Below are 72,089 nucleotides of genomic sequence, written 5' to 3'. Positions count from 1 at the left end.
CACTAAATGCTAAAACGGACCTAACATTATGATTCTCCAGGTCATTATGAGTTCATAGAGACCAAACATGTCTAGGTTCTTTTCTATTTAACGTATATATTCGAGTATAAGCAGACCCGAGTATAAGCTGAGGCCCCCTAATTTTGCCACGGAAAACTGGGTAAGCTTATTGACTCAAGTATAAGCCGGGTGTAAATTGTCCCCTCATCCCTGTCCTGCTCTGTGTGACTCTCCCTCCTCTCAGTATGCATGGCTCGGCTCCCCTGTCTCATCCTTCTAAGTATGGCTCAGTTCCCTGTACTCTCCCATCCTCCTCCATGTTCCTCAGTGCACCCCTGTCCTCCTCAGTGCTCCCCCCATCCTGCTCTGTGCTTCTCTGTGCTCCCCCCGTCCTGCTCAGTGCTCCCCCTGTCCTCCTCTGTGCTTCCCCCGTCCTCCTCAGTGCACTCCTGTCCTCCTCAGTGCTCCCCTTCCTGCTCCGTGCTCCTCTGTGCTCCCCCCGTCCTGCTCAGTGCTCCTCCCATCCTGCTCCATACTCCCCCCGTCCTCCTCCATGCTCCCCCCATCCTCCTCAGTGCTCCCCTGTCCTGCTCCGTACTCCTCTGTGCTCCCCCCGTCCTCCTCAGTACTCCCACAGTCCTGCTCCATGCTCCTCTGTGGTCCCCCGTCCTGCTCAGTGCTCCCCCATCCTGCTCCATCCTCTGACAGTCCTCCTCCGTGCTCTGCTGTGCTCCTCCATGCTCCCCCATCCTCCTCACCCTCCTGTGCAATCGCTGAACGTCCTCTGCATCCTCCGTTGTCCCAGGGCTGGCAGCTTCTTCCTTCATTGAGTGGTCACATGGTACCGCTTATTAAGGTCATGAATATGGATGCCACGCCTATGGGAGTGGAGTCAAGTCCATATTCATGACCTTAATGAGTGGTACCATGTGACCGCTCAATGCAGGAAGAAGCTGCCAGCCCTGGGACAATGGATGATGCAGGGGACGTTCAGCGATTGCACAGGAGGGTAAGTATGACGTCCCAGCCATCTGCTCCTGCCGCCGCTCCCCCTCCCCCACTGGTTTCTGCACAATGACTCGTGTATAAGCCGAGGGGGCATTTTCAGCACAGAAAAATGTGCTGAAATCTCAGTATATAAGGTAAGTGGTAAAAAAAATTTCCAAACTTTTTTGCTTAAAAAAAATTGCGCCATTTTCCGATACCTTTAGTTTATCAATTTTTCATTATCAGGTCGGTTGAGGGCATAATTTTTGTGCACCAAACTGATGTTTTTAATGATACCATTTTGGTAGAGATTAATGTTGAGCGATACCTTCCGATATCGGGAAATATCGGATCGGATTGGATCGGACCGATACCCCAAAAATATCGGGTGTCGCAGATTCCGATACCGGAAACCCATGCAAGTCAAAGGGGCACAAATATCGGAATGAAAATAAACCTTTTCTTTCCTTGCACATCCAGTTTGGGAGGGGGGAAGAGTGTGGGCGGTGCATGGGTGGAGACTGTGCGTGTGTGTGTGTGTGGGCGGGGTCTGTATGGGCCTCTCGGGGGTCTGTGCGGGCCTGCCATGGGTCTGTGCGGGCCTGCTGGGGGTCTGTGCGGGCTGCCGGGGGTCTGTGCGGGCCTGACGGGGGTCTGTGCGGGCTGCCGGGGGTCTTTGCAGGCCTGCCGGGGGTCTGTACGGGCCTGTCGGGGGTCTGTGCTGGCTGCCGGATGTCTGTGCGGGCCTGCCGGGGGTCTGTGCGGGCCTGCCGGGGGTCTGTACGGGCCTGCCGGGGTTCTGTGCGGGCTTGCCGGGGCTCTGTGTGGGCTGCCAGGGGTCTGTGCGGGCCTACCGGAGGTCTGTACGGGCCTGCCGGGGGTCTGTGCGGGCTGTCAGGGGTCTGTGCGGGTCTGCCGGGGGTTGTGTGTGTGTGCAAGCATCGTCTGATGGGACTACAAGACCAATCGGGTTATGCCTGCTACAATGACAGTGATTGACACATTAGCCAATGATGGGACAGTAGTAGTCCCATCATCCGGCTAATGTGTTGAATGTAAAAAAACAAAAAAAAACCATACATACTACATACATACTACATATATACTACATTCATACAACATACATACTACATAAAACATACATACTACATATATACTACATTCATACAACATACATACATATTACATACTACATATATACTACATTCATACAAGATACATACATACTACATTCATACAACATACATATATACTACATAATACATACATACTACATTCATACAACATACATACATGCATACTACATATATACAACATACATACATACTACATAATACATACATACTACATGTATACTACATTCATAGAGCATACATACATACTGAATACATACTACATATATACTACATTCATAAAACATACATACATACTACATAATACATACATGCTACATATATACTACATTCATACAACATACATACATACTACATATTACATACATACTACATATATACTACATTCATACAACATACATACATGCATACTTTATACATACAATATATATATACTACATTCAAACAACATACATACATACTACATATATACTACATATATACTACATTCATACAACATACATACATACTACATAATACATACATACTTCATATATACTACATTCATACAACATACATACTACATAAAACATACATACTTCATATATACTACATTCATACAACATACATACATATTACATACTACATATATACTACATTCATACAAGATACATACATACATACATACTACATACATACTACATAATACATACATACTACATTCATACAACATACATACATACTACATACATACATACTTCATATATACTACATTCATACAACATACATACATACTACACAATACATACATACTACATATATACTACATTCATAGAGCATACATACATACTACATTCATACTACATATATACTATATTCATACAACATACATACTACATAATACATACATGCTACATATATACTACATTCATACTACATACATACATACTACATACATTCTACATATATACTACATTCATACAACATACATACCTACAACATACATACTACATATATACTACATTCATACAACATACATACATACTTTATACATACTACATATATACTACATTCAAACAACATACATACATACTACATATATACTACATTCATACAACATACATACATACTACATAATACATACATACTACATATATACTACATTCCTACAACATACATACATACTACATACTACATACATACAACATACAGTAGTAGTCCCATCATCCGGCTAATGTGTTGAATGTAAAAAAACAAAAAAAAACCATACATACTACATTCATACAACATACATACTACATAAAACATACATACTACATATATACTACATTCATACAACATACATACATATTACATACTACATATATACTACATTCATACAAGATACATACATACTACATTCATACAACATACATATATACTACATAATACATACATACTACATTCATACAACATACATACATGCATACTACATATATACAACATACATACATACTACATAATACATACATACTACATGTATACTACATTCATAGAGCATACATACATACTGAATACATACTACATATATACTACATTCATAAAACATACATACATACTACATAATACATACATGCTACATATATACTACATTCATACAACATACATACATACTACATACATACTACATATATACTACATTCATACAACATACATACATACTACATATTACATACATACTACATATATACTACATTCATACAACATACATACATGCATACTTTATACATACTACATATATATACTACATTCAAACAACATACATATATACTACATATATACTACATTCATACAACATACATACATACTACATAATACATACATACTTCATATATACTACATTCATACAACATACATACTACATAAAACATACATACTTCATATATACTACATTCATACAACATACATACATATTACATACTACATATATACTACATTCATACAAGATACATACATACATACATACTACATACATACTACATACATACTACATTCATACAACATACATACATACTACATACATACATACTTCATATATACTACATTCATACAACATACATACATACTACACAATACATACATACTACATATATACTACATTCATAGAGCATACATACATACTACATTCATACTACATATATACTATATTCATACAACATACATACTACATAATACATACATGCTACATATATACTACATTCATACTACATACATACATACTACATACATTCTACATATATACTACATTCATACAACATACATACCTACTACATACATACTACATATATACTACATTCATACAACATACATACATACTTTATACATACTACATATATACTACATTCAAACAACATACATACATACTACATATTTACTACATTCATACAACATACATACATACTACATAATACATACATACTACATATATACTACATTCCTACAACATACATACATACTACATACTACATACATACAACATACATACAACATCCTACATACATACAACATGCTACATACATACAACATATATATACAACATATATATACAACATACATACTACATACATACTACATACAATACATTCATACATTCATGCAATACATACATATAGACATACAGTACATATAACATAAAGTACATACTCACCATCACTTGTCACTTTGATCCCCAGAGCCAGTGTAATCTGTAAAAAATATTAAAATAACAAACAACCAATATACTCCCTGATCCGCAGAAATCCACAAGTGTCCCATGACGATCTCCCGTGGAGAACAGCAGCATCAGCTGATGCAACCGCTCTCTAGGGGCTCCAGGAATGCAATGATGGGAGGTAGGTATCCTTCTGCACTGTATTACTCCGCCACTGTAAAATAATAGTCCCTAGTCTCTCTTTTGGCATTGCTGTGTGAGAAAGTTCCCACGCAGCTTTAGCCATAAAGTGAGACCAGTGAACTATAGTAACCTCTCAGTGATGCACTGCAGGAGATCATCGTGAGACACTCGTGGAATTCTGCGGATCAGGGAGAATATTGGTTGGTTGTTATTTTAATATTTTTTTACAGATGACTCTGGCTTCGGGGATCAAAGTGACAAGTGATGGTGAGTATGTACTCTATGTTATATGTACTGTATGTCTATATGTATGTATTGTATGAATGTATGAATGTATTGTATGTAGTATGTATGTAGTATGTATGTTGTATGTATGTAGCATGTTGTATGTATGTTGTATATATGTAGTATGTATGTATGTTGTATGAATGTAGTATATAGGTAGTATGTATGTTTTATATAGTATGCATGTATGTTGTATGAATGTAGTATATATGTAGTATGTAGGTAGCATGTATGTATGTATGTTGTATGAATGTAGTATATAGGTAGTATGTATGCAGTATGTAGTATGTATGTATGTTGTATGAATGTAGTATATATGTAGTATGTATGTATTATGTAGTATGTTTGTCTGTTGTATGAATGTAGTATATATGTACTTTAGTATGTATGTAGTATGTATGAATGTAGTATATATGAAGTATGTATGTAGTATGTATGTATGTTGTATGAATGTTGTATATATGTAGTATGTATGTGGTATGTATGTGTTTTTTTTTTACATTCAACACATTAGCCGGATGATGGGACTACTACTGTCCCATCATTGGCTAATGTGTCAATCACTGTCATTGTAGCAGGCATGGCCCGATGGGACTTGTAGTCCCATCGGACGATGCCTGCACACACATACAACCCCCGGCAGGCCCGCACAGACCACCGGCAGGTCACACAGACCCCTGGCAGGCCCACACAGACCCCCGGCAGGCCCGCACAGACCCCTGGCAGGCCCGTACAGACCCTCGGCAGGCCCGCACAGACCCCCGGTAGCCCGCACAGACCCCCAGCAGGCCTGCACAGACCCCCGGCAGGCCTGCACAGACCGCGCATCATGATGACATCATTTCAGCAGCCAATCACAGCCATGCCATTAGTTAACATGGCTAACACAACTGGCTCATTGCATTATGGGAACTTCCGATTCCGGTATTCAATATTGTAAAAATATCGGAACTCAGTATCGGAACTCCGATACAGCGAATATCGGCCAATACCCGGTATTTGCAGTATCGGAATGCTCAACACTAGTAGAGATACGATATTTTGATCGCCCGTTATTGCATTTTAATGCAATGTTGCGAAGACCAAAAAAGTAATTGACTTTTTTTTCGTGATCTGGCTAATCCTTTTTTTTTTTGATAGATCGGGCGATTCTGAACATGGCGATACCAAATATGAGTATGTTTGATTTTTTTATTGTTTTATTTTGAATGGGGTGAAAGGGGGGTGATTTGAATGTTTATTTTTTAAAATTTTTTTATACCTTTGAAAACATTTTTTTTTACCTCTGGCATGCTTCAATAGTCTTATTGGAAGACTAGAAGCTGCCATAACCTGATCAGCTACATACAGGCGATGATCAGATCGCCTGTATGTATCAGAATTACTCACTTGCTATGAGTGCCGACCACAGGGCGGCGCTCATAGTAATCCAGCTATGACAACCATAGAGGTCTGTAGGAGACCTCTGGTTGTCATGCCAACTCATCGGTTACCCGCAATCACGTGATGGAGTCATCGATGGGCGGATTTCCAGCGCGATTGCCGGAAGCGCATGTTAAATGCCGCAGTCAGAGTTTGACAGCGGCATTTAATGGTTTAATAGCCGTGGATAGATTGCGATTCCACATGCGGCTGTTCCGGGCACATGTCAGCTGTGTGTCTCCCTCAAACTTAAACTTCAGAAGGTACCAGAGTCAACAGAAGACTTCTTTACCTTCATAGAGAAAATATTCCAGAACGTCCATAATGAAATTGCAACCGTGCATCAAGAATCCAAGGAGTGTTGGTACTTACCCCTTTTTGGTGTCTGTCATACTAAGAAACCAAATCAGATAAGAGTAGTATTTGACTTAAGCGCTAGATGCGAAGGCGTCTCTTTTAATGATGTCCTACTGTCTGGCCCAGACCTCAGCAACAGACTTCTGGGAGTACTTCTCTGCTTCCGCAGAGATGCAGTAGCATTCATGTCAGACATGCAACAATTTCACTGCTTTCTTGTCAAAGAAGAATACAGAAATTAATTGAGGTTCTTCTGGTACCGGAATACCGACCCCTATAAAGACATCGCAGAATATCGAATGAGGTTGCACATCTTCAGAACCCATGCAGTCACCATCAATGATCTCAGACATTCCGCCAGAGAAGGTGAAACAAAGTGTGGGTTGGATGTTAGCTCCTTTGTGGAAAAGGATTTTTATGTAGTTGACTGTTTGAAATCCTCACCCACGAATGAGACTCCTTAAAAGAGCTGAAGAAATGCTCACTTCATCTAATCTCAGGTTGCACAAGATCACTTCTAACAGCAACAGCCATGAATTGATGGAAGCCTTTCTGTCTCAAGACTATTCAAGTGGCCTAAAAGACTTGGGACTAAGCACCGGCTCCCTTCCCATGCAGCAGAGCCTTTGTTTGCTCTGGGATTTAAGGGCACATGCATTCACTTTTTAAATCAGCACGGAAGAAAAACCCTTCATGTGCAGAGGTGTCTTGTCTGTCATAAACAGCTTATCTAGGATAATAGCTTTTCTAGGATTTGTAGCACCTATTACTAGAGTTGAGCTACTTTGGTCAGATCGGGTTTCATGAAACAAAATTTGTTTCAGATGAACCTGGTCCAACTAGGGCAAAAAAAAGTCGGAGTTTCGTCCGAAACCTGACCCCAATGCAAGCCAATGGGAAATAAAAGTCGGCATTGAGCGGATGACATTCATCAACTCAATGCCGACTTTTATTCCCCATTGACTTGCATTGGGGTCGGGTTTCGGTGTAACTCCGACTTTTTTTTGCCCTAGTCGGACCAGTTTCATCAGAAACAAATTTTGTTTCATGAAACCCGATCCGAAGAAAGTCGCTCAACTCTACCTGTTACTATCCAAGGTTAAGCGATGATAAGAAACTTCAACCAAGAGACATCTGACTGGGATGACCTGCTTGCCATGGAGAAAAGAGACCTGTGGACAAGTTGGAGGAAGTCTCTAAAGGCCTTGTCCAACCTTCATGTGCCACCATCTTATGCTCTGTGACATCAACAGAAGTCAAAATGCAAAGAGTTTGTATCTTCTGTGACACCTCCGGAAAACCGATTGCAGCAGTAGCATACCTAAAAACCATAGAACTAAATGAACAAAGCCATATAGGGTTCGTTATGAGCTGGACAAAACTGGCACCACTCTGTGAACACTCACTACCCAGACTAAAATGCTGTGCTGCTGTGCTTGCAGTGGAGCTGGCTGAGCTTATCATGGCAGGATGGAACCTAGAAATCAAAGATGTGGAGTTCTATACAAACAGCAAGGTTTTACTAGGATACATCTGCAATGAAACCCAATGCTTTTATGTCCATATTAGCAATTGAGTGCTATGGAATAGGAGATCCACTTGTCTTAAAAAAAATGACACTATGTGTCTACACATTATAATCCTGCAGAGCACGAGACTAGATCTGTCACACCAAGCCACCTTAAGGACACATGATTTACAGATCCTGCATTCCTATATCACTCAACAACCTGCATTATCAGGCACATTTGAATTAGTAGACCCAGATGATAATGCAGAAATGCACCTCGGGTATCTGTTCTACGTACGATGACTTTGAACCACCACATCAAATCCCATTGTTTCAGCAGGCTCTCAAACTGGAAGTCACCCGTTCGTGCCATTTCTTGTTTAATTCACATAGCTCAGTCTTATAAGTCAATATTATCCGTGAGTCAGAGACCTTGCCAAGGTTGGCATCACTGGAAACATGCTTTCACCGTTCCCAACCTAGAAAGGTACAAGAACATGATAATTTGAAAAATGCAAAGTGTCAACAATGCTTTTTGGGACAGGTGGAGAAAGCAGTATCTCTCTACCTTACAACCAAGAAAAAAGGTGCAGACTGACAAACCGAATATCAAAAGCTGGTGATGTTGTACTCATGAAAGACAGCCAGTCGCATCGGAATGAGTGGGCACTAGGTCTCATCACCAAAACGTTCCCAAGAAAGGATGGGAATGTATGCAAAATGTAAGTCAATGTGTGGAAGTTTGATGAGGGTAAACTGTTCTTTAGGCCAGTAGCGGAGCTTGTTTTGTTATTTCACCAAAGGAGTCTAGCAGTGGCATCAGATGATGCCAAGTGGGGAGTGTTGTGCCCATTAGCATAAAAAAGATTAGGTAAACTACTGTTGTCACTTTAATAAGCTGTAATATTCTTTTAGTGACATCTTATGTGGTAATAGCACCATTTGCTGACATTTAATTGTATTACGTGTTGTTTTTCTGTAAAGCAGTCAATTCCATTGTGGGAGAGACCAAAGCTTGCTGGTTAAAGGTCCTTTTGATACAGAAGTTTTCCAGACACGTGTGAGTCATTTGCTTTCTGCATTATCTTACTTGAACTCCATTAGCCTGGACACAGTATATCTGGTAAGGGAACAATCACTGTTTCTGTGGTATTTAGACATGGACAAATCCGAACAGTAAAGTTCGGAGTCCATACAGAACACCTAGTGTTCGGACACAGACCCTGAACATGGACTTCTCTAGAAAGTGAGTGTTTCTCACACTGTCATCTGCATGTCATCTGTCATAATAAACAACCATATCCCTCACCTGTCCAATGTGAAGATAATCCATACTGTTACATGAAGATCCGGATGATTTGGATAGCATTCACATCAGTGATGTGACCGCTATTCATGCTAGCCATCTTACACTGAAGTGTGTAGCACTGAGCTAATGTTAGAACTTTCACCGGAATTCATAACTGATGAACCCCGTTGACCTCACTTACGGCACCACTCTCTGTATTAGAAAGTTCTCATTGATACCTTTCTATTTATTCTACTTTGCAATATTCCAATAGAATCAACAATTTTATAAATATGCAAATGAAATGTTAGGTGCTTCTCATTGATAGCTGGCTGTCTTACTGATGTTAGGCACCAGACAGGAAACCTTTCTGAGGGCACTGGCCTCAGTATGCTACTACCATTGAAGACCAGTTTCCTTGCCAAGTAGCACACTGAAACCAAAAGAAGAGCAATTTACAGCAAAGAAGTAAACACTGCAGAGATGTGAGCAAGTGGAAGATTTTCTGCCTGGTGGAGGTGAAGAGCAACACAACATAAACAATAGAGTTCAATCTGACTGACCGATCATGGAAAAAATATGTTTTTTTAAATTTTATGGCTCTGTGTTATAACCATTTGTGAATTCCTTGGGGGTTCAAAGTGCTCACCACACATTTACATAAGTTCCTTTGGGGGTCTTGTTTCCAAAATGGTGTCACTTATGGGGGGTTTCCACTCTCGATTCCAGCCAATTTGACATTCAAAATCTCAAATGATGCTGCTTCCCTACTGAGCACTGCCATGCGCCTAAAGATTAATCTTCCTCCACACATGAGGTATCAGTGTACTCAGGAGTAATTGCACAACAAATATTGTGATTCATTTTCTCCTGATACCCTTGACAAAATAAAAAAAATTGTGTCCGAAGAAAAATTTTGGTGAAAAAAAGTTAAATGTTCATTTTTTCCTTCCACATTGCTTCAATTCTTGTGAAGCACCTAAAGGGTTAATAAACTTCTTGAATGTGGTTTTGAATACCTTGAGGGGTGCAATTTTTAGAATGGTGTCACTTTTGGGTATTTTCTGTTATATTGACACCCGAAACTCAGTTCAAATGTGAGGTGGTCCCTAAAAAAAATGGTTTTGTAAATTTTGTTGGAAAAATGAGAAATCGCTGGTCAACTTTTAACCCTTATAACTTCCTAACAAAAAAAATTGTGTTTCCAAAATTGTGCTGATGTAAAGTAGACATGTGTGCAATGTTATTTATGAACTATTTTGTGTGACATCACTGTCTGATTTAAGGGTACAAAAATTAAATTTTGGAAATTGCATAATTTTCAAAATTTTCACCAAATTCCCGTTTTTTTCACAAATAAATGCAAGTTATATGAATGAAATTTTACCACTAACATGAAGTACAATATGTCATGAAAAAACAGACTAAGAATAAACAGGATCCTTTGAAGCGTTCCAGAGTTATAACCGCAAAGTGAAAGTGGTCCGATTTCAAAATTAAGGCCTGGTCATTAACCTACAAAATGGCTTGGTCCTTAAGGGGTTAATCAATAAATTTTGGAATAATAAGTTCCACAATTGCATGTGTTTCAAAAAAATGTCCCTGTGCTGAGATAATCTTATAAATGTGTCCCTGCTGTGTACTGTGTAATGGCTGTTTATCTCAGATTATCTCAGCACATGAACATTTTATTTTAACACATCCAATTGTGAAAGTTATTATTATGCCAAAATTTATTGATTAAAATGAACTTTTATTTGTGAGAAAACCCTTTTAAGGCTAGTTTCACACTAGCGTATGGAGGAGCTGCGGAGGGATGCGGACTTTCTTTGTGAAGCTCCGCCCATGGCCACACTTCCTCCTGTCAGCTCCACCTCTGTCTGCATGCGGCCTGCATATCCTATCTTTAGCATTAGGTTGGCAGGCCATCCTGATGTATGTGGATGCCTCCACATGCGTCGTTTTGACGTTGCACCGAACGCAGCGTGTTGCATTTTGGTGCGGTCGCCGCACTGTCAAAGCAACGCATTCGGAGGCATCTGCATACATTGGCATGGCCTGCGTACCTAATGCTAAAGATAGGGTATGCAGGCCGCATGCAGATGGAGGTGGAGCTGACCGGAGGAGGTGTGTCTGTGGGCGGAGCTTCACGGAGGAAGTCCACAGCCCTCAGCAGCTCCTCCATATGCTAGTGTGAAAGTAGTCTAAGTCCTGCATTTGTTTTTTTGTGGAAGGCTTTGACTGAAATTTGACAGAGGGGCTATTAAGCTCTTGAGAATGTCAGCCATTCCTGCTTACAGTGATAAGGGAATATCTACTTTCAGAAAATGAATTATACCACATGACGTCTGTACATAAGCACAGTCTACATCCTTTTTTATGGATTATGCCACTAAAAATTCCCTATCCCAATTACTGTTCAATCACAGAAACTCAACAGAAAACTTATACAACATAACAAGCCATTCCAAATTTCTACTTGTACGCAGAGGAGAAAAATAGTTCATTATTCCATTTGTTTTGAGGGGAAGGAAGAGGGAGTAATTACATCACAAGCCTGTTCCTAATGACTTTTTTTTACATTTTACTTGGCAAGCTTCATGTTGTTTCTCAGAGGCTGAATAATATGTGGTTATTCCTACTGTAGGAAAATTGGTACAGTATATAAATGTTTTGAATCACTAAAGTAGGTTTAGAAAAACTGTAGAATTTTTTCTTGCTATATGGAATAGAAAAGTTTGTAAGAAAGACTGAATGATAATGTAAATATAACAATGTAGCAAGTCACAGGCAGATCTCACTGTTCAGTGGTTCCAGGAATGGAACAACAAGCCTACTTCATGCCAGTGGGATTTATTATTTCCAGATCTCAGTCCTATTAGTTGGAGATGAGCGGATCAATCAGGAGGATCAAATCTGAGTAACATTTACTGAAATTTGTGAATTAGAACCTTTTTAGATTTGATTAGTGTTTCACAAAAAAGAAAAAAAAACTTGACAGGCACCACTTCCCACACTGCTGAAGCATTGTAGAACAGGCTAACGTCATTTTGTGTAGCTGCGCTGGCCTCCATATAATGCCCTGCAGCTAGGACATCTTATGGATTATCATACCACATGTACAGCTCAGATTGGCAAAAGCCCTACTCTGACATTTGTCTGCCCTAAGTGACCACGAAGGTTGGCACCCAAAGATAACATAATGGCACCCCCCCCTTTGATGGCAGCTCACCCTAAATGTCCTTAACAGCTCCAAGTATTGCTAGAGTAGCAATTCCTTAAGGAATAAAGGAAACACACACAAAACAGCTGCAACCAACAAAAACTACAGCAAAGTGACTCCAAAAGAGACTGCTAGGTTGTAGGTACACGTTCAGACTGGTCTCTATCAAACAGGTAATCTTTAGCAGCAGGGATGGCACTCATTATAAGAATCCACCAGAAATTAATATAACCAGCAATCAATAGCTGGAAAACATATGTTTTGCAACACCCAGAATGTGTTTGGACAGAGATACTGAAATGAGCAATAGAAAACAGGTGATAACCGAACACCATAAGAAAAGATGCAAATGTGAAGGTAAATAGAAATTCAGAACTAGGACAGGAACTGACCAAAATGAAGCTGACTGCTGTGACCCCAAACCAAAACCCCAATAAAATCTCTCACCCTCCCCTTCCCAAAACTACCTTATCAATAATGAGACAAACACAAGTAATTGCTGGGTGAGGGTCACAGCTATTAATTTCTTATATATAAATATATATAACAATAACCATAAAATTCAGCACTTTTAAAACTCACAACAGCCAGTAGCCAAATGCCCTGCAACATCTGCAGGCAAGTCAGCCTACTTAGCCTCACCATTCCATTGCTTCCTTTGTTGAAACAGCCAAGGAGGATCCCATGTAGTCCTACACGGGACTCCGACCCCCACCCAACAAATACAATGCCTGTTCTATCCCATCTTGGAGCCCCGACAACAGGATATCTAAACCAACATCAGTGAGGTGGACACCATCTGACCTCAAGGGAGCTGCATTGTCACCCTCCAGCTGGCGGTGCTTCACCACCACACCAAACTTATCCCGCACAAACTTGGACATACGTGCATTGATGGTGCGCCTAGTCAGCTCCACTGCCATCCCATCCCGGGCACCCTGCCACACTGCTCTGGGAACAATTTCCGACCAGACTAAAATAAGCTCAGGGAAAAAACTTGGGAACCTCTCCAAATCAGACCTAATCATTGTCAGCAGCTCAGCCACTTTGTAGGAACCCAAGTCATTTCCACCAGCATGTAAAACTAAAATTACTGGTCCAACCACATCCCTCCCAATATCAACCACCTCCTGCAACACCTGAGGCCATGTCAGACCCTGGATACCCCTCCAATTCACTTCCATACCCTGAAAACCCAAAAGTCTTCCACCAGGATGGCATTCCGCTCTTTGAGCCGCCCAGAAAATATATGAATGGCCTAAAAGACACACCGTTGGCCTGGAACGACCTAGACAATAAAAGAAAAACAGATTAAATAAATCCGGTCTGATATACCTGGAATAACAAGGAGATCTCCATCGTCCAATCCTTTTAACCTCCGCCTCTGGTAAACCAGCTTTTGCAGCCTCAGTAGCAACCCCTATGCGGAAGGAATGTGTACCATACTCTCCCGCAGAAACCCCCGATGCCTGTAAGCCCTTACGAAAATTAGACTGAAATTGAAATTTTGTCAAGGGGGACCCATCTGCATGCGCAAGAAAAAAATTTCTGCTGTTTCTGACTCCCAAGTAACCCAAAACTGTCCTAACCGGGCAAACTGGACCTAAAACTGGGTTTACCAAAATCCAAGAACACCTACCTGAAGGATCTGTCTTCGACCTGCGAATACGGAGACGAATCGCATCCACCAGCTACCACCACGTCCTCCCACAATAGGCCTCTAGAACTAGATTTTGATCTAGGAACTAATTCGCTGATACGCAGTGCACCAAAATACAAAATTACATACGCAGCAGAAAACAGGGCAGCTTCGAGTTGAGAACAGCAACTAACAGAGATAAATGAAATCAGCTTGTGTAACAGAGAAATAGAAATGGATTGTCTACTTTCTTTGCAGGGCTGGGCTCTTTTCCACCCTTTCAAAGACTGTCTAATAATAAAAGACTTTGTGATATCAGGCCAACTTAGCAACAGAAAATAGAATGCCAAACCCGATAAATGTCCGATAAATGTTGTTGGGCTGAAAAACCGGAAATCCCTGACTGAAACATTAACATCAAAAGATTTAATTGTCACATCCAGTCTGTCCTTGCAACACAAGTGAACTGGTTTCCACTTAATCAAATGGCACCACTCAACCTAGGACTTACCGTATGATTGCCACGTAGAGGGAGCTACTGACGATAATTAAATCAACTGTTGGCTACAGTGTCCCATAGAGAAGGAGGGTAAGGCTGGCCAACCAGGTGGGCACTGGGGAGGAGGTCTCTGAAAACCTGACAATTGAAACGCGACAAAGCATCAGCGATATCATTTTTCACTCCTGGAATGTGGTGAGCCCAGAACCATATGTTCATAGTCAAACACACAAGGACCAGGAGGCAAAGAAGGCAAAGAACCGGAGGGGAAGATGAAGACAAGCAATTTATACAATGAACCATGCTGAGATTATCACACGTTTTTCAGTTGGCAAACTGAGTACCCCATATCTCCACCGCTGCAACAATGGGGAAAAGTTCCAGTAGCGTAAGGTTTTTACATTACCCTTGAACCTTCCATGACTCTGGCCACTGGTCCGCACACCACTGTTCTCTGAAAATTATACCAAAACCAGCAAACCCGGCCGCATCTGAAAATAATTGGTCATTTCTGAAGACAAGAAACAATTATGGCCATTAAATGAAATCAAGAATGTTTTCCACTAGAGTTGAGCAAAATGGGTCGGTCAAATTCAAAAATCGTCGACTTTAGCTATAGTCGGGTTTCGCCGATCGAAACCCAACCATAGCGTGAGGTCGGCCATGAGGACGCCGAGCCGAGCGCCAAAGTCGCGTTTCAAATAATGCTTCCAGTGCCTTTTCTCAGCCAATGATGGAGGACGCACACTGTGGGCAACGTGATGACATAGGCAGCGGCCACCACCATCTTAGAGAAAGGCAATGAAGAGATTGGCTGGCTTTGCGTGGCATCACAGTGGCTATAAAAGGCCGTGACTGCCGACCGCCATCTTACTTCTGCCGATCTTAGAATAGGGAGAGGTGCTGCTGCTGATTCTGAATAAGGGAGAGCGTTAGGCAGGGAAGAAGAAAAAAAAATTGCGCTTTTCACTGTACAGTTAGTGTGCAGTGAAAGGGGAGGATTTTTGTTGTGTGCAGCAGCGCTGGTGGTGATTAGGCTGCCTTTTAAGGATACCTGAAAGCTGCATTGCTGTGTGCACACTGCTGTTCAAACCGCTTTTTTCAAAGTACTTCAAATTTTATTATTTTATTATTTTGCTCGGGTGAGATACCGAGCGTTCATTTTTTCACACACCGTAAAGCGGTGTACACTCCTCACACACTATCGTGTACTGGCTGGTATCACGGACAAATACAAGCTATCTGTGTGTGACACTGGAAAAACAAGCCGAGGAGATTTTCCATTTTTACAGACCTACACCTTCTCGAGCTGTCCGCTTTTCAAACAGTTTCGAATATCTGCTGTTTGAACACAGTCAAAACTATACAGAGACAGCGTGTGTCACTCCGTATAAAAATAGACAGAGATTGACAATTTTCCATACAGACACCGTATAGCGGTGTACGCTAATCACACACTATCATGTACCAACTGGTATCATGGACAAATACAAGCTATCTGTGTGTGACTCTGGAAAAATAAGCCGAGGAGATTATCCATTTTTCCAGAGCTACACCTTATAGAGCTGTCCGCTTTTCAAACAGTTTTGGATATCTGCTGTTTGATTTCGGTCAAAACTGTACAGAGACAGCATGTGTCACTCCGTATAAAAATAGACGGAGATTGACAATTTTCCATACAGACATTGTATAGCGGTGTACACTCCTCACACATTAACGTGTACCGACTGGTATCACGGACAAATAGAAGCTATCTGTGTTTGACTCTGGAAAAACAAACCTAGGAGATTTTCCATTTTTCCAGACTTACACCTTACGGAGCTATCCGCTTTTAAAACAGTTTTGTGTATCTGCTGTTTCATAACTGTCACAACTATAAGGAGACAGCGTGTATCACTCTGTTTAAAAATAGACGGAGATTGACAATTTTCCATACAGACACCGTCTAGCGGTGTACGCTAATCACACACTATCGTGTACCGACTGGTATCACGGACAAATACAAGCTATCTGTGTTTGACTCTGGAAAAACAAGCGAGATTTTCCATTTTTCCAGACCTACACCTTATAGAGCTGTCCGCTTTTCAAACAGTTTCGTATATCTGCTGTTTGATTACTGTGAAAACTAGACAGAGACAGCGTGTGACACTCTGTATAAACATAGACGGAGATTGACAATTTTCCATACAGACATCATATAGCGGTGTACACTCTTCACATACTAACGTGTACCGACTGGTATCATGGACAAATACAAGCTATCTGTGTGTGACTCTGGAAAAACAAACCGAGGAGATTTTCCATTTTTCCAGACCTACACCTTATAGAGCTGCCCGCTTTTCAAACAGTTTCTTATATCTGCTGTTTGATTACTGTCAAAACTATACAGAGACATCGTGTGTCACTCCGTATAAAAATAGACGGAGATTGACAATTTTCCATACAGACACCGTATAGCGGTGTACGCTCCTCACACACTACCGTGTACCGACTGGTATCACGGACAAATACCAGCTATCTGTGTGTCACTCAAGTAAAACAAACCGAGGAGATTTTCCATTTTTCGAGACCTACACCTTCTCGAGCTGTCCGCTTTTCAAACAGTTTTGTATATCTGCAGTTTGATTACGCTCAAAACTATACAGAAACAGCGTGTGTCACTCCGTATAAAAATAAACAGAGATTGACAATTTTCCATACAGACACAGTATAGTGGTGTACGCTCCTCACACACTACCGTGTACCGACTGGTATCACGCACAAATACCAGCTATCTGTGTGTCACTCAAGAAAAACAGACCGAGGAGATTTTCCATTTTTCCAGACCTACACCTTCTCGAGCTGTCTGCTTTTCAATCAGTTTCGTATATCTGCTGTTTGATCACGGTCAAAACTATACAGAGACAGCCTGTGTCACTCCATATAAAAATAGACGGAGATTGACGATTTTCCATACAGACACCGTATAGAGCTGTTCGATTCTCAAACAGTATTGTGTATCTGCCGTTCGCATTTCAGTCACATTTATACAGAATCAGCGTCTGTGTGTGACACTCTGTAAATACATATACAGAGATTGTTAGTTACACAAAAAACGTATACAGCTGTACACTTCTGATATAGTTCCGTATATCTGCTAGTTGAATTACGGTCAAATACGTACTGGGAGAACGTCAGTGACTAACAAAATATATACTTACATTTAATTTTTTAATACACCTTACACAGCTGGACGCTCCTCATACAGTACCATCTCTCTGCTGGTATTTTTGGTACATTTTCCCAAACATGAGGAAGTTTGGTGAAAGAGGCCGCAGATGTGGGCAGGGGGGTGCAGCTGGTACTGATGGTGGTGGTGCATCGGCTGGTTCTGGCAAAAGCACAATAGCAGCTAAGGCAGGAGGTGTGGAGCCTGCGTCATCGTCTGGGCCAAGAAGGCCAGTAAGGTTCCCTTTTCTTGGAGTAGGAAAACTGCTTTAAAGCCGGAGGATCAGGAACAGATTTTGGCGTACATTACCAAAACAGCCACCAGCTCTATTGCCTCCTCTTCTTAACGTTCGAAAGCTGCAAGCACGGAGTCATCAGTGCAGGGTTCTGGTCAGGAAAAACACCTTTCCTTGTGTCCTTCAGTCCCACCAAAAGTTAAGGATGCCGCAGCCCACACTTCAGATTACTCTATGGAGCTCTTCTCACATACCATGCCTGGGTTATCCAGTCAAATCCTGAATTCCCCAGTCCAAGATGAAACTGACATGGAGTGCACTGATGCACAGCCACTGCTAGATGATTCTGCTGGTACATTGACCAATAGCACTACATTGCCTTCGCAGTCTACTGAGCCAGAATCTGACCCTGGTGAAACTCAGGTGCCCCTTCCCACAAACTATACTGTTAGGAACGGCGGAACACACTAAATAAATAATAAAGTGCGTTCGCTGCTCGGGGTCCACCGTGCAGTAGGTGTTACACCGCTGCTAGATAATGGCAGACGCACAATATGGTGGTATATTGCACACGTGTTGAACGTCACCCAAGTACGGTAAGCAATCTCTGTTTGCTCACAGAGATGTCAGCAGAGGTAAACACAAAAAGCTGAGCCTGTTAGTGTCACAGATCTCAGGTAAATGCACACACAGTATCTTGTCACAGGAGCAGGACCCAAGACAGAGGAGCTGCATCCATCTAGACCTACCGTGCATGCGGCGTTGCTACTGCGGACGCCAAAGAGGGCTGCAACTGCAACTATAGAACACTGCCGCTAGTCGACAAAGCAAGGAAGCAGGCGCAATGTCGGACGCTAGCACTGTGGATGATGCTGTAGTGGCTTGAGGCTTGCCAAGCACTGGCGCTGACTCTAATCTAAGTCCCTGTACATATTCGTAATATCAGAGGAAGGGGATCTTAATGAGTCATTCGCAGGTTCATACATCCATCATCATTCACACAGCTGCAACTAGAGACTATACTAGCGCATGGCCGAACAGTCATGCACGCTTTTTATAGCCGAGACCTTCCAGAAGCTTCCAGAACTCCGAGATGGACCAATGAGATCTGGAGCAGGACCTGGGCACATGACTCCCGATCTACAATGGGAGATTGCCTCGTGTGCATGCCCAATAGGGAAACAGAGGGACTTAGTCTCTGGAGCGATCTGCTGCAAAGCAATCTCCTCTGCGGTAGATAGACAGAAGGAGACCGCAGAATGTGAGGCTCTGGATTCCTGCAGAGCCGTCGCAGAAACCTGATGCCTAACACTATACCACCTTACACGGTGACACAGAGGAAGGTAAAGGTGCAGATGACTTTGAAAAGGAGGTGATGGATGACCCAGTTCTTGACACGGATTGGCATCTATTGGGGGGAGGAGGGTGGCGCTGGCAATGGTTCAGATAAGGAGAAGGATCCCCATCAGGCATTGACATCACAGCAGCGGTTATCTGGCAGGCCATTAGCTGTCCAAAAATGTGGACCAAAAACTAAAAGAGTTGCAGGACAGCTTGGCCAGACTGTCAACTTAGCACAGCGTGCAAGGCCAGAAAATGTATACCATAGTAGGAAGAGTGCAGTGTGGCACTTCTTTGTCCAAAATCCTACTGATGAGGCAAAGGTTACCTGTAAGAAGGACCTTTAGCCAAGGTAAACAACTCAGAAATTTGAATACCATTTGCATGCTTAGACATTTAATCAACATGCACTTGCAAGCGTGGACGGACTACAAAACCTCAGGCAGCACATGTGCACCTGCTCCGACTGAAGGTAGCCAGCAACGCTCCATCACTTCCCCCACTGTAAGACCACAGCCACCGTTAAGCACACCACCAGCACTAAATGTGGAAGTGTCGTCGCAAGGCCAAAGCACTCAGGGAATCACAATGGTTTTGCAACACAACACTGAATCTAGGCCATCACCACCAATACCATCACCAAACCCCTCTCACTCCGTCCGGTCCACCGCTACTTCCCCCATATGCAGCTCTCCAGTCCAGCTCACCCTACCAGACACTCTGAGTTGGACAAGAAAGTACTCATCCTCTCATCCGCGTACACTGTGTTTGAACACCTACATTGCCAAACTAATCTCATTAGAGATGATGCCCTACCGTTTGGTTGAAAGCGAAGCTTTCCACAAGCTCTTGGCCTACGCAGTCCCACGCTATGACCTACCCAGTTGCCACTTCTTTTCTCGAAAAGCCATCCCAGCCCTCCACCTGCATGTGAAAGACCGCATTGTCTATGCACTCAAGCAATCAGTGAGTGGAAAGGTGCACCTCACAACAGATGCATGGTCCAGTAGGCATGGCCAGGGCCGTTACGTGTCCATCACTTGTTCACTGGGTTAATGTGGTGGGTGCAGGCTCCACGGGGACAGCGGCGGTGGAGCAGTGCTGCCTAGCCCACGGTATAGGAAACAGTTGGCTGTAGGCTTTTGACCCGCCTCCTCCTCCTCCATAAGCGAAAGCTCATCCACAGAGTGCAGTTGCACGAGCACTCCATCCGCAGCTGGCAGTGTTGCACACGAGGAGTCCCACTACCGAACAGCTAGTGGTAAGCTTCAGCAGACTTTGTTAAAGATGATGTCTTTGGGCGACAACAGACACACCGCGGAGGTATTGGCCGACTACTTGCAGCGACAAACTGCGTCATGGCTGGGCAGTCTACATCTTGAGGCAAGCAATGTAGTCAGTGATAACCGCCGTAATTTTGTGGCGGCCATAGCCCTTGCAAAACTCATACACATACCTTGCCTGGCTCACACTTTGAACCTGGAGGTGCAGTGCTTCCTTAATAATTATCCAGAGTTAACATCCCTGCTCCATAAGATGCGAAGACTGTGCTCGCACATCTGTCGCTCAAACGTCCACTCCAGTCGTATGCAGAAGCTGCAGCGATTGCTCCACCTCCCCAGGCACCGCCTAATCATAGACGTTGCAGCAAGCTGGAACTCCACCCTGCACATGGTTGAGAGGCTGTGTGAACAGAGGCAGGCTGTAATGCATTTGTGGGAGGATACACTGGCAGGCAGTTTGAGAGAAAACATGGAATTGTCGGGTGTGCAGTGGTCAAAGCTGAAAGACCTCTGTAAAGTCCTTCAGTGTTTTGACGAATGCACATGGCTGGTAAGCGCAGAAGACGCCATCATAAGCATGAGCATCCCACTTATGCATCTGCTCATGCAAAGTTTGATGCACATTAAGGATCTGGCATCTGTAGCGGAGGAGGAACAGGAGGAGGAGGAGGAGGAGGGAAGCCTTGCTGACAGTCAGCCATTGTCTGGTCAGGGAACTGTCTTGGACGAGGTGGAGAAAGAAGAGGAAGAGGAGGAGGATGAAGGGGATGATTATTTTGGGCAGGAGGATGCTTCTCAGGGGGCAAGAGAAAATGTTGGCGTTCCAAGGTCAGGTACAGTGTTTGTGCGTGACTGTAGGGATGTGGATTTGCCAGAAAGTGCTCCTCCACCCAGCAGTGGCAGTGCATTATTGACACCTGGAACATTGGCTCACATGTGCGATTATGCCTTGCAGATCCTAAAAAGGGATCCCGCATTGCCAAAATGATGAAGGATGACAACTAGTGGTTGGCCAGCATCCACGATCCATGCTACAAAGGCAAATTACACAACATCATGCCACAGGAGAACCTAGAGATAATATTGGCTAACAAACAAGCAACTCTGGTAAACCGTTTGTTTGAGGCTTTCCCAGCACACAGCAGCAGTGCTGGTTCTCCCACGAGCCGTAGTGGGCACAATGGAAGAGGTGTTCGTGGTGCACACAGCCGAAGTGGCGTTGGAGACAGGGGTTTAATGACCATGTTGTGGAATGATTTCTCAAGTACCGCTCACACGACTGCTAATACTGCATCGATTACAAGTGACAGGAGACAGCAGTTGTCAACTATGGTTACAAACTACCCATATCGATGTTCTCCCTCACAGGTCATTCCCCTTTGACTATTGGGCCTGTAAACTGGACACCTGGCCTGAATTGGCACACTATGCCTTAAAGGAGCTTGCTTGCCCTGCTGCTAGTGTGTTATCTGAAAGAGTCTTCAGTGCTGCTGGATCAATCCTGACAGAAAAAAGGACCCGTCTGTCGACCCAAAATGTTGATGATCTAACCTTCATTAAAATGAACCATGCATGGGTTTCAAAGGATTTTGTCCCACCTTCCCCTGATGACAAATAGGTTGCCAGAAAACTGCCTTGCTTTTGTCCTCCACTTCCTCGGACTTGCCCAATTCCGCCATTTGCGGCAGGTGAATGTCCAGCCTACATATCAACATATGCCATTTTTTAAACCTCCCTAACTGGGCAGCCCAAGGGCTGCGGTCAACACCTGGTGCACCAGGGCAAGTGCCGTTGCTCTGAACAGGTGGATTGGCCCACTGATGGCCGATGGCACTGGCACAGGGCCCCTCATAGTACAATACAGTATCTCTGACGGTGGGGGGCCCACTCGCCGTCAAACACACCGGCGTCCTCTGAGGGGTCCTGTGCCAGTACCATCACCCACGAGTGTGCCCCCCCTGCTTGGTCATGGCCACAGCACTGGCAAGTTGCAATACTTACCTCTCCCTGCTCCACCGCTGTATTTTCTGGCCAGTTTAATCCTTCACAGGGACGGCCACTAGAAATTTGGTGTATTGATCGATGATGGTTAATATGTAGCTATGGCCTGTCCTGCTGGCCTCTACCTTCAGATGTTCAATGGCTACCATTTGTAATGGACGTCAATTTACAAGCGGATGCAGTGGTGCTTTATGATCACCTTTCACAGTTGTGATAGTCACAGACGTGTGACATTCCTGCCACCATTTTTCAATGTATCCTCTCGTGCCAATCCAATAGAATCGCCTACGGCCTGTGGCTTCTGTCTTTTGCACTCCAAAATGGCCAGACACATCGTGATAGGCAGTGAGGACCATGTCTACATCTCTCCCTGTGATCACAATTTGATGGAGACGAGTAACAGTGATGTGATCCACGCTACTGCGATAAAGCAAACCTTTCTTCACAAAGAACCATTTTCGCTGTCTCCACAGACACAGTTATTGAGGGTCTGCATCGCCTCTGCAACATCTACCAGGAGGTTTTCCCGTGATGAGTAATTCCCAAATTTCGGCTAACACTCGACTTTCCGTCTGTACCTGTATCCATGTAGTTTCCAGTAGCGGAGAGTCTGGACTTTCTTACTGAGATTGAAATATATACGAAGATTTAAAAGTACCACAACACTGTATACTGTTGTACGCTTCGAATACCTTTCCCTTTTTCTACTTTTTAAATTCTGGTGTAATATATAGTGAGCCTGTGAGTGTCTGTGTCTGACTGTGTCTGAAGTATAGACGGAAATTTACAATTACCTCTAGACTGGATACACCTGGTATGTGCTGATACAGTACCTTTGTTCAAAATTTTTTATTACGGTATCATCCATAGTGAGTGAGTGTGTGTGGTTTACGCCTTCTTTATATACGGTGAATTGGAGATATCAATTTTTACCCTATACTCGATACAGCTTGTATCTTGTTATACAGTACCTTTGTTCGACATTTAGTATTATGGTCAAATCCATACTGTGTAAGCGTCTGAAAGTGACTACGGGACTATACATATGGAGATTTCAATTGTACCCTATAATATATATATATACTTGCTATCTTGTTATCCAGTACCTTTTTTACAACATTTTTTATTATGGTCAAACCCAGACTGAGTGAGCATCTGAGGGTGACTCCGGAAATATATACCGAGATTTCAAATTTGGCCAACACTTTATACAGCTGTACGCTTCTGATACAGTAACCTTTTTTGCTATTTAGATTCTGATGTAATCCATAATGAGCCTGTGAACGTCTGTCTGTTACTTCGGAAATATATTTGGAGCTTTAAGATTACCCCAGCACTGTATACAGCTGTACGCTTGTGTTACATTACCCATTTACAGCTTTTCATATTCTTGTGTAATCCATACTGGGCCTGAGAGCGTTTGAGTCTGCCTCCTGAAATATATACGGAGATTCATAATGTTTACACTATACTATATATATCTTGTATTTGGGGATACTGTACCCTTTTTCAACTTTTTATTTTATTGTGCAATCCATACTGAGCCTGTGAGTGTCTGTGTATGACTCATGAAATATATATGGAGATTTACAGTTATCCCTAGACTGTACAGAGCTGTACGCTTCTGATACAGTACCATATATCTGCTGGTATTTTGGGTCCATTTTCCAAAACATGAGGAAGTATGGTGGAAGAGGACACAGACGTGGGCATGGGGGGCCACCTGGTACTGATGGTGGTGGTGCATCTGCTGGTAGTGCCAAAAACACAATAGCAGCTAAGGCAGGAGGTGTTGAGCCTGCATCATGGTGTAGCTCTGGAAGGCCTGTAAGGCTTCCTTTTCTGGGAGTAGGTAGACTGCTTTTAAAGCCGGAGCATCAGGAACTGTTTTTGGCTTACATTGCTGAAACAGCCTCCAGCTCTATCGCCTCCTCTTCTGAAGTTTAAAAAAATGCAAGCACTGAGTCGTCAGTGCAGGATTCTGGTCAGGAGCAACCCCTTTCCTTGTGTCCTTCGCCCACCCCAAAAGTGAAGGATGTGGCAGCACACACTTCAGATTACTCCATGGAGCTCTTTTCACATACCATGCCTGGGTTAATTAAAAATGGGGCCCATCATTTACTGGAGCATTCCAAATGGGGGACATCAGACACTGGAGCAGCATTTACGGGGCCTATTATACACTGGAGCAATAGAAATGGGGCCCATTATATATGGAGCATTATTAGGGCCCATCATACACTGGAGCATCATCCATGAGGACCATCACATACTGGAATATTCCAGATTGGGGACATCAGATACTGGAGCAGCATTTATGGGACTCATTATACAGTGGAACATTAGAAATGGAGCCCATTATATATGGAGCATTATTAGGGCCCATCATACACTGGAGCATCATCCATGAGGCCCATCATATACTGGAGCATTATAAATGGGGCAGATCAGACACTGGAGCAACATCTATGGGGCACATTATACACTGGAGCATTAGAAATGGAGCCCATTATATATGGAGCATTATTTGGGCCCATCATACACTGGAGCATCATCCATGAGGCCCATCATATACTGGAGCATTCCAAATGGGGACATCAGACACTGGAGCAGCAATTACGGGGCCAATTATACACTGGAGCATCATCCATGAGGCCCATCATATCCTGGAGCAATCCAGATTGGGGACTTCAGACACTGGAGCAGCATTTACGGGGCCCATTATACAGTGGAGCATTGGAAATGGAGCCCATTATATATGGAGCATTATTAGGGCCCATAATACACTGGAGCATCAACCATGAGGCCCATCATTTACTGGAACATTATAAATGGGGCAGATCAGACACTGGAGCAGCATCTATGGGGCACATTATACACTGGAGCATAAGAAATGGGGACCATTATATATGGAGCATTATTTGGGCCCATTATACACTGGAGCATCATCCATGAGGCCCAACATATACTGGAGCATTATAAATGGGGCAGATCAGACACTGGAGCAGCATCTATGGGGCATATTATACACTGGAGCATTAGAAGTGGGGCCCATTATATATGGAGCATTATTTGGGCCCATCATACACTGGAGCATCATCCATGAGGCCCATCATATACTGGAGCATTCCAAATGGTGGACATCAGACACTGGAGCAGCATTTATGGGGCCCTTTATACACTGGAGAATTAGAAATGGAGCCCATTATATATGGAGCATTATTAGGGCCCATAACACAGTGGAGCTTCATCCATGGGGACCAACATATACTGTAGCATTATGTGGAGCTCATCATATACTGTATGGAACATTATATGTGACCAATTATTCTATGACTTATTTAATTGTTTTCAATGCTGTGACAGCTATTTTTGGGGAGCACTATACACTGGAGCATTCCAAAGGTGGACATCAGACACTGGAGCAGCATTTACAGGGCTCATTATGCACTGAAGCATTAGAAATAGGGCCCATTATATATGGAGCATTATTTGGGCCCATAACACAGTGGAGCTTCATCCATGGGGACCAACATATACTGTAGCATTATGTGGAGCTCATCATATACTGTATGGAACATTATATGTGACCAATTATTCTGTATGGAGAAAAATATATGGGGCTCATTATTCTGTATGGCGCAAAATGTGGTGGCCATAATACTGTATGGAGTAATATACTGTCCTTTTTTTGAGCTATTGTACAATTTAAAATAGATCAGTCATGTCATGTAAGCAGTGAATCATAGAATCATAGAATCGTAGAGTTGGAAGGGACCTCCTGGGCCATCTGGTCCAACCCCCTGCTCAAAGCAGGATTCGCTAAATCATCCCAGTCAGATGTCTGTCCAGCCTCTGTTTGAAGACTTCCATTGAAGGAGAACTCACCACTTCTCGTGGCAGCCTGTTCCACTCATTGATCACTCTAACTGTCAAAAAGTTTTTTCTAATATCTAATCTGTGTCTCTTCCCATTCAGTTTCATCCCATTGCTTCTAGTCTTTCCTTGTGCAAATGAGAATAAAGTTGATCCTTCTACAATGTGACAGCCCTTTAGATATTTGTAGACAGCTATTAAGTCTCCTCTCAGTCTTCTCTTTTGCAAACTAAACATTCCCAAATCCTGCAACCTTTCCTCATAAGACAGGGTTTGCAGACCGGTCACCATTCTGGTCGCTCTTTTCTGAACTTGCTCCAGTTTGTTTATGTCTTTTTTAAAATGTGGTGCCCAAAACTGGACACAATATTCCAGATGAGGTCTGACCAAAGAGGAGTAGAGGGAAATAATGACTTCACGTGATCTAGACTGTATGCTTCTGTTAATACATCCTAGAATTGCATTTGCCTTTTTTGCTGCTGCATCACACTGTTGACTCATATTCAGTCTGTGATCTATTAGTATACCCAAGTCTTTTTCACATGTGCTGTCACTTAGCCCTATTCCTCCCATTCTATATATGCTTTTTTCATTTTTATTGCCCAGATGTAGTACTTTGCATTTCTCCCTGTTAAAAACCATTCTGTTAGTTGCTGCCCACTTCTCCAGTTTATTTAAATCTTTTTGAATCCTCTCTCTCTCTTCTCTAGTATTAGCTATCCCTCCTAGCTTTGTGTCATCAGCAAATTTAATCAGTTTACCCTCAATTCCTTCATCTAAATCGTTGATAAAGATGTTGAACAATACAGGGCCCAGGACAGAGCCCTGTGGTACCCCACTTAAGACATTCTTCCAACTGGATGTGCAGCCATTTACGACCACTCTTTGGGTCCGATCACTAAGCCAGTTATGAATCCACCTAACAGTTGCCTTGTCCATTCCATACTTAGTCATTTTTTCAATAAGGATTGTATGAGAGACTTTGTCAAATGCTTTGCTGAAGTCAAGATATACTATATCTACAGCATTTCCTTGATCCACCCAATCAGTGATACCGTCATAGAAGGAAATTAAGTTAGTCTGACATGACTTATTAGTTAGAAACCCATGCTGACTCTGTTTAATCACTTCATTCTTATCCAGGTATTGACATACATGTTGTTTAATAATTTGTTCAAAGATCTTTCCTGGTATAGAAGTCAGACTCACCGGCCTATAGTTGCCTGGGTCCACCTTCTTCCCCTTTTTGAAGATAGGAACAACATTTGCTCTTCTCCAGTCTTCTGGCACTTCTCCTGTTCTCCAAGAATTTTCAAAGATTATGGAGAGGGGTTCAAAAATTTCTTCTGCTATCTCCTTCAGTACTCTGGGGTGTAATTCATCTGGACCTGGAGACTTGAATTCATTTAGGTTAGCTAAGTGTTTCCTCACTATCTTTCTGTTTATAGATATCCTGGATTCTTCTATTCCCTTAATAGGACAGTGAATAACAGTTGATGTTGCATTTCCTTTCTGAGAGAAAACAGATGCAAAATAGGAATTTAAAAGTTCAGCCTTCTCAACATCCTGTCTTACCATTTCATCATTTTCATCCTGTAAAAATCCTATAGCATCTTTGACTTTTCTTTTACTTTTGACATATCCCCAAAATCCTTTATTATTGCTTTTGACATCTCTTGCAAGCCTCAGTTCATTTTCAGCTTTAGATAATCTGATTTGTGCCCTGCAGGTTCTGCAGACAGCATTATATTCTTCTTTAGATATGCCTCCCTCTTTCCATTTTATAAACATTTTTTTCTTCCTTTTTAGCATGTGCTTAAGTTCTGTGTTCATCCATCCTGGTTTCCTTAAATGCTTCCTATTCTTCCCTCTTTTCGGAATTGTTAACAACTGTGCTTTGAGAATTTCATTTTTCAAGATTTCCCATCCTTCCTGGACATTTTTGTCTTTAAGGATATCCAGCCATTGGATCCCTCCAATTCTCTTTCTGAATCCCTTAAAATCTGCCTTTCTGAAATCTAACCTTGACGTCTGAGTCTTCACAGGTCTTCCACCTCTAGTTATCCAAAATTCTAAAATAGAATATTTTATTTTTGTCAATGTACTATACCTATATTTCTGTGCCGTATCGGAGCATCATGAGTTGTGGTATGTGTTAAAGGGGCGCACTGACACTCTTTGGCCCAGGGCACATGAAAACCTGGAGCCAGCCCCACCCCCCCACAACTTTAGCCAAATAACCCTCAGTTTTCAATGCGTAACTATTATTATGAAGTAAATTAAGGTTGACAAGCTTCAGTAATAAGAATTGATGTTTTTGGCATTGAAATGGGCACTGTAGGTGTGTTTACTGTCCTCCACTCCCTGCCGTCTTTGCTTCCCCATTGACTTGCATTGGGTTTCGTGTTTCAGTCGGCCTCCGACTTTTCCCTATAGTCGACCGATTTCGTTCGACCCGACTTTTGCGAAAGTCGGGTTTCATGACACCCGACTCGACCCTAAAAAAGGCAAAGTCGCTCATCTCTATTTTCCACACTTTCAAATCTGCATGTAAACTTCTTGTTATCCTGATCTTATGGCCGGGGAGAGAAGCTCCCCTAGTAGCCAACGACAGACACCTTGAAAACACTCTACCCATTGGCATGACTTTACAGGCAAAAACCAGAAGTCCAATTAAGGATTGCATTTGTTGTAGTGTAACTTTTATAACAGAACAAAAACCTTCAATTAAGTACATCAGCTTTTCCACTTTTTCAACAGGTAAACGATAGACCATGTTCACGGTGTCAATTTCAATACCTAAGAACGACAGGATCGTAACTGGACCGACAGTTTTTTTCAGATAATGGGACCCCAAAATGGTGAGCAATCTCCTTGAAAAAATTCAGTAACTGTGAACACACGGCTGAGTCTTTTGGACCCACAAACAGAAAATCGTCCAAGTAGTGTGTGACAGACCTGAAACCCGTTCCCGATCTGACAACCCAATCCAAAAAGGAACTGAAGAGCTCAAAATAATAACAAGATATGGAACAGCCCATCTGGAGGCACATGTCGTAATAATAGCCACCTGGCATCCCAACAGATGAAAACAGTCAGGGTGAACTAGCAAGAGACGGAAGGCAGACTCGATATCAGACTTTGCTAAGAGGGCACCAGCGCCAGCCTGGCGAACCAAGGCTGCCACCCTGTCAAATGAAACGTATGATACCGATGCGTCCTCCAAAGAGATTCCATCATTGACAGACTGACCCTTGGGGTAGGATAAATGGTGTATAAGGCCTCTTTCACACTTCAGTTTTTTTGCATCAGTTCAAATCCGCCAAAAAGGCAGAGAAGCGGATCCGTTCTGAACTGATGTGAAAGGATGGCACAGGATCCGTTTTTAGACGGATCCTGAAAATGAGGAAATTGAAAGGAAACGCTGGCCGGGAAGGAGAGAGAGAGAGAGAGAGAGAGATTGATTTATTTTTTGTCCGGCACCCAGAAAGAATTTAGGGTTAAAGCAGTGTCTGGAGGATCCGCCAGAGAAAAAAACGTTGCAAGCTCCGTTTTGAAATCTTTGAGGATGGTGACGGACAGCAATTTTTGGCGGATCCTCAAAAAAACGGATGCAACGGACAGCAATCCGTCACAATCCGCCATTAATGCAAGTCAATGGGGAAAAAAACGGATCCTCAAAAAAAATTGAGGATCCGTTTTTTTTCAAAACCTGGCGGATTGTGACTGATTGTAAAAAACTGAAGTGTGAAAGAGGCCTAAGACGAAACGTGACAGGTTCCTTTTTTGCAACCAAACCCAAAGGGGAAACTCTAAAGTTCCAAAAAGGAGGAGTGTTGAATGGGCCCGCAATCCTGCCTAACTTCACTTCTTTATCGATCTTCTCGCGTAAAACTTCAGGGTGGTCCTGAGCTGATTTTAAATTAGCAGCAAACGAAGGGGACCTAGTAAATTTGAAAGGAATAAAAAACCCATATGAAAAAACAAATCAAATTTGACCCGCTGCGTCTTTATTGGGGCACTGGTCTAACCAAGGGCCCATCGTGGATAGGCTCACCGGGTCCTTATGAACCCTGCTTTCACTAGAGGCAGGCTTGACTGGCAATTTGTTCGTGGGGCGGGGACAGCGTGCCGCGGGGTGAGCTCCCCGCAGGCAGAGCATTCATGTTTATATTTGCATAAACCAAAGAAACAGCAGTGTCCTTCATTGAATAACCAGCAGGCTCCCGGTCTACAGACAACCACTGAGTTGTGACCTGCTGCTGAGGGGTGAATAGTGGCCGCTGTTGGAAAGGGGGACTGTTTTTGAGAAAGCATTAGCCTGATCCACACATCCATAGCCTTAACCCCCCAACCTATTTCAGGCTGCAGAGCCAGCCACCTCCGGAACCCCTCATCATAGCGCCACCAGGCAGAAACGCCATGTGCTTTGTACGAAGTGTAAATCATGTCCTGGTAAATGAAAGAAACAGAACACCGTTCTGGATGTTTTTGGCCCATGACACAGCCCAAAACTGCAAAAGCCTGTAACCAATTACTCATGGTTTTTGTGACCTTCTGTCTGCTCCTATTGAAAGGCCTCTCATTTAAACGCCTTTCTTTATCGACCGTATGTTGGTCAACCGATACTAAAGACCATATATCTATATAATCATTTGACCATATTTTCTCTTTTGTTTCGCTATCTAAGTGAGAACCAAGAGGACTGATACCACAATAAAGGGAATCTTTAAATATACTGGCTAGCGGTGTCTCAACTCTACTTCCTGAGATCCTTTGCTTCACTTGTGTATTACCAACCGGTGTTGAAAATTGCTCAATCAAAGCCCTAAGGGCTGTTAACAACTCAGAATCGTCCGTTTTTCCTGCAAAAGAAAAGTTGCACTCACCCACTTCAGCCGCAGGAGGAGGGACTCCACTTGAAGGAGGAACTCCGGCACCTGGACTGACATCTGGATGAGTGAGGGCCAGGCTGGCAGCCCTGGATGCCGCGCTCGGCTCAGCCAGGCTGGATGCCCTGACAGTATCTCTCAGCTCCCGTCTCTCGCCACGAGAAAGTGGCCGATAATCGAGACTCGCTGATGCGCTGGAAGACTCCGAAGTTGACGGAGAGTGCCATCTTGAGGACCATGATCTGCGACCCCTCCTGGGATATCTAGACCTCCGACGTGCATGCGTGAAATGCCTGCTACGTCGGCATGAGGAGCGGTGTCCATAATGATGATGGCGATGGGATGAAGTCGATGAGGACCCACTGGAACCATGGCGACTATGCCTATTTGGTTCAACCTCATAGTAGCAGTAGCCGGAACAGGAACCACCCCTTGAGGCACAGCAGGAGCCAAAGTGACCCCTAGGCAGAGGAGGGGGGAAAACTAAGAGGTTGCTGCAAACCTTCTGACACAGGCTCTGTTGTATCCTCTGAGGAGGCTGACTGCCTCTAGACCCCATCTGTGCACTATATGGGGGCTGCAGAGAATATAATAGTGGTGAAGGGGTTACCATTGGTGGCTCTGTAATGACGTCTGCCCTGCTTTGCACTGTCCTGTGAGGAGGGGCTGGGCTGTGATAAAGTGGGGGAGCCACTCTCTCCATCTGGCCTGAGTGTATAGCCACTGATTCAGCAGGCAGCAGAGCAGAGAGCGTGGCCAGGGGTAGAGTGACCTGGTTCCCCCCGTCTGCCCGGCGCACACCCAAATGCCCAGCAGCCACAGAGGGATCCACAGCAGCTGCTGGATGTACAACCAGCACAATAACAGGGGCGGAGCCATAGCACTATGACGTGTAGGGGGCAAAGCCACAGCGCTAAGGGGCGGAGCCATGGCGGACGAAGCTGGGAAAGATGGGGACACTGCTTTTCCAGCGCCTACGTGAACGTGTGCCTGGGAAAGCAGAAGGGGTAATGGGAGAAGGGCTGAGACAGGCAGGAGGGCGGGAACGCCTCGTGGACTGCCGGCCTACTGACATTGCGGCAGCAGGAGTTGGGAGATAGGCACTAAGCCCTGAAATCATGGCCTGCACCCATTGCTCACCCTCCTGCCACACCCTGGCACGCAGCAAGTCCAACACCGGATTAGCCATCTCTCTATCTCTTTACCAGACAGCGCAGACGAGCACCTCCGGGACCCAAAAGGGGAAGAGGAGGATCCTCACCACCTCTGACCTTAAATACCCAAGTATTGCCAGGGAGGGGGCTGAAATGTCTACACACTCCCATTGGCCCGTGTAATACGGGCAAAATCACTACAACCAAAGAATGAATGAGGGGGGAGGGGAGGTTACTACCTGGTTGTATGATTCTGTGGTGGGGGAGGGACACCGCAGTCAGTGGCACATTCCTTATGCAGTGTGCCATCCAAAACATGGAGGGCATAAGACTACAAAACAATTATTAGCCAGGGACATATCAAAAAATACATGAAATGAAATGGTTTACTGTATGTAAACCATGTGTCATTTCATGTCAGGTTGCAATGCGATAAAAAATCGCATTGCACTCGTCCGTTTTTGTCGCTAATGTGACTCCAGCCTTAGGGCTCATACCCATATGTGAGAAAAAAAGTTCTGATATCAGGACCGAAAAAACGGACGAGTGTCATGCGAGTACAATACGAATAGCATGCGATTTTTTAAAACGAAACATGCGTATGCAATCCATATGCAATGCATTTTTTTTCTCTGGAATTATTATTCTACAATCATTTACTGTACATTGTTCTATGCAACAGAATGGTAAGGTATTTGTAAAAACGGATGGCATGCACATTGTCCGAGTACTCTGCGATTTTTTTCTCGCATCCATTGGCTGGCACTGGCGAGTCTCATTCGAGATACCCAGCAAATCGCAGCATGTTGTGTTTTTTTCTCAGCCCGATTTCAGTTGAGAAAAAAATTACAGAAGAGATGTAGTCCATTTAATAACATTGCTCAGAGTGAAATATGATTTTTTTTCGGATTTCACTAGTCCGTTTTTCTCCTAAATGATTATAAACCCTAAAAAGGTAAAAAATCTTTAGGTCCCAATAACGAACATAGATAAAATATTTGGCTGCTCCCGAGACACCAGTAGTGTTAGTTAAGGCATCACATAGAGCTGCATTGTGTCCCATTTTCCCTCCATGCAGGGACGCTGGATAACCACCCCAACCCCACTGTGTGGTCTCATGGCGTGTCCATGCTGCTTCCTGATGTGTGCACCGAAATTCCCGGCAGCACGACTAGTACGTGCATGCGTGCGCTCTTCCATTCTTAAAGAGGTAGCGCACAATTACTAAATGCCCTCAGCTGAGAGGCATTTAGCATAATTAGTACACCTGCAAGATGGCTCTCAGAAAATTTCTTGGAGTCATCCTGTATATAAGACTCCCTCTCCTCTATGGAGTGGCAAAGCAATGAGTGAAATCATTAGGCAGTAAGGTGTACTACTAGTGAGTTCTTAGGTCCTCTGGTCTTGGTGTGGCCAATCATGTGTCCGAAGTACAGATGGGCGAACCCGAACAGTAAAGTTTGGTGTCCGTACTGAACACCTATTGTTTGGGCAAAGACACCGAACACAGACTTCACCAGGAGGTCCGTGTTACTGTTCAGGTGTGGCTGCCCAAACACCGGGTTTTTGTCGCTCTGTCATTTGCATGGCAGCACGGCAGACACCGCTTTTGATTGGCTGGGAAATCATTCTTGCCGGTCAGAGAGCTGCGGTTCCCACACTGTCAAAAGACAGCGGGAGCATTCAGCTGGGATCAGAGGTATAAAGTTTACCTCCGGTCACATGTGTCAGCTGATGGGACTACTGATCCCATCATCCGACACCTGCTGTCGCTAATTATAGCGAGAGAAGGAGTGGCAGATGGGAGTATTCATTAGCCGCTCCTGCTCTGTAAATAAATAATTAAAAATAACGGCATGGGTTCCCCTGTATTTTTGCTAACCAGCCAGACGAAACTCACAGCTGGGGGCTGCAACCCTCAGGACTTTATTCTGGCTGTGTCTTTATGTACCATACAACTATAGGATTAGTAATGGATAGGTGTCTTATAGACGCTTCTCCATTTCTAAGCTGTGGGCTTGATATCACAAATATGAACCCCACTTGACACCGCTACAGGGCAAATGGGAAGAGCTGGGCAAAGTGCCAGAATTGGTGCATCTAATAGATGTGCCTTTTCTGGGCAGCTGTGGGCTGCTATTTTTTGGTAAGGGGCGAATATCTATGGCCCCTTACCAGCCTGAGAATACCAGCTCCCAGCTGTCTGCTTTAGTAAGGTTGGTTGTCAAAAATGGAGTGGACGCCACACTGTTTTTTAAATTTATTTAAATAATAATGGCATAGGGACCCCTCTATTCTTCATAACTAGCCTTGCTGAAGCTGACAGCTGAGGGTTGCACCCCATAGCTGTGAGTTTTTCCTGGCTAGTTAGCAAAAATAGAGGGGAACCCACGCCATTTTTTTAAAATTATTTATTTACAGTGCAGGAGCAGCTAGTGAATACTCCCATCCGCCCCTCCCACTCTCACTGTTTTTATCGGCAGCAGGTGTCAGATGATGAAAGCGGTTGTCCCATTAGCAGACACCAGTGACCGGAGGTAAACTTTACACCTCCGATTACAGCTGAGTCAAATGACAGCGTGGGAACCGCGGCTTTCTGACTTGAGGAGATGATTTCCCCGCTGATCAGAAGCGGTGTTTGCCACGCTGCCATGCACATGACAGCGCAGTAAACACTGAATGTTCGGTCCCCCCTTTCAATTGAATGGGGTTTAGGTTCGGGTCCGAGTACTGTTCTGGTACCCGAACCCAAACTTTTTGCAACTGTTTGGCTAAACCCGCCAGACTCGAACATCCAGGTGTCCTCCCATGTCTAATCCGAAGTATGCTGGTCCCAGTGTGGCCAGTCTTTTATCTGTAGTCCCCTTGTCCCGGAGTGGCCAGTGCCTGAATCTTGTCCACTGGTCCCAGAATGGCCAGTGCCTGAACTTTGTCCCATGGTCTCAAAGCTGAATCTCGTCACTTGGTCCATGAGAGGCTAGAGACTCACGGACTCACGGCAGATAGATGAAGCTGCAACCGATAATGAGGTCCATGTTATGGGGGACTTTAACTACCCGGATATTAACTGGGAAACTGAGACCTGCAAAACCCATAAAGGCGACAGGTTTCTGCTAATACCCAAGAATAATTATCTTTCACAATTGGTGCAGAATCCAACCAGAGGAGCAGCACTTTTAGACATAATACTATCTAACAGACCTGACAGAATAACAAATCTGCAGGTTGTTGGGCAGCTAGGAAATAGCGATCACAATACTGTACAGTTTCACTTGTCTTTCGCTTGGGGGACATGTCAGGGAGTCACAAAAACACTGAACTTTAGGATGGCAAAGTTTGACCAGCTTAGAGATTCCCTTAATTTGGTTGACTGGGACAATGTCCTCAGAAATAAGAATACAGAAATAGAGTTGAGCGAAACGGGTCGGTAAAATTCATAAGTCGCCGACTTTCGCTGAAGTCGGGTTTCAAGAAACGAAACCCGACCATAGCGTGAGGTCGGCCATGAGGTCGGCGACCAGAGTGCCAAAGTTGCGTTTCAAATGATGCTTTCAGCGCCCTTTTTCAGCCAATGATGGAGGACGCACACTGTGGGCAACGCGATGACGTGGGCAGCGGTCACCACCATCTTTGAGAAGGGCATACAAGTGATTGGCTTGCTTTGTGTGGCGTCACAGGGGCTATAAAAGGGCGTGCATGCCGACCGCCATCTTACTTCTGCCGATCTCAGCATTAGGGAGAGGTTGCAGCTGCTGATTCTGAATAAGGGAGAGCGTTAGGCAGGGAAGAAGAACAAAAAAACTGCTTCTGCTGGTAGCGATTTTCACTCTACAACACAACACTTTGTGTGCAGTGACAGGGGAGGCTCTATTTATGTGCATCAGCTCTGTTGGTTATTAGGCTGCCTCATAAGGCTCCCTGATAACTGCATTGCTGTTTGCACACTGCTGTGCAAACTGCTTTCTTAAAAGCAAAAATACTTTTCTTCCTCTTTTCTGCACAGTTACCAAGCGTTCATTTTTCCACACTTTTGTGTGCAGCAGTCCTGCTTATTAGGATGCCTGCTGCCATACTTGGACTGAGAGAATCGTTTTCAGGCTCCTAAAATCTCTAGGGAGCTTCCAATTCTCCCCAATACTATATACACACCTTGTGCCTAGTCATACACCAGCCTATTTCAGCCTGTTAAATTGAGGTGTAATCTATAGTGGGCCTGAGATAATAGTTCAGCCTCCTAAAATCTCTAGGGAGCTTCCAATTCTCCCCAATACTATATACACACCTTGTACTTTGTCATACACCAGCCTATTTCAGCCTGTTAAATTGAGGTGTAATCTATAGTGGGCCTGAGATAATAGTTCAGCCTCCTAAAATCTCTAGGGAGCTTCCAATTCTCCCCAATACTATATACACACCTTGTGCCTGGTCATACACCAGCCTATTTCAGCCTGTTAAATTGAGGTGTAATCTATAGTGGGCCTGAGATAATAGTTCAGCCTCCTAAAATCTCTAGGGAGCTTCCAATTCTCCCCAATACTGTATACACACCTTGTGCCTGGTCATACACCAGCCTATTTCAGCCTGTTAAATTGAGGTGTAATCTATAGTGGGCCTGAGATAATAGTTCAGCCTCCTAAAATCTCTAGGGAGCTTCCAATTCTCCCTAATACTGTATACACACCTTGTGCCTGGTCATACACCAGCCTATTTCAGCCTGTTAAATTGAGGTGTAATCTATAGTGGGCCTGAGATAATAGTTCAGCCTCCTAAAATATCTAGGGAGCTTCCAATTCTCCCCAATACTATATACACACCTTGTGCCTGGTCATTCACCTGCCTATTTCAGCCTGTTAAATTGAGGTGTAATCTATAGTGGGCCTGAGATAATAGTTAAGCCTCCTAAAATCTCAGGGAGCATCCAATTCTCCCCAATACTATATACACACCTTGTGCCTGGTCATACACCAGCCTATTTCAGCCTGTTAAATTGAGGTGTAATCTTTAGTGGGCCTGAGATAATAGTTCAGCCTCCTAAAATCTCTAGGGAGCTTCCAATTCTCCCCAATACTATATACACACCTTGTACCTTGTTTTACAGTACCATATAGCTGGTGGTATTTTGGGTACATTTTTCCAAAAATGAGGAAGTATGGTGGAAGAGACTGTGGAAGTGGGTGGGGGTTGCCAGCTGGTACTGATGGTGGTGGGAGTGGAGGTGCATCTGCTGGTAGTGGCAAAAAGCACAATAGCACCTAAGGCAGGAGTTGTTGAGCCTGCGTCATTGTCTGGCTCCACAAGGCCTCGAAGGCTCCCTTTTCTGGGAGTAGGTAACCGCTTTTAAAGCCGGAGCTTCAGGAGCAAGTTTTTGGTTACATTGCTGACACAGCCTCCAGCTCTATCGCCTCCTCTTCTGAAGTTTCAAAAAATAAAAGCACTGAGTCATCAGTGGAGGCTCCTGGTCAGGAACAACACCTTTCTTTGTGTCCTTCACCCCTACCAAAAGTGAAGGATGCGGCAGGCCACACTACAGATTACTCCATGGAGCTCTTTTCACATACCATGCCTGGGTTATCAAGTCAAATCATGAATTCCCCAGTCTAAGAAGAATCGGACATGGAGTGCACTGATGCACAGCCACTGCTAGATTTTTCTGCTGGTACATTCACTCAGAGCACTACATTGTCCTAGCAGTGTACTGAGCCAGAATCTGACCCTGATGAAACTTAGGTGCCCCTTCCCGCATACTATACCACCTTACACAGTGACACAGAGGAAGGTGCACATGAAATTGAAGAGGAGGTGATGGATGACCCAGTTGTTGACCCAGATTGGCATCCATTTGGGGTAGAGGGTGCCGCTGCCAATAGTTCAGAAGAGGAGGAGGAGGATCCGCAGCAGGCATCGACATCGCAACAGCTGTTATCTGGCATGCCCGTAGCAGTCCTAAAATGGTTTGCAAAAACCCAAAGAGTTGCAGGACAGCTTGGCCAGACAGTCAAATTAGCACAGCGTGCAAGGCCTCAAAAAGTCTTCTATAGTAGGAAGAGTGCAGTTTGGCATTTTTTTGGACAAAGTCCTAATGATCAGGCAAAGGTTTTCTGTAAGAAGTGCGCAAAGACCTTTAGCCGAGGGAAAAATCTGATAAATTTGAATACCAGTTGCATGCTTAGACATTTAACCACCATGCACTTGCAAGCGTGGACAGACTACCAAACCTCACATACCACATGTGCACCTGCTCCGAATGAAGGTAGTCAGCAATGCTACATCGCTTCCCCAACTGTAAGCCCACCGGTTAGCACACCACCAACAGCAAATGTTGAGGTGTCGTCGCAAGGCCAAAGCAGTCAGAGAATCACAATGTTATTGCTACAAAAGACTGAATCTAGGCCATCAGCAAGACCACCAACACCATCACCATCACCAACCCTCTCTCAGTCCGCCATGTCCACCGCTAGTTCCACCATATGCAGCTCTCAAGTCCAGCTCACCCTACCAGAGACTCTGAGTAGGACAAGAAAGTACTCATCCTATCATCCGCGTACTCTGGCTTTGAACGCCCACATTGCCAAACTAATCTCGTTAGAGATGATGCTCTACCGGTTGGTTGAAAGTGAAGCTTTCCACGAGCTCATGGCCTATGCAGTACCACGCTATGACCTACCCAGTTGGCACTTCTTTTCTCGAAAAGCCATCCCAGCCCTCCACCTGCATGTGAAATACCGCATTGTCCATGCACTCAAGCAATCAGTGAGTGGAAAGGTGCACCTCACAACAGATGCATGGTCCAGTAGACATTGCCAGGGCCATTACGTGTCCATCACTGTGCACTAGGTTAATGTGGTGGATGCAGGGTCCACAGGGGACAGCAGAGGTGGGACAGTGCTGCCTAGCCCACGGTATAGGAAACAGTTGGCTGTAGGCGTTCGACCCTCCTCCTCCAGAAGCGAAAACTCGTCCACAGAGCACAGTCGTACGAGCACTCCATCCACAGATGCCAGTGTGGCACACGAGGTGTCCCACTATTGAACAGCTAGTGGTAAGCGTCAGCAAGCTGTGTTGAAAATGATGTGTTTGGGCGACAATAGACACACCGCGGAGGTACTGGCCGACTACTTGCAGCGACAAACTGAGTCATGGCTGGGCAGTCTATGTCTTGAGGCAGGCAAGGTAGTTAGTGATAATGGATGGAATTTTGTGACAGACATAACCCTTTCAAAACTCAGACACATACCTTGCCTGGCTCACACCTTGAACCTGGTGGTGCAGTGCTTCCTCAATAATTATCCGGAGTTAACAGCTCTGCTCCATAATGTGCAAAGACTGTGCTCGCACATCCGCTGGTCGCCTGTACACTCCAGTCATATGCAGAAGCTGCAGTGATTGCTCCACCTTCCCAAGCACCGCCTAATTATCGACATTGCAACAAGGTGGAACTCCACCCTGCACATGGTTCAGAGGCTGTGCGAACAGAGGCAGGCTGTAATGCATTTGTGGGCGGGTACATGGGCAGGCAGTTTGAGGGCAGACATGGAGTTTTCTGGTGTGCAGTGTTCAAAGCTGAAAGACCTCTGTAAAGTACATCAGTGTTTTGAGGAATGCACATGGCTGGTAAGTGCAGATGACGCCATCATAAGCATGAGCATCCCACTTATGCGTCTGCTCATGCAAACTTTGACGCACATTAAGGAGCAGGTGTCTGCAGCCGAGGAGGAAAAGGAGGAGGGAAGCCTTGATGACAGTCAGCTGTTGTGAGTTCATTTTCCCCTTCACCATTGAGGTCTGATGAACTCCCTCTTCTGGTGAAGGAAGGTAGTGAGGCTGATTACCAAGCACCTGGGCAGGATGATGATGACTGGGTGACGGGAATTACTGACTGGATATAAGGCAGCCGACGCCCTTCTGCATTGCTGGTGATCTCTCTGAGGGATTCTAGGAGACCAGTCTGATTCCTGCTCCTCAAAAGCTAAGTTTTCTGCTCTACTTTTTGCATTTGTGTTTTGGTTTTGTTTTGCATTGTTTTCCTTGATTTCAGCCATTCCCTGCTGGGTTGAGCTGAATTCCTTTTTGCTCTGCCTTCAGAAAATACCTGAGTACTGATATAGTCTTTTTGAAGCCTAGCGTCTTCAGGGCTTTTTTCCCTATCAGCTGTTGGCTCTTGTTTTGATAGGGTTTTGGCGGATTACAGACAGCAGCTTTTCTATCCTGTCCGATCTAGTTAGCTTGGGCCCCATCATTTGCTCAGCCTATCTTTCTATCTGTGTGAGTGTTTTTTCATCTTGCTTCACCGTCATTATATGTTGGGGGCTGCCTATTGCTTTGGGGTCTGCTCTGGGGCAGTTTAGATTTACCTTTCTGTCTTTAGGCTATGTAGTTCTCCGGCTGTGATCGAGGGGTCTAGCTGCCAACTTCTCTGGTTTTCTGGACTTAGCTAGTATTTCTGTTTTTGCCTCCTACGGTGACTCATTCATAACAGTCAGCCATTGTCTGCTCAGGGAACTCTCCTGGATGAGGTGAAGGAAGAAGAGGAAGAGGAGGAGGAGGAGGAGGATGATGGGGATGATTATTTAGGGGAGGAGGATGCTTCTCAGGGGGCAAGAGAAAATGTTGGCATGGCAAGGTCAGGTACAGGGTTTGTGCGTGACTGGAGGGATGTTGATTTGCCAGAAAGTGCTCCTCCACCCAGCACTCGCAGTTCATCATTGACACCTGGAACATTGGCCCACATGTGTGATTATGCCTTGCAGATCCTAAAAAGGGACCCCCGCATTGCCAAAATGATGAAGGATGACGACTAGAGTTGAGCGAAACGGGTCGAAAAATTTCAAAAGTCGCCGACTTTTGACAAAGTTGGGTTTCATGAAACGAAACCCGACCCTAGGATGAGGTCGGCCACGAGGTCGGCGACTTACGCGCCAAAGTCGCGTTTCAAAAGTTTGTTTTGCGCTCTTTTTCAGCCAATCAGGATCCACGGACACTGTGGGCAACGTGATGACGTAGGCAGGGGTCACCACCATCTTTCAGAAGGGCATGCAAGTGATTGGCTTGCTTTGGTGGGCGTCACAGGGGTTATAAAAGGGCGTGCACGCCGACCGCCATCTTACTTCTGCCGATCTTAGCATAGGGAGAGGTTGCTGCTGCTGATTCTGTAGGGAGAGCGTTAGGCAGGGAAGAAGAAAAAAAAACTGCTTCTGCTGCTAGCGATTTTGCCTGTACAATACACCAGTCACTGTGTGTGCAGTGCAAGGGGAGGCTATATTGTGGTGGATCAGCAGTGTTGGTTGTTAGGCTGCCTTCTAAGGCTTCCTGACAGCTGCATTGCTGTTTACCCACTGCTCTGCAAACTGCTTTTTTAAAAGCAATCCCAATTTTTTTTTTGTCCTGCTGAGGTACTGAGCGTGCATTTTTTCACACCATACAGCGGTGTACGCTCCTCACACAGTACCGTGTAACGGCTGTTATCACAGTCACAGTGAAGCTATCTGTGTGTCACTCTGTGAGAATAAGTCGAGGACATGTTCCGTTCTTACAGACCTGCACCTACTAGTTTTGTCTAGCTTTCAAACAGTTAAATATATTTGCTGTTTGATCACATTCAAAACTATAGAAAGACAGCGTGTGTCAGTCCGTATACTTAAAAAACACGGAGCTTGACAATTTTACGTACACCGGACAGCCGTGTACGTGCACGCTCCTCTCAGTACCGTGTAACGGCTGTTATCACGGACACAGTGAAGCTATCTGTGTGTCACTGTGGAGGGATAAGTGGAGGACTTGTTCCGTTCTTACAGACCTACACTCTAGGGAGATTCCTATTCTGTCCAATTCTACATACACCTTGTAGTTTGTGATACACAAGCCAATTTCTGCCTGTGACATAGCGCTCTGATATTCAGTGGGCCTCACACAATCCAAAAGTGTCCAGTGTCCACTAGTGTGTGCAGAAATTCAAAATCTCTGTGATCCTGTAGTCACTTTTTTCACACCTGTGCCATCGAGCCTGTGACATAGCGCTCTGATATTCAGTGGGCCTCACACAATCCAAAAGTGTCCAGTGTCCACTAGTGTGTGCAGAAATTCAAAATCTCCCTTATCCTGTAGTCGCTTTTTTCACACCTGTGCCATCAAGCCTGTGACATAGCGCTCTGATATTCAGTGGGCCTCACACAATCCAAAAGTGTCCAGTGTCCACTAGTGTGTGCAGAAATTCAAAATCTCCCTTATCCTGTAGTCACTTTTTTCACACCTGTGCCATCGAGCCTGTGACATAGCGCTCTGATATTCAGTGGGCCTCACACAATCCAAAAGTGTCCAGTGTCCACTAGTGTGTGCAGAAATTCAAAATCTCCCTTATCCTGTAGTCACTTTTTTCACACCTGTTCCATCGAGCCTGTGACATAGCGCTCTGATATTCAGTGGGCCTCACACAATCCAAAAGTGTCCAGTGTCCACTAGTGTGTGCAGAAATTCAAAATCTCCCTTATCCTGTAGTCACTTTTTTCACACCTGTGCCATCGAGCCTGTGACATAGCGCTCTGATATTGAGTGGGCCTCACACAATCCATAAGTGTCCAGTGTCCACAAGTGTGTGCAGAAATTCAAAATCTCTGTGATACTGTAGTCACTTTTTTCACACCTGTGCCATCGAGCCTGTGACATAGCGCTCTGATATTCAGTGGGCCTCACACAATCCAAAAGTGTCCAGTGTCCACAAGTGTGTGCAGAAATTCAAAATCTCCATTATCCTGTAGTCACTTTTTTCACACCTGTGCCATCGAGCCTGTGACATAGCGCTCTGATATTCAGTGGGCCTCACACAATCCAAAAGTGTCCAGTGTCCACTAGTGTGTGCAGAAATTCAAAATCTCTCCTGTCCTATAGACACCTTGTACCTTTTTTTACATTACTATATAGTTTGTTGGATTTTGTCTACATTTCTACCAAAAATGAGGAACGCTGGTGGAAGAGGCCGTGGAATTGGGTGGGGGTTGGCAGCTGGTAATGATGGTGTTGGTGGTGGATCTGATGGTAGTGGCAAGAGCAAAATAGGACCGAATGCAGGAGGTGTTGAGCCTGCGTCATCGTCTGGCTCCATAAGGCTTCGAAGGCTTAGTTTTCTAGGAGTTGGCAAACCGCTTTTAAAGCCAGAGCATCAGGAAAAAGTTTTGTCTTACCTTGCTGACTCAGCCTCCAGCTCTATCGCCTCCTCTTCTGAAGTTGTAAAAAGTAAAAGCACTGAGTCGTCATTGGAGGCTCATGTTCATGAACCACACCTTTCCTTGTGTCCTTCACCCCAACCAAGATTGGAGGATGACGCAGGCCATACTACTGATTACTCCATGGAGCTGTTTTCACATACCATGCCTGGATTATCAAGTCAAATGGTGAATTACCCAGGCCAAGATGAATCTGACATGGAGTGCACTGATGCACAGCCGCTGATAGATGATTCTGCTGGTACATTCACTCAGAGCACTACATTGTCCTCGCAGTGTACAGAGCCAGATTCTGACCCTGATGAGACTCAGGTGCCCCTTCCCGCACACTATACCACCATACACGGTGACACAGAGGAAGGTGCACATGACCTTGAAGAGGAGGTGATGGATGACCCAGTTGTTGACCCAGATTGGCATCCATTGGGGGAAGAGGGTGCTGCTTCCAATAGCTCAGATGAGGAGCATCCACAGCAGACATCGACATCGCAACAGCTGTTATCTGGCAGGCCCGGAGCACTCCAAAGACAGGTTCCAAAAATCAAAATAGTTGCTGGACAGCTTGTCTAGAGGGTCAGAAGATCACAGCGTGCTAGGCCGCAAAATGTCTGCCAAAGTAGGAAGAGTGCAGTGTGGCACTTTTTTGAACAATATCCTCATGATCAGGCAAAGGTTATCTGTAAGAAGTGCGCAAAGACCTTTAGCCGAGGGAAAAATCTGAAAAATTTGAATACCAGTTGCATGCTTAGACATTTAACCAGCATGCACTTGCAAGCGTGGACACAACACCAAACCTCAAGTGCCACATGTGCAACTGATCATAAAGAAGGTAGTCAGCAACGCTACATTGTTTCCCCCACTGTAAGCCCACCGGTTAGCACAGCAGCAAATGTTGAGGTGTTGTGGCAAGGCCACAGCAGTCAGGGAATCCCACTGTTATATCAACGAAATACTGAATCTAGGCCATCAGAAAGAACATCAACTCCATCACCATCATCAACCCTCTCTCAGTCCGCCCTGTCCACCGCTACTTCCACCATATGCAGCTCTCAAGTCCAGCTCACCCTCCCAGACACTATGAGTAGGTCAAGAAAGTACTCAGTCTCTCATCCGCGTACACTGGGTTTGAACGCCCACATTGCCAAACTAATCTCGTTTGAGATGATGCCCTATCGGTTGGTGGAAAGCGCAGCTTTCCGCGAACTCATGGCCTATGCAGTACCATGCTATGACCTACCCAGTCACCACTTCTTCTCTCGCAAAGCCATCCCAGCCCTCCACCATCATGTAAAAGACAGCATTGTCCATGCACTCAAGCAGTCAGTGAGTGGAAAGGTGCACCTCACAACTGATGCATGGTCCAGTCGGCATGGCCAGGGCCGTTACGTGTCCATCACTGCGCACTGGGTTAATGTGGTGGATGCAGGGTCCACAGCGGTGGTGGGACAGTGCTGCCTAGCCCACGATATAGGAAACAGTTGGCTGTAGGCGTTCGACCCTCCTCCTCCTCCTCCAGAAGCGAAAGCTCGTCCACAGAGCGCAGTCGTACGAGCACTCCATCTGCTGCTGCCACTGTTGCACATGAGGTGTCCCCCTATCGAGCAGCTAGTGGAAAGCGTCAGCAGGCTGTGTTGCAGATGATGTGTTTGGGCGACAGACACACCGCCGAGGTGCAGGCCAAGTACTTGAAGTGACAAACTGAGTCATGGCTGGGCAGTGTACATCTTGAGGCAGGCAAGGCAGTTAGTGATAACGGACGTAATTTTGTGGCAGCCATAGCCCTTTCAAAACTCAGCCACATACCTTGCTTGGCTCACACCTTGAACGTGGTGGTGCAGTGCTTCCTCAAAAATTATCCGGAGTTAACAGCCCTTCTCCAGAAGGTGCGAAGACTGTGCGCGCACATCCGCCGGTCGTCTGTACACTCCGTTCGTATGCAGAAACTGCAGCGGTTGCTCCACCTTCCCAACCACCGCCTCATTATCGACATTGCAACAAGGTGGAACTCCACCCTGCACATGGTGGAGCGGCTGTGCGAGCAGAGGCAGGCCATAATGCATTTGTGGGAGGATACACGGCCAGGCACTTTGAGAGCAGACATGGAGTTGACAGGTGTGCAGTGGTCGAAGCTGAAAGACCTCTGTAAAGTCCTTCAGTGTTTTGAGGAATGCACACGGCTGGTAAGCGCAGACGACGCCATCCTAAGCATGAGCATCCCACTTATGCGTCTGCTCATGCAAACTTTGACGCACCTTTAGGAACAGGCGTCTGCAGCCAATGTTGATGAGGAGGAAGAGGAGGAGGGAATCCTTGATGACATTCAGCCATTGTCTGCTCAGGGACCTCTCCTGGACGAGGTGGAGGAAGAAGAGGAGGAGGAGGATGATGATGGGGATGATTACTTAGGGTAGGAGGATGCATCTCATGGGGCAAGTGAAAATGTTGGCGTGGCAAGGTCTGGTACAGGGTTTGTGCGTGACTGGAGGGATGTGGATTTGCCAGAAAGTGCTCCTCCAACCAGCACTCGCAGTGCATCATTGACACCGGGAACATTGGCCCACATGTCAGGTTATGCCTTGCAGATCCTAAAAAGGGACCCCTGCATTGCCAAAATGATGAACGATGACGACTACTAGTTGGCCAGCATCCTGGATCCACGCTATAAAGGCAAATTACAAAACATCATGCCACAGGAGAACCTTGACCTAATATTGGCTAATAAACAAGCAACTCTGGTAAATCGGTTGCTTGAGGCATTCCCAGCACACAGCAGCGGTGATGGTTCTCACACGAGCCGTACGGGCTGGGGGCAGCTTGGCAGAGGTGTTCATGGTGCACACAGCAGAAGTGGCATTGGAGACAGGGGTTTCATGACAATGTTGTGGACTGATTTTTCAAGTACCGCTCACACAATTGGTAATACTGCATCGATGGAAAGTGACAGGAGACAGCAGTTGTCAATTATGGTTACAAACTACTTTTCCTCCCATATCGATGTTCTCCCACACAGGTCATTCCCCTTTGACAATTGGGCCGCTAAACTGGACACCTGGCCTGAATTGGCACAATATGCCTTACAGGAGCTCGCTTGCCCAGCTGCAAGTGTGCTATCGGAAAGAGTCTTCAGTGCAGCTGGATCAATCCTGACAGAAAAAAGGACCCGTCTGTCAACCCAAAATGTGGATGATCTAACCTTCATTAAAATGAACCATGCATGGGTTTCCAAGGATTTTGTCCCACCTTCCCCTGATGACACATAGGGTGACAGAAAAATGGCTTGCTTTGGTCCACCTCTTCCTGGGACTTGACCTATTTCGCCTTTTGCATCAGCTGAATGTCCAACATCAACATATGCCACTTTCTAAAACTCCCTAACTGTGCTGCCCCCCCCATGGCCGGGGTCACCACCTAGCGCACGACACCGTGCGAGTGCCGTTGCCCTGGACAGGTGGGTAGGCCGACTCTTGGGCGCGGGCACTGGCACAGGGTCCCTCATAGTGCAATCAAGTGTCTCTGACGGTGGTGGTGCACACCCGCCGTCAGACACACCGCCGTACTATGAGGGGCCCAGTGCCAGTACCGATGCCCACGAGTGGGCCCCCCTTGCTTGGGCAGGGCCCCAGCATTTGCAATCTTTACCTCTCCCTGCTCCTCCGCTGTGTAGTCTGGGCCGTCAAATCCATACTGTGCCTGACACCGTCTGAGCCTGCCTCCTGATGTATAGACATATATTTTGAATGTGTACGCTATCCATACATGTTATCCGGGGATACGGTACCCTTTCTCACCTTTGTGCAATCATGTGCAATCCATACTGGGCCTAACACCGTCTGAGCCTGCCTCCTGATGTATGGACATATATTTTAAATGTGTACGCTATCCATACATGTTATCCGGGGATACGGTACCCTTTCTCACCTTTGTGCAATCACGTGCAATCCATACTGGGCCTAACACCGTCTGAGCCTGCCTCCTGATGTATTGACATATATTTTGAATGTGTATGCTATCCATACATGTTATCCGGGGATACGGTACCCCTTCTAACCTTTGTGCAATCACGTGTAATCCATACTGGGCGTGAGAACGGCTGGCGAGCTGTTAAGTAAGCTACAGCACCTGTGGTTTGCACACGTAAGTTTTTCACTTTTTCAGGAATGACGGTTAGGCCTAATTCCGGAACTGCGGTTGACCTGCACTTACTGGGAAATCATCGTTCGCAGGTAATAATTGTAATCAGTGATCCCCATCACTAACGTTGTTCAGCGGGTTATCTGCACCTGTAAGCGACAAACGCTGGCCTTTTCAGTGTAGCGCACATGCAGCCACAGACATGTAAGGGCATGACACACCAGTTATTGGCCAATCTCATGTGCCAGAGCCTCACGTGTCCCTCTAGTAAGCCAGACTCGGACCGCGGGGCATGACGGAGTCTCGTTCGTTAACGGAATTAAGCTTGCAATGTGTGCATCTTTTCTGTAGCTGGCATGGCTGAGATTTCCCAGGTGGAGTCGAATTTAACCGTAGGCTCCACTCCTGGTGGTGCCCTTCTGGACATTCCTTTAAGGTTCAGCTTTGCAACCATACTGCCCACGTAAAACAAACACTTTGCCTTCATGAACGCTGTTTGGAGGGTCATGACTCGTGGGAATAACGCCGCCCAATCAGTTGGCCTGGAGTGGGAACTGTGTTGTGTGTTGGTTTAACTGCTAGAGAGATCCTTCGCTGCTCCCAAGCATGACATCACACTCCCTAGGAGGAAGGTAATGCCACTGTGGCGACCGTACTCCTGGGGGCGACACAAGTGCACTGATGCCCAGCCACTGCTTGATGAATCTGCTGGTACATTGGCCCAGACCACTACATTCCCCTCGCACGCTACACGGCCTGAATCTGACCCTGATGAAACTCAGGTTACCCTTCCCATATACAGTTCCATCTTACACGGTGACAAAGAGGAAGCTGCAGATGAAAGTGCAGGTTCGGCCCACCCGCCATCAGACACACCACCGTACTATCAGGGGCCCTGTGCCAGTGCCGTCGCCAACGAGTGGGCCCCCCCTGCTTGCTCAGGATCACAGCACTTGCAAGGTTGAAATACTGTGCAGTGAGATGGAAGATGGGGACGACGAGGAGTCCAGACTAGTACAGGGATTCCCTAGCGAGGAGACTTATTTGATTGTTTTCAATGTTGGGACAGAAATTTTTGGGGAGCACTATACTCTGGAGAATGATAGATGGGGCCCACCATACACTGGAACATTCCAAAGGTGGACATCAGACACTGGAGCAGCATTTACAGGGCCCATTATACACTAGAGCATTAGAAATGGGGCCCATTATGTTTGGAGCATTATTTGGGCCCATAAGACAGTGGAGCTTCATCCATGGGGACCAACATATACTGTAGCATTATGTGGAGCTCATCATATACTGTTTCAAACATTATATGGGACCAATGATTCTGTATGGAGAAATAGATGGGCCTCGTCATGAGATGTAAAAAGTGAAGTATTTTTCATTGTACTATACCGCTATTTCTCTGCCGTATCGGACCATGAGTTGTGGTATTATGTGTTAAAGGGGCGCTCTTTCGCCCAGGGCACTTGAAAACCTGGAGCCAGCCCTACCCCCCCACAACTTTAGCCAAATAACCCCCATTTTTCAGTGCGTAACTTGTATTATGAAGTTAATTAAGGTTGACAAGCTTAAGTAAGAAGAATTGATGCTTTTGGCATTCAAATGGGCAATGTGTTTCCTGTCCTCTCACTGCCGACTTTTATTCCCCATTGACTTACATTGGGTTTCGTGTTTCGGGACGACCCCGACTTTTCCCTATAATCGGCCGATCTTGCTCGACTTTTCCAAAAGTCGGGTTTCACGAAACGAAGCTCGACCCTAAAAAACCAAAAGTCGCTCAACTCTAATGACGACTACTGGTTGGCCAGCATCCTGGATCCACGCTTTAAAGGCAAATTCCAAAACATCATGCCACAGGAGAACCTAGAGCTAATATTAGCTAACAAACAAGCAACTCTGGTAAACCGTTTGTTTGAGGCATTCTCAGCACACAGCGGCAGTGTTGGTTCTCCCACGAGCCGTAGGGGGCAACATGGAAGAGGTGTTCGTTGTGCACACATCCGAAGTGGCGTTGGAGACAGGGGTTTCATGACCATGTTGTGGACTGATTTTTCAAGTACCGCTCACACGACTGGTAATACTGCATCGATTGAAAGTGACAGGAGACAGCAGTTGTCAACGATGGTTACAAACTACTTGTCCCATATCGATGTTCTCCCTCACAGGTCATTCCCCTTTGACTATTGGGCCTGTAAACTGGACACCTGGCCTGAATTGGCACAATATGCCTTAGAGGAGCTCGCTTGCCCTGCTGCTAGTGTGCTATCCGAAAGAGTCTTCAGTGCTGCTGGATCAATCCTGACAGAAAAAAGGACCCATCTGTCGACCCAGAATGTTGATGATCTAACCTTCATTAAAATGAACCATGCATGGGTTTCAAAGGATTTTGTCCCACCTTCCCCTGCTGACACGTAGGTTGCCAGAAAAATAGCTCGCTTTTGTCCTCCTCTTCCTCAGACTTCTTTAATTCCTCCATTTGCAGCTTCTGAATGTCCAACATCAACATATGCCATTTTTTTCAACCTCCCTAACTGGGCTGCCTCCCCCTGCAGGGCCGGGGTCACCACCTGGCGCACGCACCTGTGCGAGTGCCATTGCCCTGGACAAGTGGGTGGGCCCACTCTTGGGCAACGGCACTGGTACAGGGTCCATTATAGTACAATCAAGTGTCTCTGACGGTGGGGGTACACACCCGCCGTCAGACACACCGGCGTACTATGAGGGGCCCTGTACCAGTACTGCCGCCCACGAGTGGGCCCCCCTGCTTGCTCAGGGCCACAGCACTTGCAATACTTACCTCTCCCTGCTCCACCGCTGTGTAGTCTGGCTGTTAAATCCTTCACTGGGACTGCCAATACAAATTTGATGAACTGATAGATGATGGTTAAGACGTAGCTATGCCCTGTCCTGCTGGGCTCTATCTTCACATGATCAATGGCTTCCATATGTTATGGACGTCGACTCACAATGAAATGCAGTGGTGGTTTATCATCAGCTTTCACAGTTTTCCTACTCACAGATGAGTGACATTCCTGCCCACATTTTTAAATGTGTCCTCTCGTGCCAATCCAATAGACTTGCCTACGGCCTGTGGCTTCAGTCTTTTGCACTCCAAAGTTACCTGACAGATCATGATAGGCAGTGAGGACAATGTCTACATCTCTCCCTGTGATCACAATTTGATGGAGATGAGTAACGGTGATGGGATCCACGGTTCTGCGATACAGCAAACCTTTTTTCACAAGAACTGTTTTTGCTGTCTCCGCAGACAAAGTAATTGAGGGTCAGCATCGCCTTTGAGAATTCTCCCGGAAGTTTTTTCCATGATTAGTAATTCCAAAATTTCTGCTATCACTCGACTTTCTATCTGTACTTGTATCCATCTCGTTTCCTCTTGCGGAGAGTCTGGACTGTCTTACTGAGACTGAAATATATATGAAGATTGAAAAATACCCCAACAGTGTATACTGGTGTACGCTTTGAATACATTACCCTTTTTCTACTTTTTAGATTCTTGTCTAATCCATACTGAGGCTGTGAGTGTCTTTGTCGGACTCCGGAAAAATACACGGAGATTTTTAATGTTTAAACTATGCTATATATACCTGTTATCCGGTGATACTGTACCCTTTCTCAACTTTCTACAATCTTGTCGAATCCATACTGGGCCTGAGACCATCTGAGTCTGCCTCCTGATAAATAGACTTAGATTTTTAATGTGTAAACTATGCTACATATATACCTGTTATCCGGTGATACTGTACCCTTTTTCAACTTTCTACAATCTTGTCGAATCCATACTGGGCCTGAGACCGTCTGAGTCTGCCTCCTGATTAGAGATGAGCGGTGTTCGAGTCGATCTGTTCGCAAAGTTCAAATTCGAGCTGTTTTGGGCGGTGTTCGAGCCGTTCGTTGAACTCGAACACTTTGCTTAAAATTCGGCTGTTCGAGGTTCCGTTCGAGAACAGTTCGTTCACCAAAAGCGTAACTTTATTTTCACATTAATAATGGTTTTCAATGTTAATAGACAGTTTCATGGCATAGTAGCAGTGTCTAGTAGCCAGCGGTGTAGTACACCTGTCAAGGAGCTACACCGTGTGTGTTTCTAATAATTTTTTTTGTCCAATAAATCCTTTTGGGCCTTGTAGCACTGTCTGCTACACAGCAGGGGAGCCCACCCGTGAACCTAGCTATGCCGCCTGTTTATGAAAGAACCAGTTTTTAACTGCATTTAGCCCAGTTAATACTTTGGGCCTAGTAACTGGAGCCCACCTGTGAACCAAGCTGTGCTGCCTGTTTATGTAAGAACCATTTTTTAACTCCATTTAGCCCAGTGAATACTTTGGGCCTAGTACCTGTGTCTACTGCTCAGCAGAGGAGCCCACCCATGAACCTAGCTATGCCGCCTATCTATGTAAGCACTGTCTGCTACTCCGCAGAGTTGCCCACCTGTGAACCAAGCTATGCCGCCTGTTTATGTAAGAACTGCGTGCTACTCAGCAGAGGAGCAAGCTACAGCACCTGTGGTTTGGACACTTAAATTTTTCACATTCTTTCTGGAATGCCGGTTAGGCCTAATTCCGGAATTCCGGTTGACCTGCACTTACTGGGAAATCCTCGTTCGCGGGGAAGAATTGGAATCCCAGATCCCCATCACTAATGGGATTCAGCGGGTTATCCGCACCTATAAGCAACACACGCTGGTCCTTTCAGTGTAGCGCGCATGCAGCCCCGGACATGTAGGGGCATGACAGACCTGTTATTGCTCGATCTTGTGTGCCAGAGCCTCGCGTGTCCCTCTAGTAAGCTGGACGCGGACCGCGGGGGCATGCCGGAGTCTCATTCGTTAATGAATTAAGCTGACAAATCGCTAGCACAACTAAAAACGGCCATGCACCACCACCCACAGAATCGACAAAGCTTGCAATCTGTCCATCTTTTCCATGACTGGCATGATTGAGGTTGCCCGTGTGGAGTCTAATTAGGCCGCAGGCTCCACTCCTGGTGGTGCAGTTCTGGACATTCCTTTAAGATTCAGCTTTGCAACCATACTGCCCCCGGAAACCAAACACTTTGCCTTCATGGACGCTGTTCGGAGGGTCGTGGGAATAACGCCGCCCGATCGGCAGTTGGCATAATTTATGGTGGGAAGTCCGACGGTATATGATCGTCTTGGATTTTAGAATTTTAGATTTTTTTTATTTTAGATTTTTTGTCCAGCCTTTCTTGACTTTATAAGGACATGACATGCCTATATCTGTGTCTCCTCCTCCTCCTTTTACTCCTCCACCTCTTTTCTATATGTAGTTGCCCTTTTCCATATGTTATTTTTGTCTTCTGAGCATTTTGTCTGCTTTGGGACACCTTTTAAGGTGTTTTGTAATTGTTTTCTATGTCTTTGTATGTGTTTGTCCGCCATTGTTTTCAATGGGGTTTGACGGTGTTCGTCGAACGTTCGACGAACATTCGACGAACTTGCCTCCTGTTCGACGAACCGAACCGAACTCGAACACTAGTGGGGAGGCTCAACACTACTCCTGATCTATAGATGTACATTTTTAATGTTTAAACTATGCTATATATACCTGGTATCTGGTGATACTGTACTCTCTCTGCCAGGAAGTCCTCCACCCACCACTCTAAGTGTATCATTGACACCAGGAACATTGGCCCACATGTGTGATTATTTCTTGCGGATCTTCTTTTTATATTGTGGTGTGATCCATCCTGAGCGTGTGAGAGTCTTTGGTTACTCCTGCAATTTATATGTAGATTTAAAAATTACCCCAACACTGTATACAGCTCTACGCTTGTGATACATTACCCATTTACTGCTTTTTATATTTTTGTCTAATCCAAACTGACCAAGTGAGAGCCTGTTTCTGACTGTGGAAATAAATACTGAGATTGACAATGACCCCTACACTGTGTACAGCTGTACACTTCAGATCCATTACCGTTTTATGGCTTTTTATATTGTGTTGTAATCCATACTGAGCCTGAGAGCGTCTGTGTCTGCCTTCTGAAATATATACGGAGATTTAGAATGTTTAAACTATACTATATATATCTGGTATCTGATGATACTGTACCCTTTTTCTACTTTTTATATTCTTGTCTAATCCATACTGAGCCTGTGAGCATCTCTGTGTGACTTATGAAATATATAGAGATTGACAATTATCCTTTCACTGTAAAGAGCTGTACGCTTCTGATGCAGTACCATATATTATATCTGATGTTATTTTGGGTACATTTTCTTCAAAATTTGGAAGTATGGTGGAAGAGGGCGTGGGCGTGGGGGGGCCAGCTGGTACTGATGGTGGTGGTGCATCTGCTGGTAGTGGCAAAAGCAAAATAGCAGCTAAGGCAGGAGGTGTTGAGCCTGCGTCATGGTCTGGCTCCGGAACGCCTGGAAGGCTACCTTTTCTGGGAGTAGGTTAACCGCTTTTAAAGCCGGAGCCTCAGGAACTGGTTTTGGCTTACATTGCCGAAACAGACTCCAGCAAATATGCCCTCCTCTTCTGAAGTTTAAAAAAATGCAAGCACTAAGTCATCAAGTGCTGGCTCCTGGTCAGGAAGAACCCCTTTCCTTGTGTCCTTCACCCCCACCAAAAGTGAATGATGCAGCAGGCCACACCTCACATTAGTCCATGTAGCTCTTTCTCACATACCATGCCTGGGTTATCAAGTCAAATCGTGAATTCACCAGTCCAAGATGAATCTGACATGGAGTGTGGGTGGCCAGCCAGGGGAGTGGGGTTAATCAGTATCGGGCCGGTGTCTCAGAGGGATGTGTCACGGTGGTGGTGACCCGGTCCGTGGCCCTGGGCGTCCATGCAAAGGGGTGAATAACGTTTATAGGTGAATGATACGTGACGCCATCTGTGGTTTCTGATCAGATTGACCAGCGCTGCAGTGTTGTTTCTGTGAGACAGATGTTGTGGTGCAGCTAAGATGCAGAAGCCATGCACAGGTAGGGCCGTAGTTGCAGGGCAGATGAAAGAGTTGGTAGATGGTGTGCAGTGCAGGATGTAGCAGAGCCATGCACCAGGCGCAAGAGGAAGATGACAGACACAGTCATGCAGTTCCTTTACCTGTACTTGGTTAGTGCCGTCCAGGACCCAGAGTACAGATGGAGAAGGAGTTGGTCTGCCTGGAAGCAAATTAGGAATTCTCTCTCTGCAGATAGGTAGTGTGGCCTCCGTTCTAGTGCTTATCTGAGGTACTCGCAGTACTGAGTTCACTGAAGTTCCCCCTGTTGACTCTCTTTTGAAATTTTCTCATATGGCAGGCAGCCGTAGCCTTTTCCTTTTGGCTCACACTAGTCGCTGCTGGGGCCCCCGAGCCTTAGTTGGGAACAGAGCATTTACAGCTGCTACTTCCTTCGGTTTCTGCTGCAGGACCGTCAGTGTCCCTACAAACTCGGAGACTGGAATCCAGACCATGCGCTCCAGCTAGGAGTGAGCCTTAACTCTGCTCATCCTCCAGCTCCCCTTCTCACGTCCACACACTTCCCCTTCCCTTCACAGACTGCCCTAACTTCCCTCCTCCCGACCACAGAGAGCAGCTCCTCAGCAGTCAGGTTCAGAGCTCTCCCTGCTGGCCTGGAGTGGGAACTGTGTTGTGTGTTGGTTTAACTGCTAGAGAGATCCTTCGTTGCTCCCAAGCATGACATCACACTCCCTAGGAGGAAGGTAATGCATTGTGGCGACCGTACTCCTGGGGGCGCCACAAGTGCACTGATGCTCAGCCACTGCTAGATGATTCTGCTGGTACATTGACCCAGACCACTACATTCCCCTCGCACTCTACACAGCCAGAATCTGACCCTGATGAAACTCAGGTTCCCCTTCCCGCATACTATACCACCTTACACGGTGACAAAAAGTAAGGTGCAGATGAAAGTGCAGGTTCCTTGAGCAGGTGGGGGGCATACTCATTTGCGATGGCACTGGCACAGGGCCCCTCATAGTATGCAAAAGTGTCTCTGCCGGTGGGAGGGCACCCGCCGTCAGACACACCGCCGTACTATGAGGGGCCCTGTGCCAGTGCCGTCGCCAATGAGTGGGCCCCCCCTGCTTGCTCAGGATCACAGCACTTACAAAGTTGAAATACTTACCTCTCCCTGCTCCACCGCCGTGACGTCTTCCGCGTTTCCTGACAGTGACATTCTGGTCAGAGAGTGCAATGACATCACGTCTGTATGCCCTCTGCCTAAACAGTCCAAGTGCAGAGAGATGGAAGATGGGGACGACGAGGAGTCCAGACTAGTACAGGGATTCCCTAGCGAGGAGACTTATTTAATTGTTTTAAAGGTTGGGAGCAATTTTTGGGGAGCACTATACTCTAGAGAATGATATATAGGGCCCACCATACACTGGAGCATTCCAAAGGTGGACATCAGACACTGTAGCAGCATTTACAGGGCCCATTATACACTAGCGCATTAGAAATGGGGCCCATTATATATAGAGCATTATTTGGGCCCATAAGACAGTGGAGCTTCATCCATGGGGACCAACATATACTGTAGCATTATGTGGAGCTCATCATATACTGTATCAAACATTATATGGGACCAATGATTCTGTATGGGGAAATATATGTGCCTCATTCCACAGGACTGGCACACAGCAAATGTGGTACCAATATTCAAAAAGGGCTCTAAAAGTGAACCTGGAAATTATAGACCAGTAAGTTTAACTTCTATTGTTGGTAAAATATTTGAAGGGTTTCTGAGAGATGTTTTTCTGGATTATGTTAATGAGAATAACTGTTTAACGCCATATCTGCATGGGTTTATGAGAAATCGCTCCTGTCAAACCAATCTAATCAGTTTTTATGAAGAGGTAAGCTATAGACTGGACCAAGGTGAGTCATTGGATGTGGTATATCTTGATTTTTCCAAAGCGTTTGATACCGTGCCACACAAGAGGTTGGTACACAAAATGAGAATGCTGGGTCTGGGGGAAAATGTGTGTAAATGGGTAAGTAACTGGCTTAGTGATAGAAAGCAGAGGGTGGTTATAAATGGTATATTCTCTAACTTGGTCGCTGTGACCAGTGGGGTACGCAGGGGTCGGTGTTGGGACCTATTCTCTTCAACATATTTATTAACGATCTGGTAGAAGGTTTGCGCAGTAAAATATCGATATTTGCAGATGATACAAAACTATGTAAAGCAGTCAATACAAGAGAAGATAGTATTCTGCTACAGATGGATCTGGATAAGTTGGGAACTTGGGCCGAAAGGTGGCAGATGCAGTTTAACAATGATAAATGTAAGGTTATACACATGGGAAGAAGGAATCAATATCACCATTACACACTGAACGGTAAACCACTGGGTAAATCTGACATGGAGAAGGACTTGGGGACCCTAGTTAATGATAAACTTACCTGGAGCAACCAGTGCCAGGCAGCGGCTGCCAAGGCAAACAGGATCATGGGGTGCATTAAAAGAGGTCTGGATACACATTATGAGAGCATTATACTGCCTCTGTACAAATCTCTGGTTAGACCGCACATGGAGTACTGTGTACAGTTTTGGGCACCGGTGCTCAGGAAGGATATAATGGAACTAGAGCGGGTACAAAGGAGGGCAACAAAATTAATAAAGGGGATGGGGAACTACAATACCCAGAGAGATTAGCAAAATTAGGATTATTTAGTCAAGAAAAAAGACGACTGAGGGGCGATCTAATAACCATGTATAAGTATATAAGGGGACAATGCAAATATCTCTCCGAGGATCTGTTTATACCAAGGAAGGTGACGGTCACAAGGGGGCACTCTTTGCGTCTGGAGGAGAAAAGATTTTTCCACCAACATAGAAGAGGATTCTTTACTGTTAGGGCAGTGAGAATCTGGAATTCCCTGCCTGAGAAGGTAGTGATGGCGAACTCAGTTGACGGGTTCAAGAGAGGCCTGGATGTCTTCCTGGAGTGATATTGTATCTTACAGTTATTGTTAGGTTCTTTAGAAGGACATAGATCTGGGGATTTATTCTGACAGAATTTTATAGACTGGATGGACTAATGTCTTTTTTCGGCCTTACTAACTATGTTACTATTAGAGTTGAGCGAAACGGGTCGAAAAATTTCAAAAGTCACCGACTTTTGGCAAAGTCGGGTTTCATGAAACGAAACCCGACCCTAGGATGAGGTCGGCCACGAGGTAGGCGACTTACGCGCCAAAGTAGCGTTTCAAAAGTTTGTTTTGCGCTATTTTTCAGCCAATCAGGATCCACGGACACTGTGGGCAACGTGATGACATAGGCAGGGGTCACCACCATCTTTCAGAAGGGCATGCAAGTAATTGGCTTGCTTTGGTGGGCGTCACAGGGGGTATAAAAGGGCGTGCACGCCGACCGCCATCTTACTTCTGCCGATCTCAGTATAGGGAGAGGTTGCTGCTGATTCTGTAGGGAGAGCGTTAGGCAGGGAAGAAGACAAAAAAACTGCTTCTGCTGCTAGCGATTTGGCCTGCACAACACACCAGTCACTGTGTGTGCAGTGCAAGGGGAGGCTATATAGTGGTGTATCAGTGGTGTTGGTTGTTGGGCTGCCTTCTAAGGCTTCCTGACATTCCTGCATTGCTGTTTACCCACTGCTCCGCAAACTGCTTTTTTAAAAGCAATCCCAATTTTTTTTTTTGTCCTGCTGAGAAGAAAAAAAAACTGCTTCTGCTGCTAGCGATTTGGCCTGTACAACACACCAGTCATTGTGCGTGCAGTGCAAGGGGAGGCTATATAGTGGTGTATCAGTGGTGTTGGTTGTTGGGCTGCCTTCTAAGGCTTCCTGACATTCCTGCATTGCTGTTTACCCACTGCTCCGCAAACTGCTTTTTTAAAAGCAATCCCAATTTTTTTTTTGTCCTGCTGAGAAGAAAAAAAAACTGCTTCTGCTGCTAGCGATTTGGCCTGCACAACACACCAGTCACTGAGTGTGCAGAGCAAGGGGAGGCTATATTGTGGTGTATCAGTGGTGTTGGTTGTTGGGCTGCCTTTTAAGGCTTCCTGACAGGCTGGCATTGCTGTTTACCCACTGCTCTGCAAACTGCTTTTTTAAAAGCAATCCAATCTCCCTTATCCTCTAGTCACTTTTGTCACAGCTGTGCCATCGAGCCTGTGACATAGCGCTCAGATATCAGTGGGCCTCACACAATCCAAAAGTGTCCAGTGTCCACAAGTGTCTGCAGAAATTCAAAATCTCCCTTATCCTCTCGTTACTTTTGTCACAGCTGTGCCATCGAGCCTGTGACATAGCGCTCAGATATCAGTGGCCCTCACACAATCCAAAAGTGTCCAGTGTCCACAAGTGTCTGCAGAAATTCAAAATCTCCCTTATCCTCTAGTCACTTTGGTGACAGCTGTGCCATCGAGCCTGTCACATAGCGCTCAGATATTCATTGGGCCTCACACAATCCAAAAGTGTCCAGTGTCCACAAGTGTCTGCAGAAATTCAAAATCTCCCTTATCCTCTAGTCACTTTGGTCACAGCTGTGCCATCGAACCTGTCACATAGCGCTCAGATATTCATTGGGCCTCACACAATCCAAAAGTGTCCAGTGTCCACAAGTGTGTGCAGAAATTCAAAATCTCCCTTATCCTCTAGTCACTTTGGTCACAGCTGTGCCATCGAGCCTGTCACATAGCGCTCAGATATTCATTGGGCCTCACACAATCCAAAAGTGTCCAGTGTCCACAAGTGTGTGTAGAAATTCAAAATCTCCTTTATCCTCTAGTCACTTTGGTCACAGCTGTGCCATCGAGCCTGTCACATAGCGCTCAGATATTCATTGGGCCTCACACAATCCAAAAGTGTCCAGTGTCCACAAGTGTGTGCAGAAATTCAAAATCTCCCTTATCCTCTCGTCACTTTTGTCACAGCTGTGCCATCGAGCCTGTGACATAGCGCGCAGATATCAGTGGGCCTCACACAATCCAAAAGTGTCCAGTGTCCACAAGTGTCTGCAGAAATTCAAAATCTCCCTTATCCTCTCGTCACTTTTGTCACAGCTGTGCCATCGAGCCTGTGACATAGCGCTCAGATATCAGTGGCCCTCACACAATCCAAAAGTGTCCAGTGTCCACAAGTGTCTGCAGAAATTCAAAATCTCCCTTATCCTCTCGTCACTTTTGTCACAGCTGTGCCATCGAGCCTGTGACATAGCGCTCAGATATCAGTGGCCCTCACACAATCCAAAAGTGTCCAGTGTCCACAAGTGTCTGCAGAAATTCAAAATCTCCCTTATCCTCTAGTCACTTTGGTCACAGCTGTGCCATCGAGCCTGTCACATAGCGCACAGATATTCATTGGGCCTCACACAATCCAAAAGTGTCCAGTGTCCACAAGTGTGAGCAGAAATTCAAAATCTCCCTTATCCTCTAGTCACTTTGGTCACGGCTGTGCCATCGAGCCTGTCACATAGCGCTCAGATATTCATTGGGCCTCACACAATCCAAAAATGTCCAGTGTCCACAAGTGTGTGCAGAAATTCAAAATCTCCCTTATCCTCTAGTCACTTTGGTCACAGCTGTGCCATCGAGCCTGTCACATAGCGCTCAGATATTCATTGGGCCTCACACAATCCAAAAGTGTCCAGTGTCCACAAGTGTGTGCAGAAATTCAAAATCTCCCTTATCCTCTCGTCACTTTTGTCACAGCTGTGACATCGAGCCTGTGACATAGCGCTCAGATATTCATTGGGCCTCACACAATCCAAAAGTGTCCAGTGTCCACAAGTGTGTGCAGAAATTCAAAATCTCCATTATCCTCTAGTCACTTTGGTCACAGCTGTGCCATCGAGCCTGTCACATAGCGCTCAGATATTCATTGTGCCTCACACAATCAAAAAGTGTCCAGTGTCCACAAGTGTGTGCAGAAATTCAAAATCTCCTTTATCCTCTAGTCACTTTGGTCACAGCTGTGCCATCGAGCCTGTCACATAGCGCTCAGATATTCATTGGGCCTCACACAATCCAAAAGTGTCCAGTGTCCACAAGTGTGTGCAGAAATTCAAAATCTCCCTTATCCTCTCGTCACTTTTGTCACAGCTGTGCCATCGAGCCTGTGACATAGCGCTCAGATATCAGTGGGCCTCACACAATCCAAAAGTGTCCAGTGTCCACAAGTGTCTGCAGAAATTCAAAATCTCCCTTATCCTCTAGTCACTTTGGTCACAGCTGTGCCATCGAGCCTGTCACATAGCGCACAGATATTCATTGGGCCTCACACAATCCAAAAGTGTCCAGTGTCCACAAGTGTGAGCAGAAATTCAAAATCTCCCTTATCCTCTAGTCACTTTGGTCACGGCTGTGCCATCGAGCCTGTCACATAGCGCTCAGATATTCATTGGGCCTCACACAATCCAAAAATGTCCAGTGTCCACAAGTGTGTGCAGAAATTCAAAATCTCCCTTATCCTCTAGTCACTTTGGTCACAGCTGTGCCATCGAGCCTGTCACATAGCGCTCAGATATTCATTGGGCCTCACACAATCCAAAAGTGTCCAGTGTCCACAAGTGTGTGCAGAAATTCAAAATCTCCCTTATCCTCTCGTCACTTTTGTCACAGCTGTGACATCGAGCCTGTGACATAGCGCTCAGATATTCATTGGGCCTCACACAATCCAAAAGTGTCCAGTGTCCACAAGTGTGTGCAGAAATTCAAAATCTCCATTATCCTCTAGTCACTTTGGTCACAGCTGTGCCATCGAGCCTGTCACATAGCGCTCAGATATTCATTGTGCCTCACACAATCAAAAAGTGTCCAGTGTCCACAAGTGTGTGCAGAAATTCAAAATCTCCTTTATCCTCTAGTCACTTTGGTCACAGCTGTGCCATCGAGCCTGTCACATAGCGCTCAGATATTCATTGTGCCTCACACAATCAAAAAGTGTCCAGTGTCCACAAGTGTGTGCAGAAATTCAAAATCTCCTTTATCCTCTAGTCACTTTGGTCACAGCTGTGCCATCGAGCCTGTCACATAGCGCTCAGATATTCATTGGGCCTCACACAATCCAAAAGTGTCCAGTGTCCACAAGTGTGTGCAGAAATTCAAAATCTCCCTTATCCTCTCGTCACTTTTGTCACAGCTGTGCCATCGAGCCTGTGACATAGCGCTCAGATATCAGTGGGCCTCACACAATCCAAAAGTGTCCAGTGTCCACAAGTGTCTGCAGAAATTCAAAATCTCCCTTATCCTCTAGTCACTTTGGTCACAGCTGTGCCATCGAGCCTGTCACATAGCGCACAGATATTCATTGGGCCTCACACAATCCAAAAGTGTCCAGTGTCCACAAGTGTGAGCAGAAATTCAAAATCTCCCTTATCCTCTAGTCACTTTGGTCACGGCTGTGCCATCGAGCCTGTCACATAGCGCTCAGATATTCATTGGGCCTCACACAATCCAAAAATGTCCAGTGTCCACAAGTGTGTGCAGAAATTCAAAATCTCCCTTATCCTCTAGTCACTTTGGTCACAGCTGTGCCATTGAGCCTGTCACATAGCGCTCAGATATTCATTGGGCCTCACACAATCCAAAAGTGTCCAGTGTCCACAAGTGTGTGCAGAAATTCAAAATCTCCCTTATCCTCTCGTCACTTTTGTCACAGCTGTGCCATCGAGCCTGTGACATAGCGCTCAGATATCAGTGGGCCTCACACAATCCAAAAGTGTCCAGTGTCCACAAGTGTCTGCAGAAATTCAAAATCTCCCTTATCCTCTCGTCACTTTTGTCACAGCTGTGCCATCGAGCCTGTGACAAAGCGCTCAGATATCAGTGGCCCTCACACAATCCAAAAGTGTCCAGTGTCCACAAGTGTCTGCAGAAATTCAAAATCTCCCTTATCCTCTAGTCAATTTGGTCACAGCTGTGCCATCGAGCCTGTCACATAGCGCACAGATATTCATTGAGCCTCACACAATCCAAAAGTGTCCAGTGTCCACAAGTGTGTGCAGAAATTCAAAATCTCCCTTATCCTCTAGTCACTTTGGTCACAGCTGTGCCATCGAGCCTGTCACATAGCGCTCAGATATTCATTGGGCCTCACACAATCCAAAAATGTCCAGTGTCCACAAGTGTGTGCAGAAATTCAAAATCTCCCTTATCCTCTATTCACTTTGGTCACAGCTGTGCCATTGAGCCTGTCACATAGCGCTCAGATATTCATTGGGCCTCACACAATCCAAAAGTGTCCAGTGTCCACAAGTGTGTGCAGAAATTCAAAATCTCCCTTATCCTCTCGTCACTTTTGTCACAGCTGTGCCATCGAGCCTGTGACATAGCGCTCAGATGTTCATTGGGCCTCACACAATCCAGAGGTGTCCAGTGTCCACAAGTGTCTGCAGAAATTCAAAATCTCCCTTATCCTCTAGTCACTTTGGTCACAGCTGTGCCATCGAGCCTGTCACATAGCGCTCAGATATTCATTGGGCCTCACACAATCCAAAAGTATCCAGTGTCCACAAGTGTGTGCAGATATTCAAAATCTCCTTTATCCTCTAGTCACTTTGGTCACAGCTGTGCCATCGAGCCTGTTACATAGCGCTCAGTTATTCATTGGGCCTCACACAATCCAAAAGTTTCCAGTGTCCACAAGTGTGTGCAGAAATTCAAAATCTCCCTTATCCTCTCGTCACTTTTGTCACAGCTGTGCCATCGAGCCTGTGGCATAGCGCTCAGATATCAGTGGCCCTCACACAATCCAAAATTGTCCAGTGTCCACAAGTGTCTGCAGAAATTCAAAATCTCCCTTATCCTCTAGTCACTTTGGTCACAGCTGTGCCATCGAGCCTGTCACATAGCGCACACATATTCATTGGGCCTCACACAATCCAAAAGTGTCCAGTGTCCACAAGTGTGTGCAGAAATTCAAAATCTCCCTTATCCTCTAGTCACTTTGGTCACAGCTGTGCCATCGAGCCTGTCACATAGCGCTCAGATATTCATTGGGCCTCACACAATCCAAAAATGTCCAGTGTCCACAAGTGTGTGCAGAAATTCAAAATCTCCCTTATCCTCTAGTCACTTTGGTCACAGCTGTGCCATTGAGCCTGTCACATAGCGCTCAGATATTCATTGGGCCTCACACAATCCAAAAGTGTCCAGTGTCCACAAGTGTGTGCAGAAATTCAAAATCTCCCTTATCCTCTCGTCACTTTTGTCACAGCTGTGCTATCGAGCCTGTGACATAGCGCTCAGATATTCATTGGGCCTCACACAATCCAAAAGTGTCCAGTGTCCACAAGTGTGTGCAGAAATTCAAAATCTCCCTTATCCTCTAGTCACTTTGGTCACAGCTGTGCCATCGAGCCTGTCACATAGCGCTCAGATATTCATTGGGCCTCACACAATCCAAAAGTTTCCAGTGTCCACAAGTGTGTGCAGAAATTCAAAATCTCCCTTATCCTCTCGTCACTTTTGTCACAGCTGTGCCATCGAGCCTGTGGCATAGCGCTCAGATATCAGTGGGCCTCACACAATCCAAAAGTGTCCAGTGTCCACAAGTGTCTGCAGAAATTCAAAATCTCCCTTATCCTCTCGTCACTTTTGTCACAGCTGTGCCATTGAGACTGTGACATAGCGCTCAGATATCAGTGGGCCTCACACAATCCAAAAGTGTCCAGTGTCCACAAGTGTGTGCAGAAATTCAAAATCTCCTTTATCCTCTAGTCACTTTGGTCACAGCTGTGCCATCGAGCCTGTCACATAGCGCTCAGATATTCATTGGGCCTCACACAATCCAAAAATGTCCAGTGTCCACAAGTGTGTGCAGAAATTCAAAATCTCCCTTATCCTCTCATCACTTTTGTCACAGCTGTGCCATCGAGCCTGTCACATAGCGCTCAGATATCAGTGGGCCTCACACAATCCAAAAGTGTCCAGTGTCCACAAGTGTCTGCAGAAATTCAAAATCTCCCTTATCCTCTCGTCACTTTTGTCACAGCTGTGCCATCGAGCCTGTGACAAAGCGCTCAGATATCAGTGGCCCTCACACAATCCAAAAGTGTCCAGTGTCCACAAGTGTCTGCAGAAATTCAAAATCTCCCTTATACTCTCGTCACTTTTGTCACAGCTGTGCCATCGAGCCTGTGACAAAGCGCTCAGATATCAGTGGCCCTCACACAATCCAAAAGTGTCCAGTGTCCACAAGTGTCTGCAGAAATTCAAAATCTCCCTTATCCTCTCGTCACTTTTGTCACAGCTGTGCCATCGAGCCTGTCACATGGCGCTCAGATATCAGTGGGCCTCACACAATCCAAAAGTGTCCAGTGTCCACAAGTGTGTGCAGAAATTCAAAATCTCCCTTATCCTCTAGTCACTTTGGTCACAGCTGTGCCATCGAGCCTGTCACATAGCGCTCAGATATTCATTGGGCCTCACACAATCCAAAAGTGTCCAGTGTCCACAAGTGTGTGCAGAAATTCAAAATCTCCTTTATCCTCTAGTCACTTTGGTCACAGCTGTGCCATCGAGCCTGTTACATAGCGCTCAGATATTCATTGGGCCTCACACAATCCAAAAGTGTCCAGTGTCCACAAGTGTGTGCAGAAATTCAAAATCTCCCTTATCCTCTCGTCACTTTTGTCACAGCTGTGCCATCGAGCCTGTGACATAGCGCTCAGATATCAGTGGGCCTCACACAATCCAAAAGTGTCCAGTGTCCACAATTGTCTGCAGAAATTCAAAATCTCCCTTATCCTCTCGTCACTTTTGTCACAGCTGTGCCATCGAGCCTGTGACATAGCGCTCAGATATCAGTCGCCCTCACACAATCCAAAAGTGTCCAGTGTCCACAAGTGTCTGCAGAAATTCAAAATCTCCCTTATCCTCTCGTCACTTTTGTCACAGCTGTGCCATCGAGCCTGTGACATAGCGCTCAGATATCAGTGGCCCTCACACAATCCAAAAGTGTCCAGTGTCCACAAGTGTCTGCAGAAATTCAAAATCTCCCTTATCCTCTAGTCACTTTGGTCACAGCTGTGCCATCGAGCCTGTCACATAGCGCACAGATATTCATTGGGCCTCACACAATCCAAAAGTGTCCAGTGTCCACAAGTGTGTGCAGAAATTCAAAATCTCCCTTATCCTCTAGTCACTTTGGTCACGGCTGTGCCATCGAGCCTGTCACATAGCGCTCAGGTATTCATTGGGCCTCACACAATCCAAAAATGTCCAGTGTCCACAAGTGTGTGCAGAAATTCAAAATCTCCCTTATACTCTAGTCACTTTGGTCACAGCTGTGCCATCGAGCCTGTCACATAGCGCTCAGATATTCATTGGGCCTCACACAATCCAAAAGTGTCCAGTGTCCACAAGTGTGTGCAGAAATTCAAAATCTCCCTTATCCTCTCGTCACTTTTGTCACAGCTGTGCCATCGAGCCTGTGACATAGCGCTCAGATATTCATTGGGCCTCACACAATCCAAAAGTGTCCAGTGTCCACAAGTGTGTGCAGAAATTCAAAATCTCCATTATCCTCTAGTCACTTTGGTCACAGCTGTGCCATCGAGCCTGTCACATAGCGCTCAGATATTCATTGTGCCTCACACAATCAAAAAGTGTCCAGTGTCCACAAGTGTGTGCAGAATTTCAAAATCTCCTTTATCCTCTAGTCACTTTGGTCACAGCTGTGCCATGGAGCCTGTCACATAGCGCTCAGATATTCATTGGGCCTCACACAATCCAAAAGTGTCCAGTGTCCACAAGTGTGTGCAGAAATTCAAAATCTCCCTTATCCTCTCGTCACTTTTGTCACAGCTGTGCCATCGAGCCTGTGACATAGCGCTCAGATATCAGTGGGCCTCACACAATCCAAAAGTGTCCAGTGTCCACAAGTGTCTGCAGAAATTCAAAATCTCCCTTATCCTCTCGTCACTTTTGTCACAGCTGTGCCATCGAGCCTTTGACAAAGCGCTCAGATATCAGTGGCCCTCACACAATCCAAAAGTGTCTAGTGTCCACAAGTGTCTGCAGAAATTCAAAATCTCCCTTATCCTCTAGTCAAATTGGTCACAGCTGTGCCATCGAGCCTGTCACATAGCGCACAGATATTCATTGAGCCTCACACAATCCAAAAGTGTCCAGTGTCCACAAGTGTGTGCAGAAATTCAAAATCTCCCTTATCCTCTAGTAACTTTGGTCACAGCTGTGCCATCGAGCCTGTCACATAGCGCTCAGATATTCATTGGGCCTCACACAATCCAAAAATGTCCAGTGTCCACAAGTGTGTGCAGAAATTCAAAATCTCCCTTATCCTCTATTCACTTTGGTCACAGCTGTGCCATTGAGCCTGTCACATAGCGCTCAGATATTCATTGGGCCTCACACAATCCAAAAGTGTCCAGCGTCCACAAGTGTGTGCAGAAATTCAAAATCTCCCTTATCCTCTCGTCACTTTTGTCACAGCTGTGCCATCGAGCCTGTGACATAGCGCTCAGATATTCATTGGGCCTCACACAATCCAGAGGTGTCCAGTGTCCACAAGTGTCTGCAGAAATTCAAAATCTCCCTTATCCTCTAGTCACTTTGGTCACAGCTGTGCCATCGAGCCTGTCACATAGCGCTCAGATATTCATTGGGCCTCACACAATCCAAAAGTATCCAGTGTCCACAAGTGTGTGCAGATATTCAAAATCTCCTTTATCCTCTAGTCACTTTGGTCACAGCTGTGCCATCGAGCCTGTTACATAGCGCTCAGTTATTCATTGGGCCTCACACAATCCAAAAGTTTCCAGTGTCCACAAGTGTGTGTAGAAATTCAAAATCTCCCTTATCCTCTCGTCACTTTTGTCACAGCTGTGCCATCGAGCCTGTGGCATAGCGCTCAGATATCAGTGGCCCTCACACAATCCAAAAGTGTCCAGTGTCCACAAGTGTCTGCAGAAATTCAAAATCTCCCTTATCCTTTAGTCACTTTGGTCACAGCTGTGCCATCGAGCCTGTCACATAGCGCACACATATTCATTGGGCCTCACACAATCCAAAAGTGTCCAGTGTCCACAAGTGTGTGCAGAAATTCAAAATCTCCCTTATCCTCTAGTCACTTTGGTCACAGCTGTGCCATCGAGCCTGTCACATAGCACTCAGATATTCATTGGGCCTCACACAATCCAAAAATGTCCAGTGTCCACAAGTGTGTGCAGAAATTCAAAATCTCCCTTATCCTCTAGTCACTTTGGTCACAGCTGTGCCATTGAGCCTGTCACATAGCGCTCAGATATTCATTGGGCCTCACACAATCCAAAAGTGTCCAGTGTCCACAAGTGTGTGCAGAAATTCAAAATCTCCCTTATCCTCTCGTCACTTTTGTCACAGCTGTGCTATCGAGCCTGTGACATAGCGCTCAGATATTCATTGGGCATCACACAATCCAAAAGTGTCCAGTGTCCACAAGTGTGTGCAGAAATTCAAAATCTCCCTTATCCTCTAGTCACTTTGGTCACAGCTGTGCCATCGAGCCTGTCACATAGCGCTCAGATATTCATTGGGCCTCACACAATCCAAAAGTATCCAGTGTCCACAAGTGTGTGCAGATATTCAAAATCTCCTTTATCCTCTAGTCACTTTGGTCACAGCTGTGCCATCGAGCCTGTCACATAGCGCTCAGATATTTATTGGGCCTCACACAATCCAAAAGTTTCCAGTGTCCACAAGTGTGTGCAGAAATTCAAAATCTCCCTTATCCTCTCGTCACTTTTGTCACAGCTGTGCCATCGAGCCTGTGGCATAGCGCTCAGATATCAGTGGGCCTCACACAATCCAAAAGTGTCCAGTGTCCACAAGTGTCTGCAGAAATTCAAAATCTCCCTTATCCTCTCGTCACTTTTGTCACAGCTGTGCCATCGAGACTGTGACATAGCGCTCAGATATCAGTGGGCCTCACACAATCCAAAAGTGTCCAGTGTCCACAAGTGTGTGCAGAAATTCAAAATCTCCTTTATCCTCTAGTCACTTTGGTCACAGCTGTGCCATCGAGCCTGTCACATAGCGCTCAGATATTCATTGGGCCTCACACAATCCAAAAGTGTCCAGTGTCCACAAGTGTGTGCAGAAATTCAAAATCTCCCTTATCCTCTCGTCACTTTTGTCACAGCTGTGCCATCGAGCCTGTGACATAGCGCTCAGATATTCATTGGGCCTCACACAATCCAGAGGTGTCCAGTGTCCACAAGTGTCTGCAGAAATTCAAAATCTCCCTTATCCTCTAGTCACTTTGGTCACAGCTGTGCCATCGAGCCTGTCACATAGCGCTCAGATATTCATTGGGCCTCACACAATCCAAAAGTATCCAGTGTCCACAAGTGTGTGCAGATATTCAAAATCTCCTTTATCCTCTAGTCACTTTGGTCACAGCTGTGCCATCGAGCCTGTTACATAGCGCTCAGTTATTCATTGGGCCTCACACAATCCAAAAGTTTCCAGTGTCCACAAGTGTGTGCAGAAATTCAAAATCTCCCTTATCCTCTCGTCACTTTTGTCACAGCTGTGCCATCGAGCCTGTGGCATAGCGCTCAGATATCAGTGGCCCTCACACAATCCAAAAGTGTCCAGTGTCCACAAGTGTCTGCAGAAATTCAAAATCTCCCTTATCCTTTAGTCACTTTGGTCACAGCTGTGCCATCGAGCCTGTCACATAGCGCACACATATTCATTGGGCCTCACACAATCCAAAAGTGTCCAGTGTCCACAAGTGTGTGCAGAAATTCAAAATCTCCCTTATCCTCTAGTCACTTTGGTCACAGCTGTGCCATCGAGCCTGTCACATAGCACTCAGATATTCATTGGGCCTCACACAATCCAAAAATGTCCAGTGTCCACAAGTGTGTGCAGAAATTCAAAATCTCCCTTATCCTCTAGTCACTTTGGTCACAGCTGTGCCATTGAGCCTGTCACATAGCGCTCAGATATTCATTGGGCCTCACACAATCCAAAAGTGTCCAGTGTCCACAAGTGTGTGCAGAAATTCAAAATCTCCCTTATCCTCTCGTCACTTTTGTCACAGCTGTGCTATCGAGCCTGTGACATAGCGCTCAGATATTCATTGGGCATCACACAATCCAAAAGTGTCCAGTGTCCACAAGTGTGTGCAGAAATTCAAAATCTCCCTTATCCTCTAGTCACTTTGGTCACAGCTGTGCCATCGAGCCTGTCACATAGCGCTCAGATATTCATTGGGCCTCACACAATCCAAAAGTATCCAGTGTCCACAAGTGTGTGCAGATATTCAAAATCTCCTTTATCCTCTAGTCACTTTGGTCACAGCTGTGCCATCGAGCCTGTCACATAGCGCTCAGATATTTATTGGGCCTCACACAATCCAAAAGTTTCCAGTGTCCACAAGTGTGTGCAGAAATTCAAAATCTCCCTTATCCTCTCGTCACTTTTGTCACAGCTGTGCCATCGAGCCTGTGGCATAGCGCTCAGATATCAGTGGGCCTCACACAATCCAAAAGTGTCCAGTGTGCACAAGTGTCTGCAGAAATTCAAAATCTCCCTTATCCTCTCGTCACTTTTGTCACAGCTGTGCCATCGAGACTGTGACATAGCGCTCAGATATCAGTGGGCCTCACACAATCCAAATGTGTCCAGTGTCCACAAGTGTGTGCAGAAATTCAAAATCTCCTTTATCCTCTAGTCACTTTGGTCACAGCTGTGCCATCGAGCCTGTCACATAGCGCTCAGATATTCATTGGGCCTCACACAATCCAAAAGTGTCCAGTGTCCACAAGTGTGTGCAGAAATTCAAAATCTCCCTTATCCTCTCGTCACTTTTGTCACAGCTGTGCCATCGAGCCTGTGACAAAGCGCTCAGATATCAGTGGCCCTCACACAATCCAAAAGTGTCCAGTGTCCACAAGTGTCTGCAGAAATTCAAAATCTCCCTTATCCTCTCGTCACTTTTGTCACAGCTGTGCCATCGAGCCTGTAACAAAGCGCTCAGATATCAGTGGCCCTCACACAATCCAAAAGTGTCCAGTGTCCACAAGTGTCTGCAGAAATTCAAAATCTCCCTTATCCTCTCGTCACTTTTGTCACAGCTGTGCCATCGAGCCTGTGGCATAGCGCTCAGATATCAGTGGCCCTCACACAATCCAAAAGTGTCCAGTGTCCACAAGTGTGTGCAGAAATTCAAAATCTCCCTTATCCTCTCATCACTTTTGTCACAGCTGTGCCATCGAGCCTGTCACATAGCGCTCAGATATCAGTGGGCCTCACACAATCCAAAAGTATCCAGTGTCCTCAAGTGTCTGCAGAAATTCAAAATCTCCCTTATCCTCTCGTCACTTTTGTCACAGCCGTGCCATCGAGCCTGTCACATAGCGCTCAGATATCAGTGGGCCTCACACAATCCAAAAGTGTCCAGTGTCCACAAGTGTCTGCAGAAATTCAAAATCTCCCTTATCCTCTCGTCACTTTTGTCACAGCCGTGCCATCGAGCCTGTCACATAGCGCTCAGATATCAGTGGGCCTCACACAATCCAAAAGTGTCCAGTGTCCACAAGTGTGTGCAGAAATTCAAAATCTCCCTTATCTTCTAGTC

This window comes from Dendrobates tinctorius, unplaced genomic scaffold (assembly GCF_039654945.1).
Source record: "Dendrobates tinctorius isolate UK_male_01 unplaced genomic scaffold, ASM3965494v1 ptg000103l, whole genome shotgun sequence".
NCBI lineage: Eukaryota > Metazoa > Chordata > Amphibia > Anura > Dendrobatidae > Dendrobates > Dendrobates tinctorius.
Note: the sequence above shows the minus strand (reverse complement) of the source record.